Genomic DNA, 72,089 nt, shown 5'->3' on the forward strand with positions numbered 1-72,089 from the left:
AGATAACGGCAACCTACTACAAAAGTTTGTACAGACCGCTCAGCAGTTATTTTTCAATTTTTGTAAGTCCGTAGGGCATGATGAGTGCCATTATAGAAGTTACGATTTGATGATGGATAAAACCCCTACCTACAGAATGTAAGCAGAAAGTCGGCCTCAGGATCAAGGCACAGGAGCAGCCCATGGGGGATTCCAAGGATGAGGACCAGGAAGAGGTGCTAGACCAGGGCAAGGGCATGGGCAGGTAATTTGCTATAACTGTGGCAAAGCAGGGCACTTCGCGCACGATTGTCCAAATCCCATGCATCCCTCATGTTAGTATTGTCGATAATTTGATCATTTCATAGAGGAATATCCTGTCCTTATGGAAAATATGCAAGAGAAGAAGGCACAACCTACACAGAACATCCAGATGATGAGGATTGAGCCCTGTGAAGAGGATTTAAACATAAACATTGTGTTAAGAAGTGGTATAAAAACTGGCATAGATAAAGGTAAGCAGCCTGAGGAAGAGGGATGGGTACGCAAGGTTGCTGAGAAGGAAGTCGACTTTGATTTGAATCGCGCTAAAGAAACATTCTTGGAAGCAAAGAAGAACTTCATTGAGGCCTCCACCTCAGGAAGTCAGGAGAAAATGCTTGAGACTAACGTGACTCAAGAAGTAGATCCTTCAATCCTAGCTACCTTTCTGAAGACTTGTATGAAGCTTCTACGTGATTAGAAAGCAGTTGAAGGATTACAAGAATTAATAGACAAGTGCGCCAATAAGGAAAAGACTCCTATGGAGTAGCGCACAGTAAGGAGGATTGGCAAGCATAAGGCATGAACAAGGTGCGAGATGAGGCTAACCGCACAGATAGGTGAATATGAAATGGACCAGGTCATCTTGGATCTGGGGTCTGATGCGAATGTCTTGCCTAAGAAGACATGGGAAAGGATGGGGAGACCTGCGCTGTAGTGGTCTCCTATTCAGTTGTGCATGGAAAATCAACAAAAGATTATTCCAATGGGGTGCTTATATGGGTAATATTGGACATTGAGGGTGCAAGTGTGCTGGATTATTTTGAGGTCATTGAGATAGTGGATGACAATAAACCACACCCTGCGCTACTAGGAATTGAGTGGGATACTGATATGAACAGGGTAATCAACTTGAAGAGGTGAAAGATGTCCTTTGAAAAGAAGTTGCTTAGGGTAATAGCGCCATTAGACCCTGCAGAGGGAGCGTTTTATACTGAACCTGTGCGAGACTATGTAGAAAGTGATGATGATCTCGATCATATATACAAGATAACAAAATGCGATGAGGATTGGATCAATCTTACGAAAGATGGAAGAACCGCGTGGGATAGGGATAGCTCCTGCGCCTCAGATTCATATGAAGAGTTTGAGAATTGGTAGAATAGGTTGCATGAAGTTTCTACGCTCCGTTGCAATATGATAACCAAGTCGCTAAGGCGTGTTTCGAATGTGGTAAGAAACCTTCCGAATTATGATGGGTTGACTGATGTGGAATTACTTTTGGATGAATTTGAATGAGAAGTATTGGAAGAGCATCAATTCCAGGCACTGGAATTGGCACTGCGTGCTACGGTTGCCGTTGGTGGGGTACGCACAAGGAAAGCTTTGTTGGATGGAGAGAATACTGTAGAATAATGAAGTTAAGGTTTGGCTACGCTAACACTAGGATGACATAAAAATACAGTGGGAAGGATGATCCATGCAATAATTTAGCACAATGGACTAGGGTCTAGGGAACAAAACCATAGCCAAAATGGGTGCATATATTTTTTCATACCCTAGATACTATCCTAATGAACTGGTATTTGGAGATAAAGCTTCACCATGGAACAACTGAATGGGACATTTTAAGGGAGAGTTTTCTATTAACATTCAGCTTCGAGGACGGGTTTGAGAGCATTGATGAGGCGCTCCAAGAAATTAAAGTATCTATATTCAGAATGCCGAAGGAACCTATAGAATGGACTCAGCCAGATTGGAGTACACAACTACACCATGCACTGGAATGCTATAATGTGACTGCTAAAGAAGAGGATGACCCGTGGAATATTACCATCCCTGAGACCGAAGTTTAGCCCGACGTCAAAGGACCGAAGTAGCAAGCCCATATATATCAGAGCCTTTGAAAACTCGACAGGTAAACTTCGGGTCTGAAGAAGAACCCAAGTTCGTGAAGATAGGAGATTATTGGGATGAAGATACGGTTAATAAGGTAGTTGAGCTATTACACAAATACCAGGATTTGTTCCCAACAAATTTTTCGGATCTAAAAGGAATTATCAAAGATCTCAGCATTATGAAGATTACATTGAAACGAGATGTGAAGCCTATTAAGTAACAACCTTATCGATGGAATCCAAAGTACAAAGAAAAGGTGCGCCTAGAACTGGATAAGATGCTCGAAGCTAGAATTATTGAGCCTGTAGAAGAATCCAATTGGGTACGCCCAATGGTGGTCCAAGAAAAGAAACAAAAGGGCAAAATCTACATATGCGTAGATTTGCGGAAGATGAATGATGCCTATGTGCATGACCCATTTTCGACATCATTTACTGACGAAGTATTAGAGAATGTTGGCGGATAGGAAGCATATTTGTTGACTAATGGATTTTTGGGTTATCATCAAATAAAGATCCCGCCAGAGGATAGAAGAAAAATAACCTTCGCGACTGAATGGGGGTGCTTCCAATATACAGTTATGCGATTCATATTGAATAATGCACATGCAATCGTTTCCTGGGTAGTGATCGTGGCATTCAAGGAATTTATTCTTAAGTTCCTGGAAGTATATTTCGATGATTGGATTGTGTTTGGGTTGGTGAAGCACCATGTTGCAAGTTTGTGCCTCATGCAAGATACATGTCGAAGATTTCAGATCGTGCTGAACTTGAAGAAGTGTATATTCTGTGTGCCTTTTGGGATTTTGCTTGGCCACATTGTCTGTAAGCAGGGATTGATGGTGGACCCTACGAAGATTGTCATTATTGTGAATTTGGAACCTCCTAAGAATTTAAAACAATTGCGCACGACATTTGGACACACTGGATACTACAAAAAGTTTATCAAGGCGTATGCCCAGATAACTGCACCGATGGAAAAGTTGCTAAAAAAGGATGTGATGTTCTGCTGGGATGAAGATTGTCAGCGCAGCTTGGATGTCTTGAAGGATAAGATGGTGACAACACCTATTTTGGTGTTTCTCGACTGGAAAAAGGAGTTTCATGTGCATGTTGATGCCTCATGTATTGCGCTAGGAGCAGTATTAACCTAGGTAGGAGAGGTCGAGATTGATCATCCAATAGCTTTTGCGAGCAAAAAGATATCCAAAGCTAAGAAGAATTACTCCACTAGAGAGCGTGAAGGATTGGCAATGGTCTACGTGCTGCAAAAATTCAAACATTATTTATTGGGTGGACACTTTAATATGTACTCAGTTCATTCCACGTTGAAGTACTTGGTTAATAAGCTTGTGTTGGGGGGGAAGATATGTCGATGGTTGCTATTGTTCTGGGAATATGACTTTGAGGTGATTGTGAAGCCTAGAAGGCTGAATGTGGGCCCAAAAAATCTCTCAAGAATTGAAACAAGTGAAGAACCTAGTAGTTTTGAGGAAGGACTGCCAGACACGTAGCTCTTTGTGGTGTGCATCACTAATGATCGCTTTGTCGATATTATTCAGTTTTTAACAATAGGAACAACTCCGAAAGGCTATTCCACTCAGTAACAGGAGGAGTTAATAGTTCATGCTGCATATTTTTCAGTAATTGCAAGCCATTTATATAAAATGGGAATGAACAAGATATTACGTAGATATGTTCTAGAGTTTGAGCACGCTAGTATCTTAGCAGAAGCTCATGGAGGAGTGGCAAGAGGCCACTACGTAGGGAAAGCAACTAGACAGAAGATTTTGCACGCTGGGTTATGGTGGCCAATGTTACACAAGGATTCTAAGGCATATTGTAAGGCATGCTATGCTTGCCAAAGGATGGGGCAACCTTCTCGAAGGGATGAATTGCCTTTAAATCGCCAAGTTTCTTTGTAGGTATTTGAAAAATGGGCCATTGATTTTATAGGTCCCATACAACCACTAGGAAAGAAGATGGGCACATGATATATCATTACTATGACAAAGTATTTAACCAAGTGGGTGGAAGCACAACCAGTGAGGGATTGTACAGCTACCACTACTACGAAGTTTCTCTTCGAGTATGTCTTAACAAGGTTTGGATGCTCGAAGATTTTGATGAGTGATAGAGGTATGCATTTTTTGAATGAAACGATCAGCACGATGTTGGAATAATTTCAGGTATATCATTAGAAGAGCACGCCCTATCACCCATAGGTGAATGGAACGGTGGAAGATTTTAATAAAATCTTGGAGCATGCATTGACAAAGGTATGCAACACGCAGAGGAATGATTGGGACATGCCTGCACTACTGTGTTATGGGCTTGTAGAACAACCTGCAAGAAATTTATAGGATAAACGCCATTCAGGCTAGTCTATGGAATTAAAGTTATCATGTCGATGGAGTATATTGTGCCCAGCTTAAGGATAGCATCCTTGACTGAGATGGCGGACTGCGAGACCTTGGAGGAATGGCTCGTGCAGCTCATGGAGTTGGAAGAAGAACGCTTCCTTACAAGATTACATCAGAAAGTGCAAAAGGAATGTGAGAAAGCATGGCACGATTGACATATTAAGCTACACACATTCAAGGTAGATGATATGGTGTTTTTATATGATAAAAAGTTTACGAAGTTTACAGGAAAATTTCAAATGCACTAGTTGGGGCCATATATCATTAAGGAGATCACAGATGGTGGTGCAGTTTAGGTCATGAAGCTGAATGGGGAACAATTCCCTGGAAAAGTGAATGGCAGTGAATTGAAGATGTATACAAGGGATCCTGCCCCTGCGCAATGACTATATGGTAGCAAGACAGTTTCAGTAATCCAGGTAGCTGCAAGGGTTGCAAGAATATAAACTATGCTGCCCGATTAAGGGAGAATCTTGGTAGGACGGCTGTTTGATGGATGGCAGCAATGTGACAGGTTCAACTATGCTACATGAGCTATGCCATAGAGGATGGTGCCACTCAGGTGGGTCCAGAGGTAACCGTTGAGGTTACTATTAATGATTTGATGGCTAAAAAATAGTTAAGGGGAGTGGGTAGACGCTATCTATTGCGAAAAAATTTGGATATCTGTCGCTAAGGGGCATTTGTTATCAGAATTTAGGGGGAATGGTTGAATTTGAATTCAAAACCCCCTATAAATTATGTGTGTTGGTCCAATGAAGAACACTTTGCATTATGAGAGTTGCTTGCACGTTTTTTTGTCTGAAGTGTATGAATCGTGTGTTCTGGGAAGAGTTCGTGACACGCCCATCATTTGTAATCTACACAGCAGCTGCCTGAGAATGATTCATTGAGAAAATGACCTTTACAAACCCCGCCGAAGCCATAAGCTTCGAATCTTATGATTTTGATGCGTCAAGCCCAAAAGTAACCAGTATGGAAGCTATGCATGTAGTGCCTACGGCACCGAGGTCACCTAGGCCAAAGAACACTATGGCAAAAGAGAAATAACCGACCACAAGGGAGAAGCACCTGTCCATGAAGGAAAAGCAGAAGAAGCCAGTGCCTGTGAGAATGTCACCAAGGAAGAATCTGGAGGTGCGGAAAAAGGAAAAAAGAAGAGAAACAACCAGAGAAAGTGGTGGATTTAGAAGAAGAAGAATAGCAAGGTGTTGAGGAAGTCGATGCCGAAGAGATCAGGCCTATCTCAAGGCTTCCTAAGTATGTCCCTCCATGAAAGGGAAGAACCAAAGTACCCAAGGATCCCGATTCTAGGAAATTCACAATATTGACACCCCTGCTGCCTAAGTAGGTCGAATTTGAAGGTCCTAGGCTAGCGCGCATTCTAGTACTAAAAATGGAGGACTGGGACCTCGCAGATCATGAGAAGTTCCCACATTTAGCAACCCACAAATATATGACAAAGATATATTATGAAGAAATGGGGGTTACGACATTGGAGCCCATGAAGTGGGTCCATGGTGTTGAGCAGGCGGGGCTACTGAACATGCTCTTAGTGCCGCACTATCACCGCTCAATTATCAACACGATGTGTGTGTGCTAGCTCCTCGTGCTAGTGCATGATGGGTGTCTATGGCTGGGAGAGCCCATCCCAATTACGGACATGTTGATCCACAGGATCACAAAGTTGCCTCACAAAGGAGCGAACCCTGCCAAGGAGTTTGGAGGGAAAACCAGGGAGAAAGAATTAGCTGATAAAATGAAGAAGGAGTATGGTCTTGTTAAAAAATCACGTGGATACTCTATCCTTTCTATCCAAGACTAGGCAGTATAGTTCGTTGCCCAGATTCTCGTGGGCAAGATCATGAGAAAGTGTCGCGCGGATGAAGTTTCGACACCGGTAGTATTACTTGCAGCATAGTGCACGAAGGGTGTTCAGTATAATTGGCCCATGTATCTATGCCAGGAGTTTCTTGCGAACTGCCGAGGAGCGCAAGAAGAAAGAAAGCCATTTCATTACGCTTGGCTTTTATTATCCATTGTGTTAGTTACTCGGAGGTTGCTGGAGGACAGTTAGTTTCCTCCGCTCAAGGAATATTTACTTGAGGCAGCGCGATTTGCCTCGATGTGGTGTACAAAGGATCAGGCACAAGTCAAGGAGACAAAGATTTTATGGATCCTGATGGAAATGGACCTTCATATGGTGGTTAATCAGAGGCCAAGGTTGTCCTCAACCTTGTTCAGACAATTGACGGCCTATGTGGAGTTTAAGGCTGATTTCCACAATGTGTTTATCCGCGCGTGGAAGGACCCAGAGCTCACATGGCATCTGTTGCCTTATTTGGTATCAGAGATGGATGTGTAAGAAGTTGTAGGGTATTGGCCAGCAAAATGGCGCGAACCTATAACACTGGATGTGGGAACAAGCAAAGGCGTAGAAAGATCTACTACGGAGAAGCGAAAGGATGTTGCTCAAAAGGTCGTGCACACCTTAGCCAAACAGAAGAAGAAGGAAGTTGATGAGAAAGAACAGATGGAGAAAGAGCACGCTACTAAAGAGCAAGTAGAGAAGGAACGACATGATATAAAGGAGGGTGGAAACTCTGCTTCGCATCACACTAAAAGACAAGAGTTGTTAGCGCAGGGAGGAGGCCGTGATGAGGAGAAAAGCACTCCTTTCATCCTGAAGAGACGTGGGCAGGAGAAGACGGGTGGACAACATAAAAAGCGTAAGTCTGACAAGCAGACACATCTCGATCCCATGGTACTGATAGAAGGCGATCTTGATGAGATTAGAGACAAGGTGTGGGACACAACAACGAAGGTGTTGCAACAATTTGAGAAGTAATACATGCAGATGTTGTGGAGTGCCCAAAAGGATCTATGTGAGCTGCTGATCCAGGAAAACATGATTCAGGCAGGCGTCGGGCAAGCGAGCAGGGTGCAAGAGAGCTTGACACAGGGAAGTGGTACAGTGGCAAAGATTGAACAGACTCTGGACTTCAGAGTCATTCCATTTCCAGAGGGGTCAGTCCATGTAGAATTGGATGAGGATCATGTTGTGATCAACATAGTGAAGGATATGGGTCTGAATCTCATCACGCTGCCGCTCCAGACCCTCCATGAGCTACATTAGGGGGTTTCCGATGAGTTGAATATCAGAGAGCAGTTCACAGTCACCGTCGTCAGTGAGTTTAAGGTCAACAATGAACAACTTTTCATAGAGAAAACTTAGGTGCTGAAGGAAAAGGAAGAATTGAAGACATGATGACAAAGCCTAGAAACAACGATTGAGTAGGCCTGCAAGTCAGTACCTGAACTGAACATACCATAAGATGCAAAGGCCTCAGCCAAAGTGCAGAAATTGGCTACTGCAGTACGTGCATCAAAGGAGGAAGTTGGTAGGGTGACTTTTGATTTCCAGATGAAAATAGCAGAACTGCAGTTGAAATTGCAGCCAAAGACTCTGCCTGAGGTTCGGGTGTAGCGCAAAGTAGAAATCAAGGAGGGAATGAACACATTGGATGTCATAGTCAATGACTGCTCCTAGATGTTTGATGCATCGATGGAATTATGGACGAATCTTCAAGAGGACCCAAACATGCAAAAGCTCAACACATATATTCGCAAGACGCAACGGAAGTATGATGAGGTCCGAGCGATTGCGTGCACTTTGGTGCCAGCGCAATGCCTAACGAAGTTACAGGAGGGAAAACAGTTGCTCACACAGGTGGAGAACTTGTAGAGGAAAGAGGCCTTGCTAAAGGCCAGATTGTCAGCTTACTCTGTCACCTCAGGAGAAGCTCAAGGGGCTACAACAAATGGAGAGGACAATGCGCCTAGTAGTGGAAGCGCCAACAAGTGTAAAATTGGTCGAAGAGGCACAACATGCAGCGACACAGAGCATTGCAGAAGTTGTAGCGATGCAGGTCGAGATGGGTGGTCTTCATAGCAAGATCGCGACGCCAACTGAGTGACTCGAGGGTGAGTCACGATATTTGTGTTGGGGGCCTATTGGGATAGGGTCCCTAGGGTTAGTTTTGGGGTTAATTTAACCCAATTTTGTAAAAGTTTTTGTAAAAAGAATGTAAAGTCTCCGCAATATGTGGATGTGGAGCATGCAGATAGATAGGAGTCAAAAGGGTCTTAGCCCTTGTTTTTGGTCGGTTTTAAGATTCTCCCATGGTCGCGGACCATGGTATTGTATGAAGGAAAGCTATAAATAGTTGAGTCATAGCGAGTCTTAGAGATAACTTTTGATGGAGAATTGGGTACGCTGAAGGGTTTTTGTTGTCTTGGGCAAGTGCTAAGGCAAGAAGGCTTTGCTTCCTGTACTTAGGTGAAGAAGGGAAGGCTCCTGCAGCTGAGTGCATAGGAGGCCTGGGTAGAGTCTACAATTGAGTGCACAGACCCCTACAACTAAGTGCGCAGGGTAGAAGAGTCTGTAATTTGAGAATTGAAGATCAATAAAGACTGTTTTGAAGAATTACTATGCATTTTTGTTGAATCTGTTATGTTATATTCTATCGCTTAATGATATGTTTTTATGAAATAATGAATGAATGTTGCGCGAATTCACTGAATCTATCTTAATGATGCATGATACGAATGGTTATCTACTTTCACAAAGTTAAAATCTATTTCTATTATGTTTTCTGATGAATTAAGTAGATTTGCGTGAACTCAGATCTAGGGTGGTTTATTGGTGCGCAGAAGTAGGTAAATCTTCTGTTTAAGGTCCGCAAAGACTGATCGTGGACCTTCACAAAGGTCTAGAAGTTGTCTTCACTTAGTTGTAGTGAAGAGATCTAAGAAACTACCAATCTGTGCGAAGGCAGATCTAAGCTATCAGAATCTAATAACTGTTTATCACATGTCCCTGGATGCAAAAACCTGGTTCTAGCATCCCCCAATACTGCTTTGGGTGAAACTGCAACCTGCACTATGTAGGTTGTTGCCGAAGGGGTCAGCAATTAAGGTTTTATTGGTTGGCGTGAACAACACTGAACCTGGGTCAGGCCCCCTTAAGCCAACAAGTAGGTTCTCTTATTTACATCAATAACAACAACAACCTTAGTGGTTTTTTCCCGAAAGGGTTTCCACGTGAAAAACTGTGTGTGTCATGTGTATGATACTCATGGTGTGTATGCTTGTATGTTGATTTCATGTTGCTTCCATATTACATATTGTTTTTTATTATATGGATGGGTGCCAAGCTTGAATAAGAAAAGTAAATAGGCATAAAAGTTTAAAATTAGCCTTGATATTGATTCATCCCCCCTCTCAGTATTATCATGTTTCCAACAGGATGTCATATAATGGAAGATGAACATCTCTGCAAGGAAACAAGGGTTTCCTATGACTGGGAGTGCAAGAGGCACAAGGAAAATAAAACTTGATCTGGGCACAAAGGGACTATAATATCGGTATCCTCTCTCCTTCTTTGGTTTAGGCCTTCCCATGAGGTGTATAAATACCACCAGAAATCAATTGATTCAGTTAGGCCACAGGCTCTAGTAGGTGGAATTTCGGTGAAACCCTTAACCTCGTTTGAGAAATAGGAAATATTTTATTTTTTTCATATTTTAAATTATGTACGTGGGTTCGGTATCATGGTACCCGCGTGTACATGCACTTTTATAAGGGAAGAGTCGTGTATGGAATTAAAAAAAAAATATTTTTTAATAAGTGATCAAGTTTGAATGGAAAAGTGTTGCCCAAAGCCATATAAAAGCATCATAACTACACGAATGTTGAATAATGCTATAACAAAAAAGTAAATCTCGTGTTGTAATAACTTCTTATTGTCATGGCATCTAGTTATTGAAATTATTATTGTAATATATACATTGACCGGCACAACTCATTCATATGTTTTAATAGTGTATTTATAATCATAAATACAACTATATATTATTTTCTTGCATCACTAAATTTAGTTAAAATAAATCTAGTCAATTTTAATATATGAGTTCAATAATTCTATTAAAAAATCTAACTTATATGAACCCAAAACTCCTCATAAAAATAAAGATTTAAATTATGTAATATACATAACTCAAATTTTATTTATAATTAAAATTTTATCAATATAAAATATTTGAAAATCAAAATACTTCATAACTTTATAGTTATTAGTTATTTTGATATAATTGACTTTTTCATTTTTTCTTTATTACATTCTTTTTATTTAAACTTAACACACTCTTTAATTATTTTTCCTTTTCATTGCACACATTTTTAATTTTTTAACTTTACATTTAACCTCTTTTTCATCGTGATCTGAATAGGTTATTCCTGCATGTCTCAAAACATGGATGTTTTAAATACTCTTAAAAATATCCTCTCGAGATGCAATGGCATGCATAATTTCATTGGTTTCCATGGATGTTGCAAAGATTCATAAGAATATTCTAGATCAAGACGCAATACCGTGCACATTTCCCTTGGTTTCCTCTCCCTAGTAGACCATTCATGGGAGTCCTAACTCTAAGATATCATAATAATAAAGTTGTATAATTATTCGGTTATAAGAAGATTGTCAAATATATTATTCGATGTGATAAGATTTTCAAATGTTTAAAGAATATTGGAAGGGCTGAGACAGGTTGCCATACACAATATTTGAAACTCATATGATTTATGAATGTTGTAATTACTAGCAATTGTCCCAAAAGGTACAAAGAGAGGCCTATAGGATTAGTGAAAGGAAGAAAGTTCTATAGATAGTCAAGCATATATAAAGGTATGTAGTGACGAAGGTAATAACCACGTTGACCATCCTGTACCAGTACATTTGATATTAGAAGAACAAAACCAAAACCAAACCATTCATATTAATATACTAAGTGTAGAACGCGTTCATACTTAAAGCTCAATAGGTTCAATAGATTATTGGAAGCACGGTTTTTTTCTAAATAAAAAGTAAATTACAACGTTGTACATGGTAAATGAAAAGTGGAGAAATTTGTGATTTGCAAATGTTAAAACAAATCACTTACATTACTGGTTGACAGTAGAAGTAAAACATTGACAATATTAAAATTTTGAAACCGATTTTAAATTCATGTATTGTATTTTTCAAAGTATTTTGTTTTACATACTTAAGTCCTCAAATATAGTGGTTTTAGATTCCATTTTGGCAAACCCACCATTCAAAACACTATGTATTTCTCTGGCCCTCAAAGCAAGCTTTTAGCACTTATTAATCTATGCTCTGTCCAAGATACAATTCAAACTTTCATTTTCAAGCATTTTAAGAGGCAAAACAGTGCAAATATTTTAAATGTTCTATTTACTTGTCTGAATTTCTACAAATAAAATATATATCTTACATCCCCACCCCACCTTTAAGGGGTTTAAAAAGAAGAAAGAGCGCTCTCAAAAAAATTAGAAACCTTTAATATAAGGTGAATTTTTTAAAATTTACATCAAGAATTTGATTCTGGAAATTTCTGCAATCCCTACACATCCTTCCTTTAAAGGGCATTTTACAATTTGGCTTTCCAAAAATGGAAATAGTCTCAACCAAAATTTTCAGTTATACTTTAATCTGTGTCTCCAGATAACAACTCCCAATGATCGCTAGTTCACACAGAACATTGGTCACACACCAATTGCCCCCACATAACACTGCTTATGCATCACTCATTCGCAATAGGTTAACAGGTTTCTTTGATATCCATTTCTAACAATAGTTTTAGACCATCTTTGTGTTTTGCTTCCTCACATAATCTGTGTCTCCAGATATTTTTCCTTCTACACTCCCATACTCCCATACACTCGTTTTCCTTCTACTCACACCAATCATCTTCAACTTTGATTTCAAACCAAGAAAGGGGTTCAAGGTTTCTACAATTTCAAATTCAATTAAAATGATTTCAGTTTCTTGGAATTTTCTCTGGAGCAATCTTTGCTGCCCCAAAACTGTTTATACCCTTTTCCATAAGTAGGATACATACGCAGCGACATTTTTCACTCAAACCCTGAAAAAGAACAAGCCTTCATGGAATTTCGTCTGGATCTTTTATCATTAATGTAAACAAAGAAACACAATCTATAAATTCCCACTGTTTTCTTGAAAAAGGAATCAGAAGAATTTACATTTTAAATGGAAAATATGAATACTTTCGAAATTGTGATGAGTTTCTTCTTCCGTATCTATCACATAAGTAGTTTTAGTGCCACCCCATTGTTGGCCACTCTTCGCCGCTACATATGTAACCTGGACACTTTTCCTACTTCAATCGCCCTGCACAGTTCAGATCTCTCTTGCTACAGGATCTACGCATCAATTCTGCACTCAATGGCTCCACAATTATAGCCCCAAGCATAATTTGTCAGGGATTACCCTAGATTTGTCACGGTAACAATCTAGAAAGCAAATACTCAAAACTAATTGATTGAATATATCTCAGTCCCAGATGAAACATATAAAATTAACATTAATGGTAAAACTTAACAACATTTGAATCCTGCAAATACAGGCAGGGATTGCCTATAGTTACAGCCAAGAATAATGCCTTGTTCAGGATGATATACAATAGAAAAATTCATTATGGAATGAAACGGTTTCATTATGTCTCAAGGATCAAATATGTAGAAATTTTGCATTATGTAATGAAACGACAGCATTTCATCTCAATGATCAAAGATCTCTTAATCAAAATAATGGTTTCCATTAAATGAATGTCATTACAAATTGCAGGAAGAATAGTTAGGAGCTCTTTAATGAAGAGCAGATCCCCATAATAATCACATGGTCCAGAGAGATATCCCGCAGGTATGTACAAGTAGTTGAGAGTATAAATGAACAGAACATATGTACAGGTAGTCTAATAATCAGGACCCATGACCAAATCAAATGACTCACTAAAACAGAGACAACTCAGAAAGCTGTTGCTTCATCTGGATCAGTAAGTCCTTTGTGTTATGGAAACCAACGGAAGATAAATAAAATCAACTATACAGTTAGAAGAACATATTGTATTTCCAGGAGATGAATGAAGAAGCTTTATGGGTTTTCTAAAACAATTGTTTTTTTGCCAATAGCAGGAACTTTATAGATAGCCCATAACAGTCAACATGGGATCGGTAATGGAGAGGCCATAACTGTTTGCAAGGCCGGACAATAGACACCTACACAGTCTATGATAAAATTTCATCAGGCATAAATGTTAATATGAGAGGAATAATCAAGGGTTCCAGCTCCTTCCCATCCCATCCATTCTTCCCACTCGTCCTAATAAGCGTTATTGATTCCCATCATGCCCTCGACAGAGTAATCAGCAGAATAGCTTTGCTGCTTTGCCTTTGCTAAACTAGACATTAACGTCTGCTCATTATCACAAAAGTAACAACAATCAGAAAACCGTGGGCCTACATAAGAGTCCCATATTACAGAATGAAAATGCATATAGATAAAGATTATTGTTAGGCAGGCAATTTACCTCATAAGCCTGATTGATCTTGTGAAATTGAACCCCACGCACATCTCCTTTGCAAACATCCGGATGATACTGTAAGCAGATTATATCAACATATGAGTGCAATATTAATGTTTTCTGACATTATATATGACCAGGGATATTGCCAGACAAATTTTCTTAAAAATTCTCAAGAATGTGTGAAGTCTGACATTTTTAATTTCTATTTCAAACCTGTATCTCTTTTTCTATTTGCTTCAGAAATGGAAGATTTATTGAAAATATCTGATCTTGAAAGTAAGAGACATAGCTTCAAATGGATACTTGCATACCTGCAACGCAAGGCGACGGTAGGCTCTCTTCACATCTTTTTCAGAAGCCCCAGGGCTCAATCTCAGCGTCTCATACTGCTCTTTCATCCCAGGAAAAGCAACAGAGGCCATCACAGTTACATTCCTCCTGCCTCCCATTTGTAATAGAATACAGATTAATAGCAGTGTGCAACCCATTGTGAGTGTCTGGAGCATCTTCCATAGTAGAGAAAACAAGGGATCTATCTTATTTGTGAAAAGCACTCACCATAATCCCCAACTTTCTGACAGAATTAAGTCTTCTTGTTTCATGACACATGTACACACTTGGCTCACAAAAGTTTGAATGATCCATAGTAATCTATATCTACCAGAAACAATTGCAACATAGCAAAATCATCCTGAACCAAAAACTATCACATGCCACGTACCAACACTAATTCTGAAGGGTTAATCCATAATAGTAATACTTTAGGTGAGATCACGTAATTACAGAAAACCATCTCTAAGCATCTTGAACCCAAATGTCTATAGGTCTCGTGTGAATTCTATGATAGGTGCAACAAAATATATAAGAGTTCAGTTTTGCAACAGTTAACGGAGGTTTTGCAATTTTTATGCAGGTAATGGAGATTTTGCAATTTTTATGCAGGTGTAAGCAAGCCTAATATGATTTCACAAAATTAGACAAGAACAACAAATCGTTTTGCTTATGACTGCTTTCAGATTAACATTTACGAATGCGGTCTCCATTGAGCTATTAAAATAATAATAATAATAATAAATAAATAAATTATTATTTTTCCTTTTTTACTATGAAATTATATTCTGAAAAATTTCATGCAAATTTTGTTAGCTATTAAAGCAACTCCAACTTGGATCCACACAGAGTCCAACATCACCAACTCAAGTTGTCTTCCATAGGACATGATACACGAGAGCAAATTCGGATATTTTGCATAGGAAATTGGCAGTCTTAGAATTTGACATCACATTTTTCAAATAAACTATGATGATAACTTCTAGTTTCATTTGGGAAAAATACCAAATGGTATTCAACTGAAAATTAAGGCCATATCACAGGGCTATACACTAACCAACAATTTCTGTAGTGCACTACCTATTTGAGACTTGAGAGAGCAACAACAAAAGAAATGTCTCCCAAAACAAGAAATATGAAAACTTCAAATAAAAACAGCAAGAAAGCAAAACCATTCTGAGGTTCAGCAAAACATTGACTGATGTAACAAACAAAATATAAATGCACAAGGACGTTCATAAACAGTTCCTGTCGATGATCAAGGTAACAGTTAAATGGGACAGCCAAGAATTTTACCAAAATCTAACTGACTAAATATTTAATATGAAAGGCTACTAACATGTCATTCACCATGAAAAGCATGACATTGCAGGCACCATCTGCCCAGTGTTAGTCATCAGTTCAAACAGCCAAAATCATCACGTACGTACACATGATATATTATAGACCCCAGTACCATCTGCAGTGCCTGCTACTATCATACCGTTTCAAAGGTTGGCTGATTGATGTTCATTGTGTTCAGTTACATTCCTTATTAGCATCATTAACAATAATATTATATACTTACATCAAGACTAAAACTAAAGCAGGATTCAGATTTAACTCAGCTGTTATTTACACCTAAGTTGATCTTATATCTTGTTACATTAACAGCATTGATTATCTACACCTGCGGCACAACTACAGTCAAAGAAGGCTTTCAAATAGATTAAAAATCAAGCTGAGAATCATTCAAACTTCAACTCAGACATCAATTTACATCATAACCAAAAGTAAAAAGGCTTTTACTAATAGATTCATTACATCATAACCAAAAGTAAAAAGGCTTTTACTAATAGATTCATTTTGAAACGGGGCATTGTCGAACAAATTAACTTTTAATCCATTTTTTTTTCCAGGAAAAGGTGAAAGATAATAATAATCAGACTGAAGACCGCAGCGTAAATACAGTTAAGGAAGCAGCTGATGCAATTAAACCATGAGGAAATTTGATATGAAACCTTTCTCACTGATAAAGCTATAAGTCAAAAAAACTGTTCTCCAGGCACCAAAAACTTTCAGATGGCAACCAATGACACCATTTCATTTACCTTTCAAAAAGATGAACAGGACCTAAACTTATCCACATTATAAGCCAGCAGCTGTAATCTACAGTAAAGAATGTCAACTGAACAAACCTGTCCTCCAAAATGAAAATGATAGCACTTCTAATTTCCAAGGAGTAAAGGCCCAAGAGCCATATCTAGACAATATGAAACTAAAATAACTGAACTCACAATACTTGGCACTCTAACATGCATCACCAAGCATGTGAAGAGCCCAGAATAAAAGAAATAGTTCATTATAAAGAAAACACCTCTACTGTCAAGAACTATCCTCATCTACTATTTTAATTGCAAATATGAATATGAAATGCATGAGACATAAAATTCCCATAAATTCCAGGGATTTGTGGTGCTGGACGTGTGTTATTTCTGAAGGAAAACCATAGTTTCTGTTTCAAAGCTGCATTGGCAGAAGGTACCAACTACTGGGCAGAGTTAAGTGCATTTTCGATACTGGAAAATTTAACAATTAAGAAAGGTACTGCTCAAATCCAGATACTGGGAGATTCAGAGCTAGTCATCAACTGGGTAAATGATAAAAAACAATATGCAGATTTTGACCCTATCAACACTAATAGAAAGAATTAAAGAGCTGAATGAAAATTTCCCTAATTAAAGAGCTGAATGAAAATTTCCGAGTTTTATTTTCATCACATAAGGAATTGAATATCAAGGAAAATGAGCTTTCTAAACAAGCCCTTACTATTCAATCTGTCGTTTTCAGGCCAGAGGTGGAAGAATGTTCCCGCCGGCTTCTTGTAAGGTGATTCAACCGGACTTCGATTATTCCTTCTGTTAAAGCCCTGTTTATCCTTTAAAACACCCCCAGCCATATCCGAATCAATGTTGGGCATCACGACGAAAAGGGGTTTGCTTGCCACTTTTGAACCCTTATTGCGCTCAGCATTAACCTCGGCAGCTCCGTTATCGCTACCATCGGCCAAGGGATCCCCTTCAAACTGATCAACATTTGTCATATTTTCACTCTGCTTGTTCATACAGATACCTTGAACATCAACCGGTGGAATCTCAGCTTGAACGTCCCTAGGGACTTGATCATTGCTCTGATTAAACCGTGACTGGGTAATTTTTCTTGTTCTGACTGCAGAAGGAGGCCTGGCTTTCGAAGTCGGCCGCATTGGCAGTACAGGAGGGATACTGTTGTCACGGGATCTATCCTCACGACCCTTTTCGAGAGCACTAACCTGCAATTTAAACAGAACAGAGGAATTCTGAGAACCTGGGAACCTGGGAAACAGAGAGTTGTACCTGCATTAAAATTCACATCGAGTCCTGTGTTGGTTATTTGTGGTCTCATTGCCACTGTCAGTTGAAGGAGCCGCTACAAAGTTTGTAAATGCTGCGAGATTGTCGTAATGGAAGCCTCCAACAGTTGGAGGAGGCGGTGAATGTAAATGCTGCGAGATTGTCGTAATGGAAGCCTCCAACAGTTGGAGGAGGCGGTGAATGTAAATGCTGCGAGATTGTCGTAATGGAAGCCTCCAACAGTTGGAGGAGGCGGTGAAGTTCTCGGCGCGAATAAACAGAAATCACGACAGATGCTACCAAACAGACGGAAACTCGGAAGTTCTCGGCACTGAGAATAAACAGAAGCCCGGCGAATATGCATGCCAGGTGTCAACCTGAGATTGAAAAGGACGACGAAAGTCTGTTTCAATAGGAAGGCCTATCGGCCTAAATATAGATTGTTTTTTTTTCTAAAAATTATGGAAATTTTGGTAATATTTTGACAAAATTTGGTAGAGATTTTTGTAACTTTAAATATAGCGTTTAAATTTTAAGATTTTGGGTGCTCCAAAAAATTTTGATGGTGCCGAATCTATATCCACCATCAAAAACATGATTCAAACACTACTACTCCAAGATTTTTTAAAAAAAATTTCCCAGATTCCGACCACTTTTGACCATCCAAAAAATTCCTTAGCCTCCATAGACAACTCCATATATACTTACAAACTCTAATGGCATGTGTGCATATATATACTTACAAACTCTAATGGCATGTGTGTATAAAAGTAAAAAACTCTACATTATTGGACTAGTATTATTTTTTACATGTGACCATTTGGTTAGGATCTTTTTATTAATTGTATTAATACGTTATGAGTCGAGAGTAGATCTAGTGCACATAAGTTATGAGTTAAGAGAGATAGTTGATTAAAAATATTTTTTTAATTATTTTAGGTAATTAAAATGGTATAAGTAGCTATATGGATTCGTAATACTTTATGAATTGCAAATGTGCATTAATTTTTTAACCTCCTGAAAATACACATGTTGATGATCTTTTTTTGGATTATTTCTTTAGTGATTAATTTTTGAATAATTTACTTTATGGAAATTTTTATTGATTAATTTTTAAGTTTTTTTATATGTAGTGCATTATGTATATATTTATGATTTTATTGGTTGAATAAGGTGGCTTGAGAAGGAACAAACTATTGATCTATGAATATTGTATGAGGAGTTACGATGTTTTGACATTGAATGGACCATGTAATGTTTGTATATTTTTTTGATATTGAATAGGTCATGTGATGAGCTTTAGTATTGCAACAAGAATGCTGCAACCCTCAAGGCTACTGACTTTAATTATCAACCCAAGGTTCGTACAAACTTAAGAGGTATCGACACTATATGTGCAGCATACAATGTGTCATTATTTTGCTGTTATGATGTAATGGAGTGAATGTACTGAAGTCAAATCCTAAACTAATTGCATAAAATGAAATGCTCGAAATGGAACCCTAACCTATTGCAAGAACGAAAGTACAAGGAAAGAGAATGAAATTAGATGCTAAAACACACTATTTTCTAACTAACTCCTAAGAGGCTTTTCTTTAGAAGAATGCTAAGTTAACATGTATGCAATCCTACTGTCCTAAGCATATAGATTCAAACCATCAAACCTTCTACTACTGTGCATGTAAATGAATAAAATAAATTTGTTTTTCTTTTTGTCTTTTTGTCTTGATGAAAATGAGGTGGTAGTCTGTAATTCGACTACGGGTTAACTTTGTAACCAATCAGCTGTGCACAAATAGATTTTGTACGTGGATTTTCATCCTGAGGGTCCCGCTTATCTGACCAATCACTGTCGGTCCCTTGTTGACTTCTCCTTTTATCAAGTGCTTCAATCCGCACTGTTGATCTCACTTCTCTAGATCCAATGGATATCGCGTCATCCGCTCACCAACTAACCGACCCTGAAGGTCCCGCTTATCTGACCAATCACTGTCGGTCCCTCGTTGACTTCTCCTTTTATCAATCGCTTCAATCTGTGCCGTTGATCTCATTTCTCCAGATCCAATGGATATCGCGTCATCCGCTCACCAACTAACCCAGACGATTTCCACTGTTGATGTGACCTGTCCAATCGAATGGTTGTCACACAATCTTGTGCGAAATCTTGCACGACCGATATCAGGTTGAGAGCACACGAGAAAAGTGGTTTTCCCGTGCTACGTGTCGCCTGCTAAGGTTAATAGCGTGAATTTTAGAAATACCGTTTACAGCCTTTAGGGCCTGCTAGATACCGCTTCCCCACTTATCAATACCACCCACGTGCTTAATTCATACTTTTAATAAAGGCGGTTAAGGAAAGGTTTAGCGCTTAAACTCAGTATTAATGCTTAACACTAATTGACTGTGATTTATAAATAAAATGTATGAACAGAGAAAAATACCTGATTAAGGTCCAGAACGCAAGTACACAATCATAAGAGAATTTCTGCACTAGAACAGTGCGTCCACACCACCCTTCAATCAATTATTCAACAAAATGGAAATTACAGAGTCTTGGCCCGCTCGACTCGATTAAAACAGTTTGTCTAACCTCTGTTTCAACCTCAAACCCTATCTCTGTCAAACCTCTCTCTTACTCACTCTATTCTCGATAATCTCTCTGTCATTACATTCTTTCCTCTTTTATGAATCAAATCCTATCCTAACTGCATTGACAACTCAATCTCTATTTTTATCACTCAACCATTAAATCCCTATTCTTAAGCTTAGATACGCATCTATACTAACAACTCATCTCTTAGTCTAAAAGTAATGTAGTGATCTAATTAATAATTAAAGCAAAGATAAATTCGAGAGATCCAACAATCTAGATTTGGGAATAAGAGGACTAATCCAAGCAATTCAATGATTATTATGAACTTCCAAATCTTTTCCAAGGATGAAATAATGCTTTTGATCCTACAAAAGAACTTACATAAATAATTTACTCAATCCTACAACAAGAAATCATTAATTCTAAATGCAGAAATAGAAAGAAATAAAAACAAGAGATGGATGTGAATAAGCAATGAAAAGAAGGGAAGGGCTCTGAGGCTCTTGGGATGGCCAAGCCCAAGGAAACTTAGAGACCTATAGAGGAGAACAAGATTTAGAAGCTGAACATGACACCAATCTTTATTATTTTCATCAATAGAATTACATCCATGCAAGAAAATACAATGGAGCTGCAAAATACAAGCTCTCTCCACACTAACACTAATGAAAAAAATCACCTTAGAGGCAATTCGACTCGTTACTTATACAAAATGATTAGGAATCATTCCCCATGAATGGCGGAAGCTTTCCCCACCAAAATCCCTTGATTAGTGGATCTAGTCCCCTTGATTGGTGGAACACATTCCTAGATTTTCTCAATCATTGGAGTTCCACAATTTGTGCCATAATTCCATAATATCTTGTTGACTTATTATTTATTATTGATCCTCCAGTAGTAGGGAACAAGTCCCTAAATTATCTCCTCCTCCAACTCTTCATAATCTACCCAGTATTCTCATAATATTCCACAAATAAATAAATAATATTAGGCACAAATATTCAATTATCCATAAACCTTCCTAGTGAATATATTAAAGTTAAAAATAATTTATCTAATGCAAAAAGAGAGGTTTAATGTGTTGAAGGATGGTCATAGGCCTTAAGTTATTGTTTAATTTAAAGGCATGTGCCTTAATTTATGTCTAATTTAGAGGTCCATCACACCCCCTGCTGAAAGTGTTGCTCATCCTCTAAGCAACTTAGTGTCCTTGTTGTGCCTCATCCATGGCCCTGGTCGCCTCTCTCTTGTGCATTAAGAATATTGGCTACAAGTTCTGCAAGGACAAGCCCAAAAGCATATTTGTGCAAAGAAAAGTCATTTTTTCTTGAGACCATTAGCTTGCCTTCTTCCCCTTATTCAAGATTGGTTCTTGAATATTTTTCAATTTGGCAAGGTCTTCCACACCCTTATCAACCTTCTGCTACCTTGTTCCGCCATTTGAACACCTATAACACCTTCAAAATGCATTTAGATGAGAACTAGGACATCCTGTAGGAATTCTTGTCAAAACTACAGGAAGCCTATAGGAAACCCTGTTAAAACTACAGTAAACCAGTTTTGAGCATAAATGATAAACTGAGGTTAGGGTAGGCCCTCAACTTGACTCCCATGCATTTCTCCCATTTTTAGGCCTTGGACAAAAAGCCAGAAAGATATTGGAGACCTCTTAGAACACCTCTTTCCATCACTGCAGTCTGATTTATATTTTGATGGTGAATGCCTTATTTCTTTTTGCTACCTTCTTCTTCTCTTTTGTGGTCTAGATGACTACCTAATCGCCTTGGAGTTCTCGGTTTTGATTAGGTCTCTCTTAGGCACTGTCATTTTGGGTTTTAGCACACTTTTTTCCTTTCTTCCTTCTTGTAGTAGCATTTTTCCTTCCTGTAGTAGTCATTCCTTCTTCCTCAAGAGTCTTCTAACTGTATGGGAGTGACGAGAAATGATGAAGAGGGTTTGGATGATGATGCTAGGGCTCAAAGGGAGTAGTGTAGGTTTGTGAAAATGGATAGGATGCTCTTGTTTGTTTTTTTCAAGAATGAAATGGGATGAATGAATGATGAATAAATAGTGAATATGAAGTGGATGGAGAGCTTGGAGTGTTGTGGTGACATGGCCTTTGCAAAAATTTCTTCTTTTAATTACTGTCCTCATTTCTTGAAATCATCACCCTTCATAATTTGACTTTTCAACATTGCATGAGTGAAGGATTGAGATGCAATCAACTAGTTGAAGGCGGCTGAGACTGCTGACCCATCCTTAGCTTATAAAACCTCATCTCTCATGCATTGACAACAAATTTCTAACTATAATATGCTCAAGAGAACAGGTCAAGAATATTGCATACTTGTACCTACCTGATGGTTGTTGGAGAGACATGCATGCTGCTGAGTTGATGTTGACATGCAAGTGTTGGATGATGATGTTGATGATCGTGATGTTGCTGCTAAGCTCTGGGGAAACTTCTTTGACCTCCGAATATCCTTTAAAACTTCTCATTGCCAATCCTGTAGGTATTGTTCTGTATCTTGTAGGTTTATAGGACAATGAATTTTTGTCCATATCTCCCAAACGGTAGACTGGATTGAGCTGAAACTTTTTGAGCATGTTGCCATCATCATTATGTACCTCCCCATAGAAAAATTTTGGTCAATGGATGCACGGATATTGAGAAAATTTGAAAATTGCAAAAGGTGATGGAGGCCAATTTCTTGGAAATCGTGCACTAGAATTTGTTGAAACTGCTTGAGCATGTTACCATCATCCATATGCATCTCCCCTTGAAACAACTTGGCAAATGGATGCATGGTTTTCAAGTTATGGCAAAAACAAATTTCTTCTCTATGTATTTTTGTATCTTGTAGTAAAACAGAGCATCCTGTAGTTTTTTTGGACAGCTAGCAAACTGAATGGTAGAAGCTTGAGAATGATGGGTGGATGGTGAAAATAGATGAGGATGATGGATTGGCATGGCCTTGGCTTTGTTGGAGCATTTGAGTAAAGGAGGAGAAAGTCAAAATTTGTCTTCTTTTCATTAGGCTTGACCAATTTTCCTTTTGGTACCAACTTGTTCTTGTTGCTTGCAGATGTTGGAGAGTACATGCATTTATGAAAGAGATGCATGGAGCAAGGATTTCTTTTATTTTTTATTTATTTTTTCTAGGCTTACTAGCTGCCTAAATGAGGTTTTCAACTATTAGGTCTACCTAGGTGCCTCAAAGGAGGTTTTTACCTAGGATCCTTTTTTTTTGCCAGCCCATTGACCGCCTCATGGAGGTTTTCAATCAATGAGCCAATCTGAGGTGCCTCAAAGGCGGTTTTCACCTGAATTTTTTTTTTTCCTCTACCCTACCCTACTTAAAAAACAAAATCACTTTCAAGTATAAGAATACTTCCAATGGAGCCATGTGCACATCAAGATGACATATTAACTGGTGTGTTGGCTTGAGATGTATGCTTTGACATTTACCTGAATTTGAGAGATCAAATGATTTGACTTTGAAAGGATCAAGCATAGTTGAGGAAGAGAGTGATGCTGCAAATTAGTGACTATCTGAAACCATATTTCAATATAGTTGTGATGCCTCTGGTCCAGTTGCTGATTTAGATCATCTTGTATGTCTTCTTCTACCGTGACCTTCAAGTCTTCCTCTTTTTGCTAATTGATCTCTTGAATACATGGAGGATTTGATGGTAAGAATGAGGGATTTCTCTCAATCTCTGATTTTGATGTCTGCTCCTCATCAAGTGCAGCCCATGATTTTGTGGCTTTCTCATTTGAATCTTCTCCTTCTAGATGTGGTCCTTAAATGATATCAAGATAATATCTTTTTTGCAATACTCTTCCTGAGCTATGGTGAATACCATTGATCTCAAGAGGAGATGTTTGGAAGTGTTGTACCTCAGCATTGTAAGTGGGCTGAGCTACTTCAATGTGTGGGTTTGGAAATGGTGGTACAGGTAGTTGAGTGGGAGTGTATATTTGAGATGGATGTGGATGGGGTTGTGGTTGTGGTGGAGGTGAATGGTAAGGATAACATGGAGTTTGGTATGGAGGATATTGAGGAAAATACTGAGGATATTGTGGATGGCTCCCATAAGTTCCTTGCCAACCTTGTTGCCAAGATTGGTTTTGGGGTTGAGATGGCCAATGTTGCCAAGGAAAGGGTGTGTTCCAATTACTTTGAGGTGGATGTGCATAAGCTTGAAATTGTGAATTAGACTCTTGCATCATATCAGGCTGAATAGGCTGCCATGGTCCTCTTGGAGTTACATAACATTACTGCATTGGAAATTGACTTACTCCATTGTCCTCTTGGTGAACTTCCTTCAACCTTGGTAATTAGGAGCAACATTTAACATCATGTGATTCTGCATGGACAACACAAACATCTTCTTTTCGCTCATTTTGTATTCTTAACATTTCTACTTGTTTGGTTAGATTGTTAAGAATTTCTATTTTAAAGTTATCAAACAAATTTCCAAGTTTAGCTTGACATACCGATCTTGATGTTGATTTTCCTACTCTTTCTTTTCCTCTTGATATGTGTTTGCATGTTTCACAAATTTCCTCAAATGATAATTAATATACATCACCTCTACTTATAAGATTAAGGAGATCAATCCACTCATCCCTAATTGTTCTAAGTAAGAGGGTTTTTAGTGTGTCGAATCATAAATGATGTAATTTTTCCCTCTTAAGTTTATACATGAACCTCTCTATTAGATCCTCTAGACTCTCATCTTCTCTTTGATTCATTCTAGAGATTTCTTCTTTAAGATCATGATATTCATATTTTTCTAGAAATACCTTTTGCATATCATTCCATGATCTTATTGAATTAGTCCCTAAACTCATGAACCATCTAAGAGCTCTATCCTTCAATTTTGCTAGAAACAATCTCAATTTTTGAGGTTTTGATAAGTAACCATAATATCTACAAACAATCTCAAATTCAAAGAGAAAGGTTTCCGGATCCTCTGACCTTAGACCATGAAATTTTGGAAGAAAATATGGAGGGATGTTCTTCATGTGCACACTTCCATCAGTATCTTGAATGGGAAATCCAAGAGGATCTTCCTCATTGTCATCATCTCCATCCATTTCTTCTACATTCTTTGCCATCTTCTTCTTCTACCTGCAAAAGTGAACAGTGATGTGGCTCTTACTGCACCACGTGATCAAAGTGGGGGTGGGTTGGTGTTGGAGATCTTTTTGTTTTTATGATTGAATGAGAACTATAATGCAATGCAATTTTCTACTTTTGAAATTAAATATGCCTAATGCAAATATTTTTTTTTTTTTGCAAAAAATAAATGAATCAACTAGGGAAGAAAACAATGCATACTTTGACACCTCCCCAGCAATGGTGCCAAAAAGTGATGAGCCTCGGTGTTACAACAAGGATGCTGCAACTCCCAAGGCTGCCGACTTTAATTATCAACTCGAGGTTCGTACAAACTTAAGAGGTATCGGCACTATATGTGCAGCATAAAATGTGTCCTTCCTTTGTGATCCAGGTCCGGGTGTGACAAAGGACCCTTCTAAAAACTTTTACTTTCATGAAGTCTTAAATTGCATTTTTAAAATAACATAAATGAATAAATCTGCATGTTGTAAAGAATAGGAACATGACATTCATCAATACATGAAAACATAGGCCATTGATAATGGAGTTCATCCGGGAGAGACTACGTCTCCGAGCCCCGATGACAAGATGGTGTAGGTCGCTGCATTAAGTGTTTTCAATAGTGATGATGTACATAAGAGATGATGTCGCTATCATACAAGGAAAATTCCCTCACGTAGGAGTGGCCCCAAGAGATGTTCCGCTATAGGAACTCTCAGTCAAAAAGGACTCCTATCAGTATGACACAAACTCATGCATGATGAGAATGAGCATCCCGCCAACATGGCATAAAAGGGATCTAAATACAAACATACATGACGACAACATGAGTATCCCATCAACATACAAAAAAGGGATCTCAAAACACAACATGACGAATCATGACAACAAGTACATCACATAGGTGGTTCCGCATCACATCAAGCAGGAATCATGAAAAAGAGTAAGAAACAAGATCCCACATCAAGCATCAAACAGGGACCTATGTAGCATAATGCATAGCAAAAGAAGTACATGAACACACTACATATACCTCACATCCAGCGGCCATCTAAAGAATCGGATGTCAAACTGCTGAAGCTGTTCGGACCATCAATCTCATGGCACCAAATCACATGGAAATGACCGCTTGCTCATGAATGCTGATAACTGCACTCCACTTTAAAAATCGGTCAAAAAATAGAATGATCAGATGGAAAATTTGAACGAACCATCAGATTTGTGGCATCGAATAGTGAAAAATCAACTGTAAAATTTCTGAATTCTGAGAAATGAAAATCTGGGGCTCAAGGAATCTTTTAGATTCCCCCTAGATTCCTTAGAGATTTCCTCCTCCGGGTCCTCTGAAAACCGGCTGCACAAATTAGGAAACTGACTACACCATCAGGGTCATGTCACCAAGAGGTGTAAGATCGACATAAAGTTTGTCCAATTTGGACACTATGGAAATTTCACCCTCTTGGAAATTTTTCTTAGTCATGGTTCCACCTACATAAAAATGAACTTTGCCTCGTTTTCTATGCCTGCTCCTGGTTCTTCCATTTGGCCTAGGCGCACTATGAAAATGAGGGTTTATATAAATTCTCGGGTGGATTACCCAAAGAATTCATTTGGCACATTGGTTAATAAAGAAATTTTTTAAGGAGAGGTCAGGTGGTCAAACCCCGCCCCTCCCGTTTTAATTCATTATTGTTTTTTAAACAACTGTAAACATTATTGTTGGGGGTCAGGTCTACATTGGGTGGCCCGCCCCCATAATCCTCTGCAGCTTTGTAGTGTTGGCTCATTAACATTTCATTGGCACATTGTGTGTATTGGAGTACTGTGTTGGTACGTATCATGGGTTGTTGCATGTATTGGTGTGTGGTTGGTGAGGGTGCTTGGGAGGCAGGCCGACCACCCTGGCTGGACATATTCAAGGCTCGCCACCCTCGGCTTCTTGTTATGCATTGGTGGCGTTTTGGGGGTCTGGGCCGGTTCCACCGGAGGTGGCCCGTGCCCACCCCATTTAATGTTATGTATTTTAATATGGAGGGTGCAGTTGGAGGGTTGGCCGGAGGGGGTCATGGCCCATCAGCCTTTTATTAATTCAATGTGTAATACAGTTTGGGGTGGCGAGGGTGGTGGCCCACCACCTCACACACACACACACACACACACACACACACACACACATATATATTATTAGAAATAGGGGAGATTTTCCAACCTTTAGAAAATAAGGGATATTGGGAAAAATTAACGAGGCCACAATTTCGACTGATTTTAGGAGCTAGGTTTCATGCCCCGGGGTCGGTCAAATTGTAGGACACTTAAACTTGGCCCACATCCCAACTTTGATTAGCTCGTTCTCCCTCATATGAGCTCTGATTGACGAACCGTTCGCACTGTCGCAATCAAGATGATGAGATCTACGCTCTGGTCCTGGTTTGAAATCATTCTAATCACTATGATTTTTGAGCTTTGATAAGTCTTCTTTGTCCTGTGTGTGTCTCTTGAGCCACCTGGATCAATCCTCCCCACTAAGGAGATTTTGGTCCTCCAAAAGCATGAAAAATAATCTGCAACTTCTCTGTACCTTATTTGCACCACAAGCATCATGAAAGGTCTCGCTTCCATCTCCTTCACCTTTGTTCTTCGGAGCCTTAAGTGATGAGCCGGCACCTACAATCTCTGCAACATGTAGTACATTGTTTTGCAAATTACATGCTTGACTTTCATGACCAACTAATGACCCAAGCATCCCACATTTGCCATGAGTTTATAACACATACTCGGTGGTCAAGTTTACATCAATATGGACACAATACCCCAGCTACGAAAACAAGGCAAACATATCATTGTCGCTTCAACAAGTGATGAAAAACACATCATCACTACAACACATGATTTACAACAATAAGGCCAAACACTATTTGTTTTTACAAGTGATGGAAACACGACATCACTTTCACAGTTTATCATGCAACTCAAAATAAGACCACACATCATTGTTGCTGAACAAGTGATGGAAAACACATCATCACTTTTACATTTTAAAATGCAACAAATGATTTACAAAAGCACGACCATGAAGCACTAACATATCTAGAAACCATTTTTCACTTATCAATGTGAAAGGTCGCTTCCTTGTGGCAGTTTTGCTTGTCGAACAATTGATTCACCTGGTTCATACACCAACACTCTATCTGTAAGGCGCTGCTATGGATGGAGCCTCCAACATGTGGTTCTTTGATGGCCATTTTTGTCGCAATGACTGCAATACATCTTCTTTCTCCATATCTGTTTAACCTGCTGTTGAGAGGGCCTTTCACGCCTCATCCTTTTGTGCGCTGCCATTCTTTTCCAACACTTAGAAAATGTATTGTTATGTAATCCACAAAAGGTACATGTCTTTCAATGCCATGTTTTATGCTCATCTCTAACAACATGATCATAATCGAAATGAACATTCAAATGTTGAGACTGGTTATACCTTTCCTTTCCATCTTCGGTGTAAGTATGGCGATGAGAGTTGGCCTCAGCTCTTTCCCGGTAATGGAAACTGCCATGGGATGATGGGGATGTGTTCCCATCATTCTCTTTCCTTGACGATTTCGACGATGTCTCGAAAGCATATGACACCTTCAAGCATTCTCCTTTTGTGTATCCCATGCCTCCAAATGGAGGTCTCTGCTCAACCTCCAATGGTTGAGTTATGCCTTGGTTATTAACACCAAGTTTTTCTTCCTCCTTGTGTCTCGTCCTTGTAAGGATCCTCATGTTTGTCCCTGTAATTGGGATCTCCAAATCTCCAATAGAAATCATACTATGTGAGGATGAAACTAAAAGGAAATCAACATCTTTTACCTCCTTTGTCGATTTAGAAAGAACTGATGAGGGCCTCTCATCCTTTGTTGTTGGTGGTTTGCTTGCTGTCTCGACGCATTCCCCAAATTCTTTCCTGACATACCCTAGTCTTGCCTGACGGGGTAATTCTTCTACTTTGATGGGGTTGACAATGCCTTGGCCATTAACACCCAAGCCTTTTCCTTCATAGCCCATTTCTTCAACAGTTTAGAGCCAATTACTGTGGTATGATTTTCAAACAGCCAAATCATCATCAGGAAATATACATGAAGATGGAGAACTACTTTCTACCTCACATGGGTCACGCTGCAGCTTTTCCATGGCCTCGTCCTTAGCTTGTAGCTGTCATAGCAAACCATGTTTCTCCTCCTTCTCTTCATGTAGAAGCATATTCAATTCAGCATTATCTATTTGAAGACTTTGGTTGTTGTGCTTCAATTCTTCTAGGGCCTCTTCTGTGGCTCGCAGCTGAAGCTGCAATCGCTCCTTTTCTTCGGTCTCTTTCTGTAGAGTTTCATACATTATTTCCACCCTTTCGGAAATTTTGAGCATGGTCTCTTACATCTTTTTTTCATCCTTTGTTGCTGCACATTCCATTGTTCACGTTTGCAATTCACATCCACGCAAAGACTGCTTTGATACCACTTGATCCACGTCCGGGTGTGACAAAGGAACTTTCCAAGACCTTATACTTTCGTGATGTGTTAAATTGCATTTTTTAAAAGAACATCAATGAATACATCTGCATGTTGTAAAGAAGAGGAACATGACATTCATCAACACATGAAAACATAAGCCGTTGATAATGGAGTTCATCCAGGAGGGACTACGTCTCCGGGCCCCGGTGTCAAGATGGTGTAGGTCACTGCATTAAGTGTTGTCAATATTGATGATGTACATAAGAGATGATGTCACTATCATACAAGGAAAATTCCCTCACGCAAGAGTGGCCCCAAGAGATGTTCTGCTACAGGAACTCTCAGTAAAAAAGGACTCCTATTAGTATGACACAAACTCATGCATGATGATAATGAGCATCCCGCCAACATGGCATAAAAGGGATCTCAATGCAAACATACATGATGACAACATGAGTATCCCATCAACATACAACAAAGGGATCTCAAAACACAACATGATGAATCATGACAACAAGTACATCACATAGATGATTCCGCATCACATCAAGCAGGAATCATGAAAACGAGTAAGAAACAAGATCCCACATCAAGCATCAAACAGGGATCTGTGCAACACAATGCATAGAAAAAGAAGTACATGAACACACTGCATATACCTCACATCCAGGGGCCATTTGAAGAAGCGGATGTCAAACTGCTGAAGTTGTTCGTACCATTGATCTCATGGCATCGAATTGCATGGAAATGACCGCTTGCTCATGAACGCTGACACCTACACTCCGCTTTGAAAAGTGGCTGAAAAATAGAATGAGCAAATGGAAAATCTGAACGCACCATCATATCTGTGGTGTTGAATAGTGCAAAATTGACTGTCAAATTTCTGAATTCTCAGAAAATGAAAATCTGGGGCTCAAGGAATCTTTTAGATTCCCCCTAGATTCCTCAAAGATTCCCTCCTCTGGGTCCTCTGCAAATCGGCTGCTCAGATCAGGAAACTGACTGCACCATCGGGTTCGTGTCACTGAGAGGTGTAAGATCGACATAAAGTTTGTCCAATTTGGACACTGCAAAAATTTCACCCTCCTGGAAATTTTTTTCAGTCATGGTTCCACTGCATAAAAATTAACTCTACCTCATTTTACGTGCCCGCTCCTGGTTCTTCCATCTGCCCCAGATTGACGAACCATTCACACTGCTATGATCAGGAGGATGAGATCTATGCTCTAGTCCTGGTTTGAAATCATTCTGATCACTTTTATTTTTGAGCTTTCATAAGTCCTCTTTGTCTTGTGTGTGTCTCTGGAGCCACCTGGATCACTTTTTTGTCATGATGTAATGGAGTGCATGTACTGAAGTCAAATCCTAAACTAATTGCATAAATGAAATTCTCGAAATAGAACCCTAACCTATTGCAAGAAAAAAAGTACAAGGAAAGAGAATGAAATCAGATGCTAAAACACACTATTTTCTAACTAACCCTTAAGAGGCTTTACTTCAGAAGAATGCTACGTTAACATGTACGCAATCCTACTGTCCTAAGCAGTAGATTCAAACCATCAAACCTTCTACTACTATGCATGTAAATGAATAAAATAAATTTGTTTTTCCTTTTGTCTTTTTGTCTTGGCGAAAATGAGGTGGTAGTCTATAATTTCACTACGGGTTAACTTTGTAACCAATCAGTTACGCACAAACAGATTCTGTACGTGGATTTTCACCCTGAGGGTCTCGCCTTTCTGACCAATCACTGTTGGACCCTCGTTGACTTCTCCTTTTATCAAGCGCTTCAATCGACGCCGTTGATCTCACTTCTCTAGATCCAACGGATATCGCGTCGTCCACTCACCAGCAAACCGACCCTAAGGGTCCCACTTATCTGACCAATCACTATCAGTCCCTCATTGACCTCTTCTTTTATCAAGTGCTTCAATCCATGCCATTGATCTCACTTCTCCAGATCCAACGAATATCACATCGTCCGCTCACCAACTAACCCGAATGATTTCCACCGTCGATGTGACCCGTCCAATCGAACGGTTGTCGCCCAATCTTGTGCGAAATCTTGCACGACCGATGTCAGGTCGAGAGCGCATGAGAAAAGTGGTTTTCCTGTGCTACGTGTCGTCCGCTAAGGTTAATCGCATGAATTTTAGGCATACCGTTTACAGCCTATAGGGCGCGCGAGATACCACTTCCCTACTTATCAATACCACCCACGTGCTTAATTCATTCTTTTAATAAACGTGATTAAGGAAAGGTTTAACGCTTTAACTAAGATTTAATGCTTAACACTAATTGACTGTGATTTATAACTAAAATGTATGAAGAGATAAAAATACCCGATTAGGGTCCAAAACACCAACACACAGTCATAAGAGAATTTCTGCACCAAAACAGTGCGTCCACACCACACTTCAATCAATTATTCAACAAAATGGAAATTACAGAGTCTTGGCCCTCTCGGCTCGATTACAACAGTTTGTCTGACCTCTGTTTCAATCTCAAACCCTATCTCTATCACACCTCTCGCTTACTCACTCTATTCTCGATAATCTCTCTGTCATTACATTCTTTCCTCTTTTATGAATCAAATCCTATCCTAATTGCATTGACAACCCAATCTCTATTTTTATCACTCAACCATTAAATCCCTATTGTGAAGCTCGGATACACATCTATACTAACAACTCATCTCTTAGTCTAAAAGTAATGCAGTGATCTAATTAATAATTAAAGCAAAGATAAATTCGAGAGATCCAACAATCTAAATTTGGGAATAAGAAGACTAATCCAAGCACTCAATGATTATTGTGAACTTCCAAATCTTTTCCAAGGATGAAATAATTCTTGTGATCTTGCAAAAGAACTTACATAAACAATTTAATTCAATCCTACAACAAGAAATCATTAATTTTAAATGCATAAATAGAAAGAAATAAAAACAAGAGATGCATGTGAATAAGAAATGAAAAAAAAGGAAGAAGATGATACAAAAGGGCTCTGAGGCTCCTGGGATGGCTAAGACCAAGGAAACTTAGAGACCTATAGAGGAGAACAAGACTTAGAAGCTGAACATGACACCAATCTTCATTATTTTCATCAATAGAATTACATCCCTACAAGAAAATACAATGGAGCTGCATAAATACAAGCTCTCTCCACACTAACACCAATGAAAATAAAATCACCTTAGAGGAAAATTCGACTGGGTACTTATACAAAATGGTTAGGAATCATTCCCCATGAATGGAGGAAGCTTTCCCCACCAAAATCCCTTGATTAGTGGATCTAGTCCCTTTGATTGGTGGAACACATTCCTAGATTTTCTCAATCATTGGAGTTCCACAATTTGTGCCATAATTCCATAATATCTTGTTGACTTATTATTTATTATTGATCCTCCAGTAGTAAGGAACAAGTCCCTAAATTATCTCCTCCTCCAACTCTTCATATTCTGCCCAATATTCTCATAATATTCCACAAATAAATAAATAATATTAGGCACAAATATTCAATTATTCATAAACCTTCCTAATGAATATATTAAAGTTAAAAATAAATTATCTAATGCAAAAAGAGAGGTTTAATGTGTTGAAGGATGGTCATAGACCTTAAGTTATTGTTTAATTTAGAGGCATGGGCCTTAATTTATGTCTAATTTAGAGGCCCATCACCATGTAATGTTGGTATTTTGTTTTAGTGTTGGTGCGATAATTAATTAAGATGATTAATTATCCAATTTATGTCTACACATAATTTGATGTGAACTGCATGACAATGCATGCAATCACTTCAAGGATGTATCAACTCATGTTCGTAAACAAAATGTTGACTTCATTCAACTTTCAATGAATAATTTGGAAGGAGCAATGACAATGTATCACAAACTTCAACACTTGGGTTCCTTAATTGTGTGACCCATATTCAACCATAAAACCCAATTTTATTGATGTTGGGTAGCCTATAATTTTGAATATTGAAGATGTGATAAGTCTCAGGTTGCAAAGTCACGTTTTGATGCATCTTTCAAGTAGTTAAGAAGTTAACATCTTTTGAAATTACACTCACCAATGTGTGCAAATTTTATGTGCATGCTTTTCTATTTTTCTTATCAATAGTAAGGTTCTTCACACCTTAGAGATGAGAGAGATCATGTGGCAAGTTCACATAGTACATGTTTAATGTGTTGTAGAAAATCCACCATATTCCATAATGTTACCAATATTTCAATTTGTTGGAAAAACTCCACGATGCTCTATGATGCGAACCACTCAAATTATATGGAAAGAAATAAAAAATTCTTGATAAATAAACCTAATGACCTCATTGAAATCAAACCCACATAGTGAAATTGGATTACCTATGATAGTCATTTTACATACATACCTATGTTATGTTTTGTTGGCTTTGAGGCATGCTCTAATTTTGATTTGACCAGTACACAAATTGTAATTTAAGGATTGACTAGTGGTGGATCAATCTCTACTTCAACATTTGAGATGGAGTAATGTTGAGCGAGTCTTTTATTTTTCTTAATGGTCAGATAACTTGAGTTCCCTTCTCTATACCATCTATTCTTAACATGATTGTAGATTCAAGTCATCAAAGGGTCCAACTTAATTGTCAAATAACTTGAGTTCCCTTCTCTATACCATCTATTCTTAACATGATTGTAGATTCAAGTCATTAAAGGGTCCAACCGCAAATTTAATGGTTAACTTTGTGGTTGAGGTCTTTGATGGCCTGTAAATACAATCAAGTTAAGCGCGGGTCTTCAAACAAGATGGGCACTATTAGTGTCAGTCTTTCCAGCCTTCCTCCAGTGATCAAATATGCTCTTACAAAGTGATTTTGAAGTGTCAAGGTCAAATTTTGTCATTTCAAAGAGTTTTCAAGCAAAATTTGGTCACTAGGCATTAGGTCTAGGGTTTGCTTTAACTCCTTCTAAAGTTGTCCAAATGTCGGTCGATGTCACCATTCAGCTGAGTCTATCATCATTCATAGGGTTGTCATTATCATCTCAGTGTCTAATGAGTCATTTTACACCTTGTCCATGCTTCAGTTGTGCCTAGGCAGGGTCATTTCCCTCTCCTAGGGTTTTGAAGCCAATTTCTCTTGGATGGTCAAATCATTAGCAAAACTTGTATCCAGATGTTCATACACCTTCCCCTATCCTTCATGTACCTTATTAAACACTTCCCATCACTGAGATCCCCCAAATTCCTCATTTTTTCACAAACCCTAGTTTCTAGCTACAACTTGGCAATTTTCTAGGTTTGGCCTGTGTTTTTCCCTTTTGGACCCCTTCCCCTCACTCAATCTCTGAGATTCCACTTTCTCCTGCTTCCCAACATCCCTCCCCACTCCCAAAAATTTCCCCAAGAATTTAGAAGCCCCTTATCCCCTTCATTTCACTTCATTTCGACAAAATTCCTTGTTTCACACATCGGGACAAGTCGCACTCAAATGATGTTCCAGAGCAATAAAAGATGAATTTTGGAAAACTGAGAGAGGTTTTTGTCCATAACATGCCAAAGAAGAAAAACCTCCTTCACTTTTTGCACAGGTGTCATGGTTTTAGAGAAATGTCAAAATTGCAATCGCCAGATCCAAGGAGGTTGGCCAAGGCACTAAAACGACGAAAAAGGCCCGATCCCCTCCACATCTTGGCCGAGGCTTCCTTGAAGGAGAAAGGCACTAAATAGCTCAGTCACAGCACAAATCCCAAGAAATTTTGAACATTTTGGGTCAATTTTGGTTTTTTCAGGCAATTTACAGGTTTTGTCCTTTTAACGGGTCTCACCCCCCGCCCGACCCTTTCACTTGGCAAATCCATTTTGCAAAAACTCAGCATTTCCAGATTTTTCATGAAATGTTACACATGCTCATCCATTTCCAAGAGATTTTATGAAGTTTTGGGCCTCCAGAAGGTCAAAAAACAAGCAAAAAATGACTTTCTGCCACATTTTTGAGACACAGAAAGCAGTCTTGGGAGATTGCAATTTTGGAGGGGCAAATGACCACCAAATTCAGAAATTTCAGTTGGGTTGGAAAGTAGACTCACAGACCTTTCCAACAAGCCTACTCTTGCCTGATTTGGACACGTGAAAGTTCCCCAAAGGGGCCCTCAAAGGCGCGCGACCCGTTAGGGAATGGCGCGCGACCTATCAGGCAAGTTTCTCAAAATTTCACTGTACAGCTTAGAAAAACGCAGTTTTGACCATGTTTGACTTTTTGGAGTGGATTGTTATCCTCCTTGATGTAAATAATGTAATTTTTTGACACTTTTACACTCATGTATCTCTTCTAGAAGATTCATTCATGAAATAGGTGAAAATTAAATGAATGAATTAGTTTCCTAGTTTATAGAGGCAAGTTGTTTTGACTGCCTAGTTTTCAGTGCTTAGTTTAGAAGTGGTTGAAACAGCTCCTAGGATAGTGAGCTCGACCCCTAGAGGCAAGGAAAGATGTTATATGATCTATATTATGTAATTTATGGCTCATTTTCATGGTTGGACTCTTGAGGGAGAAGCTCTTATTGTATTACTCACTGTATCTCTGCAATTTTTGGCAAAGGAAGACCAGGGTTTTGCAGTACTTTTTGGGATTCTTGTGGTCACATGTATTGATGGTGTGTTTCTTTTTGTACTTGTAAGTGTGTTATGTGAATTATTTCCTTACTTTTCCTTCTGCACATTAGGCAAATGAAGTGTTAAAGTAGAACTCATGACTGTTGTGCTCTGCTTTTAAGTTTTCTTAATATCAATGTTTTCGACTGTTTAAAGGGAATTCAAGGTTATTGCTTGCTCTCTTTAACTCCTCACCGGTCATTCTCATCCATCCATCTCTATTAAAGGCATCAATACTGTTTCCTACCTCGCCCCAAAGAACCCCCTGCGAGAACTGTGTCCAATCCCCACACCTAAAATTGCCATTTCCCCAATTTTCCACCAAAAACCCTAAAAATCCCAAATTAAACCTCTTGATCAGTTTACTAGCCTAAAATCAGTGTTTCCCTATTGGTCATCTCGCCCATTGAAGATCTTTACTGAGATAGACCGGAGAGAGCCCTCTCTTGCCCCGTAGGGCTAGCTACGAGGCTAAGTGGTTTGATGTTGCCTTGGAGTTTACCTTTCTCAGCCTGAGGTGAAATTTCAAGCGCTAACAAGCACTTGCGAAGGTTTGGAAATATATATTTGCTTCATTTATATTTTTTATTTATTTTCTCTTGGAAATGCCTTTGATCTACTATACATGTTTTATATTTTAGATTGAAAAATTATATAGATGGTATTGATATCTATTGCACAAGACAAATTATAGGCAATGTTAGCCCTTGTTCAAGTTTTTCCTTTCAAGCTCTAAGAAAACTCATCATTCATTTATTTGATTGGAAATATTGGTTAATAAAAAATATTATGGATTTTTTTTTTTTTTTTTTTTTTTAATTTGAGAGATTAAAACTAATGGCATCTTCCCAAAGGGATACAAAACTAGGATTCACAAATAATCTTTATTATAGAGTATTAATCCAGTTCTTGGCCCCTTTAAAAAGTTCTCTTGATGCCTTTGTGGATAATTTATTTTGTTGATAGGATGGATTATTTCCTTAACACACTTATGATAATGTACTTTACACATTAGGTTATACTAGATTTAGATACTCTTGATATTTACTCCACCTTATTTGGGGATATTGTTCTGTTGATGCAGGCGTTAACACACCTAGTCAACAACGAGGAAGTGACCCAAACCATGGCTCTTTATACAATCCAAGCCAATTAGAGTAGTCATCCTTGATGGTTTAGAGATTTCGTTAGTCTTCAGTCTCTTCCTCTTGCAAAAGGAAAAGATAAAGAAATCCTACAATTATCCTAAAACTATTGTATACAAATGCAATATTATATAAACACTGAAAAGCAATTACTAATTAATCTAAGTAAACATTACATGTTGCAAAACCAAAGGTCGGCGGGCTCTTTTCTCTCTCCTCTACTAGGACACGTGGTGGCATATGATTGGCTCTAATAAGGATACATGGTAGCATGTGATTTTCACCAATAACGACACATGGTAGCGTATGATTGGCTCTAATAAGGTACAGTGGTAGCTGATGTCATCATGACGTGGTGGTACAATACGACACGTGCAGGAAATTTTGGCATTTTGTGGGGCCTAAATTGGAAAATCTCAATGAAATGTGTCACCACTCAAGAAGTGCCATGTGGCAGTGATGACATCATATCGGAAGTCGATGATCGTAGGATTGGGATATCAAAAATTTATAACAGTTGGTACTTGAAAAAGTTTCGATAAGGGGGCTTCCATGTGTTGGCACTTGGTCGAGGAAACTAATAGAGCCAAGGGCGTAGAGTGAGGCTTAGCACCTAAGTGATGTGGAGCATATCAAAGGTTGGAGATTTCAGAACTCGGCTTTAAATGAGTTATTAAAAAAATTTCGATAAGAAGAGCTTCTGATGTTGTTGGCACTTGGTTGTGGAGCCCATAAAACCAAGGGCACAGGGGAATAACATGAGGAGAAAGGCCCTTGACAAGATGCTAAAGGAATTAGAACCTAAGTGCTAAACCGATGGTCACAAGCAGTGGTCCTATGGTGGAGATTTTATAAAGGGCTACGCAGAAGGAGCCAAGACAAAATCGAAACTTCGTGTTAAGTTACAATACAAAAGAGTCTTCGATGTGGTATTAAGTTGATAGTCACCAACTCGGTCATATAATAAAATGAATTCCAAAGGAGAAAAGTGCAAGGGGTTGAGGAGTATCAGTGAAGCATGTGGTGTAAAAGCTCCGATATAGCAACATAGAGGAGTATTGAAGGATGGATGAGTCGGTGGTTGAAGAGTAAATGAGTGCAGAGGAGTTAGTCACTGGAATAAATGGTGACTATCAAAGATCAACAAAAAACTCCGATAGAAGGCAACAAGGACAATGGTCCAAAGAGAAGCCATGTTGAAGTACTATGAAACCATGAATAAGCATGGAGAGCCACAGTGATAGGAGATATGTTCACAGAGACAGTGTTCAGGTGGACTGAGAATTAATTCTTAGTATGGAGAAAACACTCAAGGTACCATTCTATTGTTTAATGTAGTGGTGGTGACCAAGTCAGATGCAACAACAGAATGAAGGGCCATTCCGAGGTGCACTCACAACAGTGTGAATACAAGAAAGAGTGGCCACATTGATTGAGGGATAGTAGAGGAACAAAACCCAGGAGCTCAGATGAGGAATGTGGGGGGAGTAGCATAGTTGTGAGAGAGCTAAGTGGAAAACCTCAGTGTGTGTGCACTGCTATGTGAGGCTAAGTGAGCATGTTCTGTAGAGAAAGGTCAGGAGTTCCTAGGTAGAGGTAAGAGACCTTGAGAGTAGTGCTATTGTGTGTAAGGCTGAAAGTTGCTTGTGCGTTGTGTGAAAGGCATAGTTTCCCGCACTGCAGTGAACAAGGTTGAAGTCGCCTATGCTGTGAGTAAAAACCGAAGTCATCTAGGCTATGAGTAAAGACAAAAGTTTCATATGCTATGAGAAAGGCTGAAAGTGCCTTTGCAGAGAAAGGAGGCTAAGAGATGTGTGTGTTCTGTTGAGAACAAGAGGTTGAGAGATGTGTGTGTTTTGTGGAGAGAAAGAGGCTGAGAGTTGAGGGAATGCAAATGAAGAGCAAAGAAAATAAAGTTGTGAGGATGGTGATGAGTGATTTATTTTGAGGAGATCAATGGACTTCTGCAAAGTGTGCAAATTGAGCCAAGTGAGCAAAGAGCAAATATGTTTTTAGTCAGAATGTCAGCAAAATTACAGAGAACATAGAGTTCCTATTTGAGTGTGGGTTGGAGCCTACATGTAGGAAGTTGGTCCTTCCATCTCTAGTGGGTGCTTGAGAAGGCTTGGGGGTTGGTGCATCCTGAAAGTTGGTGTTTGCATAAATCTAAGGAGCTGCAAGTTGGTGCTTTCAAAAAATCCATGAGGTAGGTGCCTCACATGGTGCTTCTGGTAAGATGGACAAGTGTCTACAAAAAGAGGGAGTTGGTGTTTTTTGCTAGTCAGTGCTAGGAAATCATCAAAGTTAGTTGGTGCTTCCTACGAGTGGGTGCTGACAAAATAGATTGATGTAATAGATTAGGTGCTCTTATTTATATCAATAAAAATAACAAGCTTGGTGGTTTTTTCCTGAAAGGGTTTCCACGTGAAAAACCTTCTGTGTCATGTGTATAATACTCATGGTGTGTATGCTTGTATATTTATTTCATGTTGCTGCCACATTACATATTGTTACTGATTATTTGGATGGGTGCCAAGCTTGAATAAGAAAAGTAAATAGGCATAAAATTTTAAAATCATCCTTAATACTAATTCACCCCCCTCTTAGTATTATCATCATTTCCAACAATTTGCATCAGAGACAAGTTCCTTCAAGAATAGCTTAATCGCTAGAAGGTAGATCAAAGGGAAACAATGGCTAATAAAGTTTAGCTAAAAACAAAAGGGGTCATGTTCTTAAATGAATTAGACCATGGTTTCGACTATGAAGTCTAGAAGGTTAGAATAGTGGCCTATTTTGCGCTCTTGGATGATGATATGTATATCTCTGTTGAGAGTAGAGAAAAGAATGAGCATAATGAAAAAGCCAAGGAGGTCATCATGAAAGGGTTGTCTAAGCCAGATGCTGATAAATTAAGGAATTGTAAGTCAATAATGGAAGTGTTGGATAGATTGTAATGTCTACATGATGAACATAGCCATGTGGCCTAAGAAGAGGTTGTGGATCCCTACTTCTCTAGCAATGAACCAAAACATGGAGAAGCTGTTTCTCATCACACTTGTGTTGATGATGAAGATGTCTCAGAGGAGAGACCATGTTTCTCAGAAGGTATGTTATTGCTTTGTGATAAATGTAAAGAAATAGGTCATTCATTATCTAGATGTTAATGTGATTCACTTGAAGATAGATAGATCCATGCATCTAGTAGCTTTAATGAAGATAAACCCATTTTAGTAGAAATAGAAAATAAGGGATCCTCTGAAGGAGAAGAGAGTACATCCTGTGGAGAGAATAAGGGTATCACTGAAAGTGATGAAGAAGGGACAACCCTTAGACCTATGGAAGACTCCATGGACACAGATATGGGCTTAGATCTCTGCAGTAACTTAGTTAGCACTTCTGATAGTGAGGAAAAAGATCTAAATGAAAGGATCATTTTTAGAAATAAGATTATATTTTCTATAATGGAGATCAAGGACCTATCAGAGGAAAATCTCAAGCAAGAGGAGCAACTGAAAATATATGAGCTTGAGAATGAGAAGTTGAGAAAAACAATAGTTGAACTAAATTCTCAACAAGAAGAGGCTAGCAGACTGACTAGGATGTTAACCAATCAGCTGAGTGAAAAGGAAGCTTGTTATGGGAGACTACAAAATGAGGTAGTCTCATTGAGACATGACTTAGAAAAGTCAAATAAAGCATTGGTTCATTTTCGGAATTTTGAGGGGAGCAAGAAAGTCTTGGAAGAGATGCTTGGCAAGAAAATATCCCCTCTCATCAAGACCGGTATGGGTTTCAAGGAAAAACTGAGCTCCAATAAGGTAAATGATGAAGGGTCAAATTCCCAGGTAAAGGGAATCCATGGTTCCAACAACAACAAAGAATGAAATATTGTTGGATAGCAGCAACAACAAGAGAAGGAAACGCAAAAACAGAAGGCTAAGAAGCAACAACCGGTAGTGCAACAGAAGAAGAGAAAGGGAGATTGCTGAGAAAATGAAAGGTTTGCATCTTTGGTGAAATACCCTTATTTCATTTAAGTTGTAAGTTTGATTATGCATAGCAATGTTGTGTTCATGAAACACTATGGAGGATGATCTTCTAAGGGGGAGTAGATCCTCTATTTCTCTTCAGTGCAGGAAGAGAATGGCCTCAAGGGAGGCCAAATAAGTCAGATGCAAGGAGACAAAAGGAATAAATAGAAAGGTGCATCTGATTGTGAAGTTATGGTTGTGTTTTTTTCTAATTACAAGAATACATTTATTTATTTTGAATGTATCAACATTGAAAAGGAGGAGTGTAACCAACATGAGTACACAACAATATCTTATGTTTTGGGAAGAAGATGGGCTGCAATGGAAGTGTGGACTGAAAGGAATCTCAAAGTCAAGTTAGGTCCACAGGATCACTCCCTACGTAGAGGCAAGAAATCATTTGCAGAAGATCAAATAGCATTGGCTCAGGGGGAGCTTCTTTGATATGCAGTAGCATGCAACAATGGACAACCTCAGAAAGGGAGATTTCTCAGCAAATGAAAGGTTTTCATCTTTGGTGAAATACCCTTATTTCATTTAAGTTGTAAGTTTGATTATGCATAGAAATATTGTTTTCGTGAAACACTATTGGTGCAAGCTTTCCATGTCCATTAACCCTCAATTGGTATTGCTATGTCAATTGGTTGTGTTGGGCTCATGTTGAGTAACCTTGTATGCAAATGGAAATTTCTTTTGGAGAAAGAAATATTAGAGTTTTCCTAGTACATTGTTCCATTTGTATAATTTATTTTGGTGTAGTTGGTATTAGCTATGAATCAGTCCCTATTGTAAAGATATGATTTCAAGGGGAGAAGTGGAGATGCTAAAATAAAGTAAGTACAGTCTCAGAAGCAGAAATATCAATAGTCTTGGTAGAGATGTCTGCGAAGTGATTGCATGGTCTTCACAGCTAAGTGATTGCATGGGGAGAGAGAGGTAGCTTATAGCCCCTTTCCATTGATGTCAAAGGGGGAGAGAAGTTGTGATGGCCTGTGGAGAAGAATGCAGGCCACTGGTGTCTCATGCAATGAGATGCGTGGAAGAAGCATGGGATTTGGCCATCACATGAAGAGAAGGATGGAGTGTTTCCATTGATGCCAAAGGGGGAGATTGTTGGACAGTTGGCATTGTCTGGATGGGCAGTGGTCTAGTGAAGGCATCTGTAAGTGTGTTAGCATTGATGTCAACAGTCATGCTGGGGAGATGTGTTGGGAAGTTGGCATTACCTAACCGTTGGTAGGAGTGTTGGAATTGATGTCAACTAGACTATCTTGGATGCTTATCACAACATATGATTTGCAATGGTGGCCCAGGAGGAATCCCATGGTTGTTCATGGCTCAGAAGGATTCCTATGATAACTGCAAGCTTTTAGTAGAGAATCATCATAGCATCAGGCTTAGTGGAAAATCCATAAATTGATGATTACAGTGATGGACCAGTAGGAAGTCCATGGTAGTTGCAGGCTTCATGCAAAGTATCACCTTGGTTGTTGTGACTCCAACAGTTCGAAGAGTCAAGAAGCAGAATAATGTTAGAGCGTTTGGAGCCATATTATAGGTAGCAGATGGGATCAAGGCGTACATCAGACCCTCTCCATTGGAAGGTTTTTGAATAAGATTTCCAATGATGTGCCGAAGTCCAGAAATGGATTCCTGGTTCAAAATTTATGGCCTGCTAAAGTTCAGGGATTTGAAGCCTTAGGCAGGAAAGATTATTGGCATATCAGAGATCGGAGGTCGAGCGACATCGAAGGTCTAGTGACATCAGGCATATCGGCGTTCGCACATTAGAACATCATAGGTCAAAGATATCGACGGTCGCATTATCAATGCATCACAATGACATAGGTTGCATTATCTGTGCATTTCATTATCAACGGTCGCAATGTAGGAGGTCCAATACATTGGAGCAGGTAGCGTTAGAGCTCAGAGGAGATCAACGAATCAACACATTGGAATGTCAGATATCGACGTATCATAATATCATAACTTTTCAAGTGAGGAACCTTTAAAAGTTGCGATAAGGGTAAAATGTTGATATCGTTAAATATCGCTTGGAATACCAATAAAGGATTAAAAAAGGATTTCACCACAAAACCAAAGGTCGGTGGACCGTTTTCTCTCTCCTATAGCAGGACACATGGTGACATATTATTGGCTCTGATAAGGACACGTGGTGGCATATTATTGGCTTCGATAAGGACACATGGCAGCATGTGATTGGCTTCGATAAGGACACATGGCAACATCTGATTGGCTCCGATAAGGTACAATGAAAACTGACGTCAACATGACGTGGCAGTATGACAGGACACATGGCAGGTAGTTTTGGTGTTTTGAGGGTGACACGTGTTACCAGTCAAGAAGCACCATGTGGCATCGATGATTTCATATCGGAAGTGGGTGATCGGAGGATTAGGATATTGGAGCTTTATAATAGTTGGTACTTGAAAATGTTTTGATAAGGGGGCTCCGATGTGTTCGCACTTGTTCGAGGAAACTAATAGAGCCAAGGGCGTAGAGCGAGGCTTAGCACCTAATTTCTGTGGAGCATATCGAAGGTTGGATATTTCGGAACTCCACTTTAAATGAGTTATTAAATAAGTTATGATAAGAAGAGCTTCCAATGTTGTTGGAAATTGGTTGTGGAGCCCAAAAAACCAAGGGCGCATTGAAATAACACCCCCAACAGATGCTAAAGGACTTAGCACCTAAGCACTATACCAATGGTCACAAGAAGCGGTCCTACGGTGGAGATTTGATAAAGGGCTAAGCAGAAGGAGCCAAGCCAAAATCAGAACTTCACGTTAAGTTACAATATAGAAGAGGCTCCGATGTGGTATTAAGTTGATAGTTACCAGCCTGGTCATATAATAAAATGAATTCCAAAGGAGAAAAGCACAAGGGACAAAGGACTATCGGTGAAGCATGTGGCGTAAAAGCTTTGACATAGCAGCATAGAGGAGTATTGAAGGTTGGATGAGTCAGCAGCTGAAGAGTAAATGAGTGCAGAGGAGTTGGCCACTAGAATAAATGGCGACTGTCGAAGATCAACAGAAAACTCTGATACAAGGCAACAAGGACAATGGTCCATAGAGAAGCCATGTTGAAGTACTATGAAACCATGAATACGCATGGAGAGCCTCAGTGATAGGAGATATGTTCACAGAGAGGATTTTTCCTAGTAGAGTGTGCAAGTGGACTAAGAATTAATTCTTAGTATGGAGAAAATAATCAAGTGACCACTCTCTTCTTTAATGTAGCGGCAGTGACCAGACGCAAAAACAGAATGAAGGGCCATGTCGAGGTACACTCACAACAGTGTGAATACATGACAGAGTGGCAAGATTGATTGAGGGGCAACAAAGGAACAAAACCTAGTAGCTCAAATGAGCCATGTGGGGGAAGAAACATAGTTGTGAGAGAGCTAAGTGGAAAAGCTTAGCGTGTGTGCATTGTTGTGTGAGGCTAAGTGAGATTTTTTTGCAGAGAAAGGAAGAGAGTTCCTATGTAGAGGTAAGATACCTTGGACACCCTTTACCTAGGAATTTGACCCTTCAGCCTTTACCTTATTGGAGCTCGGTTTTTCCTTGAAACCCATACCAGTCTTCTGCTGCATTACCGCACATGAAGAGCCAACATAGGTCCTTTCCTACTCAAGGACAAAGCCTTCGGAGAAAAGGTAACCTCTGTCATCAAAAGAATTTTTATGGGTATTGTTTTTCTTGCAATCATTTTGGACATAAAACCATAGATTGTAGATGTCATGCAGGGAAACAAGATGTGTTGGGTAGTAGCAACCCAAGAATGCATAAAGATGCTAGGAGAAGGCATGCTGGCCGCAATAAGAGTTTTGACAAAATATTTGTCAAAAAAAGTAACTCCTCTGCCACAGTCTTAAGCCATGTTGAATGCTACAATTGTGGAAATCTCAAACACAATAGAGATGGCTGCAGAAATGAGAAGAAATGGAATGATTCTCAACATATGCATGCAAATGCAACAAGTTGGGATTTGAAGACAAGGAGAAAGAATGGAGTTTAGATATACACATTTGTCTTCAATACTCTGTGTCAACAGAGAAAGGTGAATAGACGAGGAAGAAATCAAAATAATGATCCTCCTAATATTGTAGTAGACCCCTCTATAAGGCAGAAAGTCACCAAGTGGATTTGGGTGAAGAAAGAGGAGGTGAAAGATAAGTTTCCTCTACTCATGCACAGTCAAGAGAAGACTCAAACGGGGGTAAAGAAGAAGAAATATGGTAATTCTTCTGTCAGAACTCGAACTTTGAAGGTCTGGAGGAAGAAGGAGGATGATATGCTAAGGGGGAGTAGATCCTCTATTTCTCTTTAGTGAAGGAAGAGAATGGCCTCAAGGGAGGCTGAATAAGTTAGATGCAGGAAGCCAAAAGGAATAAACAGAAAGGTGCATCTGATTGTGAAGGTATGGTTGTGTTTTCTTGCTAATTACAAGAATAAATTTATTTATTTTGAATGTATCAACATTGAAAAGGAGGAGTGTAGCCAGCATGAGTACACAACAATATCTTATGTTATGGGAAGAACATGGGTTACAATGGAAGTGTGAAGTGGTAGGAAGCTCGCAGTCAAGTCAGTGCCACAGGATCACTCCTCGTGTAGAGGAAATAAATCATTTACAGGAGATCATAGAGCATTGGATTAGGGGGAGCTTCTTTGATATGCACTAGCAGGAAACAATAGGCAACCTCAGAAAGGGAGATTTCTAAGCAAATGAAAGGTTTGCATCTTTGATGAAATACCCTTATTTCATTTAAGTTTCAAGTTTGATTATGCATAGAAATCTTGTGTTCATGAAACACTATGGAGCATGACCTGCTAAGGGGGAGTAGATCCTCTATTTCTCTTCACTAAAGGAAGAGAATGGCCTCAAGGGAGGCCAAATAAGTCAGATGTAGGAAGACAAAAGGAATAAACAGAAAGGTGCATCTGATTGTGAAGGTATGGTTGTGTTTTATTTCTAATTACAAGAATAATTTTTTTTATTTTGAATGTATTAACATTGAAGTTGAGGAGTGCAGGCAGCATGAGTACACAACAATATCTTATGTTGTGCGAAGAAGATGAGCTGCAATGGAAGTGTGGACTGACAGGAAGCTCACAGTCATGTTAGGTCCATAGGATAAATCCCTATGTAGAGGCGAAAAATCATTTGTAGGAGATCAAAGAACATTGGCTTAGGGGGATATTCTTTGATATGCAGTAGCAGGTAACAATGGGCAACCTCAGAAAGGTAGATTGCTCAGCGAATGAAAGGTTTTCATCTTTAGTGAAATACCCTTATTTCATTTAAGTTGCAAGTTTGATTATGCATAGAAATCCTGTGTTCATGAAACATTTTTGGTGCAAGTTGTCCATGTCCCTTAACCCTCAATTGGTATAACTATGTCAATTGGTTGTGTTGGGATCATGTTGAGTAACCTTGTGTGCAAATGGACATTTCATTTGGAGAAATAAATATTAGAGTTTTCCTAGTACATTGTTCCATTTTTATAATTTCTTTTGGTGCACTTGGTATTAGCTGTGAATCAGTCCCTATTATAAAGATATGATTTGAAGGGGAGAAGTGGAGATGCTAAAATAAAGTAAGCACAGTCCTAGAAGTAGTAATATCGACAATCTTGGTAGAGATGTCTACGAAGTGATTACATGGTCTTCACAGCCAAGTGATTGCATGGGGGGAGAGAGGAAGCTTGTAGCCCCTTTCCATTGATGTCAAAGGGGGAGAGAAGTTGTGGAGAAGTTATGATGGTCTGTGTAGAAGAATGTAGGCCATTGGTGTCTCATGCAATGAGATGTGTGGAAGAAGCATGAGATTTGGCCATCACATGAAGAGAAGGATGGAGTGTTTCCATTGATGCCAAAGGGTGATTTTTGGATAGTTGGCATTGTTTGGATGGGTTGTGGTTTAGCGAAGGCATCTGCAAGTGTGTTGGCATTGATGTCAATAGTCATGCTAAGAAGATGTTTTGGTCAGTTGTCATTGCCTAACTGTTGGCAGGAGTGTTGGCATTGATGTCAATCAGACTATCTTGGATGCTTGTCACAACATATGATTTGCAGTGATGTCCCAGGAGGAATCCCATGGTTGTTCATGGCTGAGAATGATTCCTATGATAGCTGAAAGCTTTAAGTAGAGAATCATCATAGTAGCAGGCTTAGTGGAAAAGCCATAAACTGATGATTATAGTGATGGACTAGGAGGAAATCCATGGTAGCTATAGGCTTCATGCAAAAGATGACCTTGGTGGTTGTGATTCCAGCAGTTCAGAGAGTCAAGAAACATAATAATGTTAGAGAGTTTGGAGCCATATTAGAGGTAGCAGATGGGATCAAGGCCTAAATCAGACCCTCTCCATTGGAAACTTCTCTGAATAATATTTCCAACGATATGCAGAAGTCCAAAAATGGATTCCTGGTTCAAAAGTTATGGCCTGCTAAAGTTTAGGGATTTGAAGCCTTAGGCAGGAAAGATTATCGGCATATCGAAGATCGGAGGTCCAGTGACGTCGAAGGTCTAGCGACATCAAGCATATCAAAGATCAAACATTGGAACACCCGAGGTTAGAGATATCGACGATTGAATTATCGGCGCATTGCAATGACATAGGTTGCATTATTGGTGCATCACATAATCAACAATCTCAATGTAGGAGGTTTAGTACATCGGAGCAGGTAGCGTCGGAGCTCGGAGGAGATCAATGAATCAACACATTGGAATGTCAGAGATTGACATATCGTAATATCAGAACTTTTTAAGTGAGGAACCTTTAAAAGTTGCGATAAGAGTAAAATGCTATATCATTAAAAATCACTTGGAATACCAATAAAGGATTAACAAAGGATTTCATCGCAAAACCAAAGGTTGGTGGGCCCTTTTCTCTCTCCTCTAGTAGGACACGTGGTGGCATATGATTGGCTCTGATAAGCACACATGGCAACATGTGATTGGCTCTAATGAGGAAACATGGTAACATCTGAGTGGCAACTGATGTCAACATGATGTGGCAGTATGACAGGACACGTGTCAAGTAGTTTTGGTGTTTTGCGGGGCCTAAGGGGGGAATATGGGTGACACGTGTCACCACTCAATAAGCACTATGTGTCAGTGATGATTTCATATCAAAAGTAAGCGATTGAAGGATTAGGATCTTGGAGCTTTATAATAGTTGGTACTTGAAAAAGTTTCGATAAGGGGGCTCCAATGTGTTGGCACTTGTTTGAGGAAAGTAATAGAGCCGAGGGCGTAGAGCGAGGCTTAACACCTAATTGCTGTGGAGCATATCGAAGGTTGGAGATTTTGGAACTCTGCTTTCAATGAATTATTAAATAAGTTATGATAAGAAGAGCTTCTGATGTTGTTGGTGCTTGATTGTGGAGCCCAGAAAACCAAGGGTGCATAGAAATAACACAAGGAGAAAGGCCCTCAACTTGATGTTAAAGGACTTAGAACCTAAGTGTTATACTGAAGGTCACAGGTAGTGGTCCTATGGTGGAGATTCAATAAACGCTAAGCAGAAGGAGCCAAGACAAAATCAGAACTTCGCATTAAGTTACAATACGAAGAGGCTCCGATGTGGTATTAAGTTGATAGTCACCTGCCTGGTCATATAATAAAAAGAATTCCAAAGGAGCAAAGCACAAGGAACTAAGGAGTATCGATGATGCATGTGGTGTAAAATCTTTGACTTAGCATCATAGAGGAGCATTGAAGGTTGGATGAGTTAGCAGCTGAAGAGTAAATGTGTGCAAAGGAGTTGATCGCTGGAATAAATGGCAACTGTCAAAGATCAACAGAAAACTCTGATACAAGGCAACAAGGACAATTGTCCATAGAGAAGCCATGTTGAAGTACTGTGAAACCATGAATAAGCATGGAGAGCCTCAGTGATAGGAGATATGTTCACAGAGAGGATTGTGCTTGGTGGAGTGTGCAAGTGGACTGAGAATTAATTCTCAGTATGGAGAAAACAATCAAGTGACCATTCTCTTGTTTAATGTAGTGGCGGTGACCAAGTCAGACGCAACAGTAGAATGAAGGGCCATGCTAAGGTACAATCGAAGCAATGTGAATACATGACAGAGTGGCAGCATCGATTGGGGGGAAATAGAGGAACAAAGCCCATTAGCTTAGATGAGCCATGTGAGGGAAGCAACATAGTTGCGAGAGAGCTAAGTGGAAAAGCTCAGTGTGTGTGCATTGTTGTGTGAGGATAAGTGAGCTTGTTCTGCAGAGAAAGGTCGAGAGTGCTTAGGAAGAGGTAAGAGACCTCGAGAGTAGTGTTGCTATGTGTAAGGTTGAAAGTTGCATGTGCACTCTTTGAAAGGCGTAGTTTCATGTGCTACTCTGAGCAAGGTCAAAGTCGCTTATGTTGTGAGTAAAGGCTGAAGCCACCTATGCTGTGAGTAAAGGAAGAAGTTTCCTGTGATATGAGAAACGCTGAAAATGTCTATGCATAGAAAGGAGGCTGAGAGTTGTGCATGTGCTATGGAGAGAAAGATATTGAGAGCTCAGGGCATGTCGACGAAGAGAAACGAATAGAGAGCTGCGAGGATGGTGATGAGTGACTGCTTTTGAACAGATCAGCAGACTGTTGCAAAGTGTGTAGAGTGAGCAAAGTGAGAAAAGAACAAAGCTGTTATCAGGCAGAGTGACTTCCAAATTAGAGAGAACATATAATTCCTATTTGAGTGTGGGTTGGAGCCTGCATACAGGAGGTTGGTGCTTCCATATCTAATGGGTGATTGAGAAGGCTTGGAGGTTGGTGCCTCCTGCAAGTTGGTGCTTGCAAAACATCCATTAGGTTGGTCCCTCACATGGTGCTTCTGGTAAGCTGGATAGGTGTCTACAAAAATATGCAGTTGGTGTTTCCTTCTAGTCGGTGCTAACAAACAATCAAAGGGAGTTGGTGCTTCTGGTGAATGGGTGCTCACAAAACAGATTGATGTAATAGAGTAGGTTATCTTATTTACATTAATAACAACAAGAAGCTTGGTGGTTTTTTCCCGAAAGGGTTTCCACGTGAAAATTTATGTGTCTCATGTGTATGATACTCATGGTGTGTATGCTTGTATGTTGATTTCATGTTGCTTCCATATTACATATTGTTGTTGATTATATGGATGGGTGCCAAGATTGAATAAGAAAAGTAAATAGGCATAAAAATTTAAAATTAAATTAATATTGATTCAACCCCCCTCTTAGTATTATCATTGTTTCCAACAGGATGTCATATATATGGAAAATGAATGTCTCTGTAAGGAAACAAGGGTTTCCTATGACTGGGAGTGCAGGAGGCACAGGGAAAATCAGACTTGATCTGGGGACAAAGGGACCATAATATCAGTATCCTTTCTCCTTCTATGATTTAGGCCTTCCCATGAGGTGTATAAATACCACCAGAAATCAGTTGATTCAGATAGGCCATAGGCTCTTATAGGTGGACTTTTGGTGAAACCCGTAACCCCACCTAAGAAATAGGAAATATTTTTTTTCATATTTTAAATTATGTACATGGGCTCGGTATCATGGTAACCCGTGTACACACACTTTTATAAGGGAAGAGTCGTGTATGGAATTAAAAAAATTGTTTTTTAATAAGTGATCAAGTCTGAATGGGAAAGCGCTGCCCAAGGCCATATAAGAGCATCATAACTATAGGAGTGCTAAATGACGCTATAACAAGGAAGTAAATCTTATATTGTAATGACTTCTTATCATCATGACATCTAGTTATTGAAATTATTATTGTAATATGTACATGAACCTCAACTCATTCATATGTATCAATAGTATATTTATAATCATGAATACAACTATATATTATTTTATTACATCACTAAATTTTATTAAAATAAATCTAGTCAATTTTAATATATGAATTCAATAATTCTATTAAAAAATCTAACTTACTTATATGAACCCAAAGTTCCTCATTAAAATAATAGATTTAAATTATGTAATATACATAACTCAAATTTTGCCCAGGGAGTTTTGGATTGACGATGAATGGGTGCGCTATTAAAGCACTCCTTACCATAGGTCACTGGTTCAAATCCCCTGTAAATACTTAGGCTAGTCTTAAAAAAAAAACTCAAATTTTATTTATAAATCATTTTAATAATCATTAAATTAAAATTTTATTAATATAAAATATTTAAAAATCAAAACACTTCTTAACTTTATATTTTAATATAATTGACTTTTTTTTTTTTCCTTTTCTTTTTTACATTCTTTTTATTTAAACTTAACACACTCTTTAATTATTTTTTCTTTGCATTGCACACATTTTTAATTTTTTAACTTTACATTTAACCTCTTTTTCATTGTGATCGCAATAAGTTTTTCCTCCATGTCTCAAAACATGGATTTCTAAATACTTTTAAGAATATTCTAGATCAAGACGCAATACATTGCACATTTAACTTGGTTTCCTCTCCCTAGTTGACCATTAGTGGGAGTCCTAGCTCTAAGATATCATGATATAATGTTGAATAATTATTCGATGTTATAAGAGGATTTTCAAATATATTATTCGATGTGATGCTAAGATTTTCAAATTTTGAAAGAATATTGGAATTGCTGAGACAGGTTGCCATACACAACATTTGAAACTCATATAATTTAGGAATGCTATAATATATATAGCAATACATGGCTTTTTTGGAAATTTTAGCAATATTTTGATAAAATTTAGTAGGGATTTTTGTAATTTCAAGTTATAACAGTAAAATTTTAAGATTTCGGGTGCTGCAAAGGTTTTTAATGGTGTCGAATCTATTTTCACCATCAAAAATATGGTTCAAACACTACTATTCCAAAATTGCTTTAAAATTTTTTTACCCAAATTCCAATCACAACCACTTCTAACCATCTAAATAATTCCTTCACTTCCATATAAATGACTCCATATATATATATATAAACTCTAATCCCATGCATGTATAAAGGTAAGAAATTCTACATGATTGGACTAATATGAATTTTTTTATATGAGATCATTTGGTTAGGATTTTTTAATTAATTGTATTAATACGTTAGGAGTCGAGTGTAGATATAGTCCACATAAGTTATGAGTTAAGAGTAGAGAGTTGATTAAGAATGTTTTTTAAAATTATTTTAGGCAATTAAAATGGTATAAGTAGCTATATGGATTCGTAATATTTTATGAATTACATATGTGTATTAATTTTTTAACCCCTAAAAATACATGTTGATTATGTTTTTTGGATTATTTTTTTAGTGAATTTTTTTGTTTGCATTATGTATATATTTATGATTTTGTTGGTTGAAGGAGGTTGCTTGAGAAGGAAACAAGTATTGATCTATGAATATTGTTGGAGGAGTTATGCTCTTTTGACCTTGAATAGATCATGTAATGTTTGTATATTTTTTTGACATTGAATAGGCCATGTAATGTTGGTATTTTGTTTTAGTGTTGGTGTGAGAATGAATTAAGATGATTAGTTACCCAATTTATGTCTACACATAAGTTGATGTGAACTGCATGACAATGCATGTAATCACTTCAAGGATGCATCAACTCATCTTCCTAAACAAAATGTTAACTTCATTCAACCTTCAATGAATAATTTGGAAGGAGCAATGACAATGTATCACTAACTTCAACACTTGGGTTCCTTAATTATGTGACCCATATTCAACCATAAAAAACCGATTTTATTGATGTTGGGTAGCCTATAATTTTGAAGATTGAAGGTGATAAGTCTTGGGTTGCAAAGTCATGTTTTGATGCATCTTTCAAGTAGTTAAGAAGTTAATAGCTTTTGAAATCACTCACCAATGTGTGCAAATTTTATGTGCATGCTTTTCTATTTTTCTTATCAATAGTAAGGTTCTTCACACCTTAGAGATGAGGGAGATCATGCGGCAGGTTCACATAGTACATATTAAATGTGTTGTAGAAAATCCACCATATTCCATAATGTTAACAATATTTCAATTTGTTGGAAAAAATCCCACCATGCTCTATGATGCGAACCGCCCAAATTATATGGAAAGAAATAAAAAATTCTTAAGAAATAAACCCAATGACCTCATGGAAAGCAAACCCACATAGTGAAATTGGATTACCTATGATAGTCATTTTACATGCATACCTATGTTATGTTTTATTGGGAGTGCTCTGTTTTTTTGGCTTTGAGGTATGCTCTAATTTTGAGTTGACCACTACACAAATTGTAATTTAAGGATTGATTAGTGGTGGATCAATATCTACTTCAACGTTTGAGATGGAGTAATGTTGAGCGAGTCTTTTATTTTCCTTAATGGTCAGATAACTTGAGTTCCCTTCTCTATACCATCTATTATTAACATGATTGTAGATTCAAGTCATCAAAGGGTCCAACTTAATGGTTAGATAGCTTGAGTTCCCTTCTCTATACCATCTATTCTTAACATGATTGTAGATTCAAGTCATCAAAGGGTCCAACCACAAAGTTAATGGTTGACCTTGTGGTTGAGGTCTTCGATGGCTTGTAACTACAATCAAGTTAAGCACGAGTCTTCAAACAAGACGGGCAATTGCGAATGTTTGGAAATATATATTTGCTTAATTTATATTTTTTATTCATTTTTTTCTTGGAAATGCCTTTGATCTACTATATATGTTTTATATTTTAGATTGAAAAATTATATAGATGGCATTGATATCTATTGCACAAGACAAATTGTAGGCAATGTTAACCCTCGTTCAAGTTTCTCCTTTCAAGTTCTAAGAAAACTCATCATTCATTTATTTGATTTGAAATATTGGTTGATACAAAATATTATTGATTTTTTTATTTTTATTTTTAAATTTGAGAGATTAAAACTAATGGCATCTTCCCAAAGGGCTACTAAACTAGGATTCACAGATAATCTTTATTATAGACTATTAATCCAGTTCTTGGCCCCTTTAAAATGTTCTCTTGATGCCTTTGTGGATAATTTATTTTGTTGATAGGATGGTGATCCGGATTTAAACAGGAACGGAATAAAATACAGAGATAGCCATAAAGACAAATATGCAGCAGAAATAATACTTCATTTCATTACTGTAAAATACTGAAATATGCTTACAAATAGAAATGGAAATAACCCAGCTAGGGCGATGGTAGCTTATCTCTGAGAAGAGATGTGTTGGCTACATGCCTCTGAAATGTTCTCCAAAAACTGTGTTACAATGAGGCTCGAGGGCCTATTTAATGTTGAGAAACAATGGAAAACCCTTCACATTCCAAAACCTAACCCTAGAAGATGAAACGCCAAATTGTGGGCCCCGTTTTTGGGTAAGTTGGTACATCAACTTCCCGGGGTCGCGAATTGGTCGTACTATCTCCGTTTGACACGCATGATAGCCCGTTGGAAAGATCTCTCCGAGGAGTACGACGGAAAAGATGATTTTTAGGCAGAAAAATCACTGGCAGTGGATTTCCCAAAAAACGTCGTTTGGGGCCACAAAACGGCTCCAGAAGTTTAGGACCCGAAAAATTGCTAAAAATAGTAAACTGTGCTATAATTAAGGAAACAGAAAAACTGAAAGAGACAGTTGTGGGGGTCGAAATGGGATAGGTGGGTGGCCACCAACATCCACCTGGATCATTCCTCCCCCCTTAGGAAGCAATGGTCCCCATTGCGTTGAGTTCCTTCCTGAGATGAGGAAGTTTCTGCTGAGCTGGCTCTCTGGGAGCTGTTCTGCAATCTTTGATGTGTCCAGAAATGGTGGGGAGCATGGTCAGCGACGGTCCACATTGAACACTCGGTGCAAGTAAAGGAATGGAGGAATGATGTGCTTCAAAGCATTGTTTCCCGTAGCCTTGTTACTGGTGTAAGGACCATGTCGAAGTGGTCTAAGTTTCTGATGGGTTCTGGTAAGGTGCTCCCTCTGCAAATGTAACCAAACTTTGTCGCCCACCTGAAACTTGTGTGGCACCCCTCCGGGTAAGGAGAAGTTACTCCTGTGTTTTGTCACGACTGTATCCCTCTGTTGCTGCTGCTGTGTGGAGAAACCCTTCGCGGGGGTCATGGATGTAGCAACGATCTTCCCCTTACTTTGGGAGCGAACCAGGCAGAAAATAAATTTCCTAGTCTGTGAGATGAGCTTGCTGCGTTTCTTAGCAGTGATCAAAGAGGTGGCGGCAGGTGGGGCTACCTCTGGTATCCTGTATAATGAATTATCCAAAGAAATGATGACAGCGCGAGGCCTTGACTCATACACAGCATGTCGCCTCCACAAGTATGGCTAGCCTAATAGTACATCACAAACATCCAGAGGTGTAACATCACACAATACCTCGTCTGTGAAGGGCTTGATGCTGTAGGGAAGGCGGCACTGCTGGCGAACTTTGAGATCTCGTCCTTCGTGAAGCCAACCGATACTATACGGTTGTGGGTGTGGTGTAGTTGGTAGGCCCAGCCACTTCACGACCTCTGCTGAAATGAGGTTCTTTTGGCTGCCACTGTCGACAATGAATTGTAGCGGTGAACCCTTCACCCACATCTGTGAGTGGAAAATACGTTCCCCCTCCTCTGGATCTTCGGGCTCATTTTTCTAGATCTTGGCAGTAGCAATAGTGGCACTGGGATCCGCATCAATGATCTGCTTCCCTTTGTCATTCCCCTTCTCGGGTTCTGACTCAGAGTCGGAACATGCATCTGATTCGGAAGCCTTCAACTCGGCCACCAGCGACTGCTTGGTCTGACACTCACTTGTGTTATGAGTGGGACTCTTGTGGAACTCACACCACTTTCCTGTGTCCTTCTTCGGCTTCGTGGTGTTGTTCTTTTCTTGCGGCTTCGACGGGTTGTCTTGGGTCACCCCGGCTTGGCTTTGTCCTTTGGGCTTTGGATTTGCAGATCCAAAGTCTCGCTTCTTCTGTTTGAACTTTTGCTCGATTTTGACAGCGTATCGGTATGCTGTGCCGAGTGAGGAGATGTTCAAGAACTCCATCTCTTCCTGGATGTATCTGTGTAGGCAGCCGCAGTATTTGAGTACCAGATGCAGCTTAGAATCTTTGATACCCAATTGTGTGCGAAGGGTATGAAAAATGTTTGTGAACTCCGGCACATCTTGGTCTCGTTCCTGTCGCAGTGTGGTCCATTTGATGTATTTGTCCTCATAGCTTTTGACAGGGTAGTACTGCTCCTTGATGGCATCCCAGAAGTCATTCCAAGTGGGTGCGGCTGAAAGCAGTGAGCCTGTACTTTCATTCTTCTATTCGCAGTGGGTTTCCCACCAATCCTTGACATGGGGGGCTGCTTTGAGAAGAGCGAAAACAATCTTTTCCCGACTTGAAAATTCATGAACAGAAAAATACCCATCGAGCAGATTTAACCATTTATCTACGGCATCTGCGTCTATTTGACCCTCGAAGATGGGGATTTCAAAATTAACTTGTACCTTAAACGGTGTGGCATTTCCAGAGTAGCTGTTGGAAGCCGATGCGTCGCCTCTAGGTAGCCGCTGAAGGATTTGGGCAAAGCTGTCCATCATCGCATTCCTTTGTCGCTCGAGGGCTTCTTCGAGCAAGATTTTGATAGGATCTCCTGCCCCCTCATTTTTCTTCTCATCCGCCATGGGAGGTCGTCGAGATTTGCGAGGCTGGTCTTGCAAAGGTTCGACCAGTTCCAGACCTAACTCCTTATATCCCGACCTCGTTGGGGACATGCAAAGAAAAACAGAGAAAAAGCAGACCGCTCTGATACCACTGATCCGGATTTAAACAGGAACGCAATAAAATACAGAGATAACCATAAATACAAATATGCAGCGGAAATAATACTTCATTTCATTACTATAAAATACTAAAATATGCTTACAAATAGAAATGGAAATAACCCAGCTAGGGCAATGGTAGCTTATCTCTGAGAAGAGATGTGTCGGCTACATGCCTCTGAATTGTTCTCCAAAAACTGTGTTACAATGAGGCTCGAGGGCCTGTTTATTGTTGAGAAACAATGGAAAACCCTTCACATTCCAAAACCTAACCCTAGAAGATGAAACGCCAAATTGTGGGCCCCGTTTTTGGGTAAGTTCGTACATCAACTTCCCGGGGTCGCGAATTGGTCGTACGATCTCCGTTTGACGCGCATGATAACCCGTTGGAAAGATCTCTCCGAGGACCAGGGAAAATTTTAAGAACCCCCCCTAAATTTACATGTATAATAAATGGGCGAATCTCCATGGTATATAGGAAAAATGGAAGGCGATTTTATCAATAATATGATATGTATATATAATTTTTTGGCGAATCTCTCACCAGGCATGGCGAATATTTTACTCAATTATAAAATCTTGTGTTTATTGAATACACAAATGAACTTTTTAGCCCTGGATTTGTTTCAGTTTAAAACAAAGGTATACAAATATACTTGTCCAATGTCTATGCTTTAACCATTCACGTTAAGATGTTTTTACAATATAATTTCCTAAGTCTATTTAATATCTTCATTATCACAAAAACCAACCTATATCCATCTTAAGTCCACATCTACCACTCTTAGGGGCATGAAATCTATTTATCCCTCTGAGCACTTGGTAGACCCAGAATTAAGATGGATCTAAGATAGAATTTCCCCTTTAAATAGTCTATGCTCACATGAATACCATGGGTCAATACCATGGGTTATCATAAACCTGGAGCTTAAAAATTACTATTAGTAATTTATAAAAATTAATAAAATTAATAGTTGATTTTTATTTTAACCAAGCTAAAATGTTTAACATACATTAAATTACACCATCCATTTTTACTCTTGATCGGATCAAATATTTTTTCACTCTATGCTAGTTTGCATATCACGATATTTACATCCATTTTTACTCTTGATCGGATCAAATATTTTTTCACTTTATGCTAGTTTGCATATCACGATATTTGATACCTCTCGGGGGTTAGTAGATCCAGAGTAAAGATGGATCTATGCTGGTTTAATTCCCCCATTTAAATAGGCTACATTCCAAGTGAATTCCATGGGTCAATACCATATGCCATTTTGGTGAATACCATGGGTCAATATTTGTCCCATAGTATAAATATAAGGTGACTTATGGAGTAAATATAAAAAAATGTTTTATTTGTTTACCATACCTCTCGTTTATTTATATTTTTATTAATTTACCATACCATTCATAAATACAAGGTGACTTATGGAGTAAATATAAAAAAATGTTTTATTTGTTTACCATACCTCTCGCTTATTTATATTTTTATTAATTTACCATAGCTCTTTTACAAATATGGTATTTGGCCCATAGGATTCACTTAAATAAAACCTTTCATAAATAGAATGAGGGTTATGGACTAAATATAAAAAGAGGTTTTATTTATTTACCATGCGTCTAGTTTATTTATATTTTTATTTATTTACCATACCTTTTGAGTAAGTATAAAATGATGTTTTATTTATTTACCATACCTCCACTTTACTTATATTTTTATTTGTTTACACCCTTCATGTATATAAGGTGACTTATGGAGTAAATATAAAAAATGCTTTATTTATTTACCATACCTCTCATTTATTTATATTTTTATTAATTTACCATACCTCTTTTATAAATATGGTATTTGGGCCTTTGGCCCATAGGATTCACTTAAATAAAACCTATTCTTGAAAATGGGAGAATGGTTTCACTTAAATAAAACCTATTCTTGAGAATGGGCGAATGGAAGATTGTAACTCCTAATTTCAAAGGCTAAATTTACCTTTTTTACCCTCTCCCTTAAAATAAGGTGGGCTATTTGAGGTGATTTGTAAAAATGTACTATGATATAGAATATTCGCCCACTAAAAATATAAAACCCCTTAATTTCGCCAAAGGGCAAACATTCGCCCCTAAAATCACCCCTACCGAGCACTACGACAAAAAAGATGATTTTTAGACAGAAAAATCGCTGGCGGTGGATTTCCCAAAAAAACGTCGTTTGGGGCCTCAAAACGGCTCCGGAAGTTTAGGACCCAAAAAATTGCTAAAAATAGTAAACTGTGCTATAATTAAGGAAACAGAAAGACTGAAAGAGACAGTTGTGGGGGTCCAAATGGGATAGGTGGGTGGCCACCAACATCCACCTGGATCAGATGGATTATTTCCTTAACACACTTATGATAATGTACTTTACACGTTAGGTTATACTAGATTTAGATACTCTTGATATTTACTCCACCTTATTTGGGGATATTTTTATGTTGATGCGGGCGTTAACACACCTAGTCAACAACGAGGAAGTGACCCAAACCGTGGCTCTTCATACAACCAAAGCCATTTAGAGTAGTCACCCCTAATGGGTTTAGAGACTCCGTTAACCTTTAGCCTCTTCCTCTTGCAAAAGGAAAAAATAAAGAAATCCTGCAATTATCCTAAAACTATCATATACGAATGCAATATTATATAAAAAATGAAAAGCAATTACTAAGTAATCTAAGTAAACATTACATGTTGCTACTGTAACAAATACATATGTACATTATATACAAAACGACATGTCTAGAAACTCATGTAACTAGCGGGGTCTATGAATGCATGTTCTGTTTTATATAAAGAATGAGGAATAATAAGAATTCTAACTAAATATGCAATAACTAGTTTAAAATGATAAAAATTCTCGATGCTAAAGTGAACTTGATGAAAAACCACAACAATGCAAGTCTTTAGCTTCTACAAATGAAATGAAATCAAACTAGATTCGTTTATACATTAATACATCAATAAATGTTATGACATGCAACTACTATTAGTGTTAGCTTAAGAGAAAGAGAACTGCAATGACTTCCGAAGTTTGAAAGACATTTCATTGATCTATTCATGAATCAAATCAATCAATAAATCACGACGCAAGATAACACATAAGAATTAATCATAGTTAAATTGCAAACTCAATTTAAAAAAGGAATGACATCCTTTATAATGAAAATCCCAAAATAAAATCACGAAAAATTTAATTGCACTAATGCCCAAAATCAATATCATTCTTAGAATTCAAATTACTAAAGAATGATAAAACTGATATAAACCATGAGTTAACAAATTTCAAGGAAATGCAAGATAATCTACCATTTGCATCGAAAAAATAGACAACCTTCACAAAATTTTCAAAGATAAAACTACATAGAATATTTGAAAAGCGAACATTAAAATGATAATGAAAGCAAAATTATGAGCTTATATTAATAAAAAAAATAGAAAAAATACTCTTATAAATAGTCTCCATAATCGTTCAAATACAACATTTCCTTCCTCTTTGTAGGTGTACCTCCTACATTAAAGAGCAACTGTAACAACCCTGGTGAAAATTCCATGTAAAAATATATATAAATACCACAGATGATGGGACACGTATTCCAAGCTGAATGTTGGGTAGAACATCCTAGTGGGTGTTCATTTGGTTGTTTATGGTTAAGGAAATTGGCAAAGGCATTAAAGAGGTAAAGAGTTATTTTGGCACATTTATTTATGAAAATAATGGAAAATAGGAGAAAATGGAGGTGAAAGGTCACAGGTTTCATGTGAGGAGGAAAATGAAGGAAAATAATGGAAAATGAAAAAAATAGAGGTCTCATTAATAAAAAGGCTTCTGAGGATTAGTTGGCAAGCTTCTTCTTTTCAGTGTGAATCTTTTGTTAGTTTAGTTTTGGGAGCTCTCTCATTATTCTCTATCTCTCTCATACTCTTGGATACTTAGAGTTTTCTTGGAGCACTCTTGGAGGGTGTGACATACTTGGATTCTTGGAGCAAGAAGGCAAAGGAAGAGCAGGAAATCACAAGAGGGCATGGACATCAACAACTACATCATATTGCTTGCAAGTACCGACTTGCATGTATGATTTTCTTCACTAGTTTTGGCATGCATGGCACATGCAGGTGGTTTCTTGGTTATGATATGTCATTGGCGTGGAGAATGACCAGGATTGACAGTGGATTGCCTAGCCTTTCCATTTCCTAGATAGCCATGGTGATTGTGGGTTTACTTTCATTTCTTTGTTTTGGTTAGTTCTCCTGTTTCCTTAGCTTGGATTGAGTTATTAGTCCTAGAAGCCCTAGTTAAAAAAATGCTCTAGAAGCCTTGTAATAGCTTGGGTTGAGTTACTAGTCCTGGAAGCCCTTGCTGGACAAATGATTTGGAAGCCCTGTCACAACTTGGGTTGAGTTACTAGTCTTGGAAGCCCTAGTTGGACAAATGCTCTGGAAGCCCTTGGTGGGTTGAGTTACTAGTCCTGGAAGCCCTGGTTGGAAAAATGCTCTGGAAGCCCTTTGTGGGTTGAGTTACTAGTCCTGGAAGCCCTAGTTGGACAAATTCTCTAGAAGCCCTTGGTGAGTTGAGTTACTAGTCCTGGAAGCCTTGGTTGGACAAACACTCTGGAAGCCCTGTGTAAGTGGTGGGTTGAGTTACTAGTTGTGGAGTAGGAGTATCCTCTCTGTGGATAGAGACGATCCCTCTAGCCGAAGAGAGTGGGTCTAGCCGCAAACAAGACAATTTAATGTAAATTTCCTTAGATTAGAATTGAATAAGGGGGCCTATCTCTTATAATGCTAATCCACTTGATGGTGATCTTGCTTCCTTTCTCTATCTTCCTTTTGTTCCTTTCATTCCAATACTTGAAACAAACATGCAAGAAACAACAACAAACATGATAGCATAAAATCAAATTCAATCAACTTAAAAGGTCAAGGAGTTTTAAGCTATCAAATGAAATATTACACATAATATAGGAAATAAACCATTAGTTATATTGATATAAACTTCAAAGAGAAATACAACCAGAGCCTTGACGTCGCAGGTTCCCTTTGGCATGTCTGGGTTCCAGAAGTACTATAAGCATCTCATGATTCACCCTAAAAAAAATGGAAGTTCAAGGACTCTTTCCTTTTGCTCCAAACCAAACACTATAAGCTTATTCTCCCTTCACACACAAACTAGAAGGCTAAGGTTCTCAATATGGCTCTCACGATTTGCAAATTATTTCAGCACTTGCATTAGCTAGCTGAGTTTGTGAAATGAGGAGTTTATATAGCTTTGATAGAGGGGAAATGGATCCTCTTATGGTGGGAGAGGCCTTATCCCTTTTGGTTTGTTCCATTTTAATAGGGGAAAGGAGCCCAAATTGTATCCCACGGCTCTATCTTGCTCAACCATTTACCAGACTTTTGTTCACGAAGCTTCTAGACCAAGAAGCTTCGACTCCATTTTTAAAAACTTTCCAAAAGAGGGTTGGCGCAGGTCATGAATGGTTGAATAGTGCCGTTCGGCGCCAGGCCCAGTGTTAGACTTTACAAATCGGCACAGGGAATAAATTGAGTGCTAGCGCTGGTCTTGAAAACTAAGCTTGAAGGAATATTCTTGGGAAATGATGTAAGAGGGAAATGTTCTGCAAATGAAGAGTTGTGTAGGGATATGTTCTTCATGGTGGGGAAACATATGAGGGTCACTGTCGAGGTCCTCCAGGATCAAGGAATGGGGAGTACAGGGACAGTGACAAAATGTTGTGTAACAGATGCCCCCTAAAGCATGAAGGCCAAACAAGAGTGAGGGGTGAAATGCTTTATGAGTAGATGCATGGAACTAGAGGCCGCCGTCGGAAAACCTACAAGCAAGCATAGATACATATACATCACTGAAATCTCTGATACATGAATCATGGTATGGATGCAGCCATCCAAAAGAAGATCATGTAAATGGATCCAAGGTATGGGCGCAACCATCTAGTAAGAAGTATCAAATCAAACCTAAGGTATGGTCGTAGCCATCCAATAATCAGAAGGATCACATATAATAGACTCATGGTATGGTCATAGCCATCCATCTGAAAAAGACATGTATGTAAGCATGATCATGTCACATTGCTATTCAACCTGGACTTGTGTAATCTGAGCCCAGGGTCTTGCGCTCCAACATGACCCGATCAAAGTACAAATTCTAGCATGTGAATAAATGTGTTGATGTCGAACATGCTAGAAAATCGCTTGATTACTAGTCAATGATGTGAACTGTTAACAAGCATGAGAGAAACCACTAATAATCACAATGGCTCCCAAGGTACCAGTAACACAATTCACAGAGTGTGAATAAGGAATTGAAGTCGAACACTTGTGAAGTCACTCAATCGAAAGCCAATGATGAGAACTTGTCATCGAGTGTGAAGAACTTGCCATTAGGGCATGCAAGCTCTAAGGTACTGGAAGGGAGTCTCTTGGCCAACTTCCCAAATAATGAGCTGAAGTCGATAGGAAGTGACCTTGTTGAAGGAGGGCCATGATGTATCCCACATCATTGACACAAGACAAGGGATGCAATGATTATGAATGATATAGAGAATTAGGAATGAGTGTAAACTGTAGAAGGATTAACTCTTGAACATATCGGTGACATGACTCTGGAGTTTGGCAGCTTTTGGATCCATAGGATCGAAGGTCATGATGACGTGGCAGAGATCAAATGGAAAGAAAAAAAATTGGCGGCCCAAACCCAGGAAGGTCAATGATGAAGTGGGGATATCCCAACCTGACATGAAGTAAAAAAGTGTCATGTTCAAGAGTGACAAGCTGCCAACACAACTAGTAAAAATTTCCCATTTTCCCCCACCATTTTTGGCAGGTACCCCAATTACTTTTTATCACAAGCTTGAAGGGGATGGCATATGCTTGTAATGTATGTCCATCCTCTGGTTAGATTTGACCTAGTAAGATTAACAAGCCCTAGGAAGGAGAAGCTTGTTTCCGTCATGGTGACGAATCTGATGTCATTTAAAGTTTAACGAGTTTGACAAAGGGAAAACTCAGTATCTTTTTCATGTTTAGAGAGTTTGAAAAAGACACGGAAAAGAAAACTCCAAAAGGTCCCTTTTCGTAAAGTTGTCTCTCGAGCCCGAAAAGGTAGAAAACAATACTCAAAAGAACCTCTTGACCATGTCAGCCAAGGAGTACCTTTTTCATAAATAGTTTATCCCAGCCCGAAAAAGGGGTAAACGTATACTGGGTAAACGATGTTTCGAAACCATTTACGAGGTCAAAATGACAAGAACTCAGCAATATTTTCGTGTTTTGAGAGTCAGAAAAGGGCTTAAAGCAGACTCCCCATTTTTATTTTCTTTAACGAGTCAAAAAGGGAAAAATACTTGGCAATCTTTTCATTTTAGTTTTTTACGAGTCAGGAAAAGAGCTTAAATATGACTCTAGTTTCATATCACCAACAACAAACCATCACCTGTCACTACACAAGAAGCAAACATATTATCTGTTTCTAAGGTAAAATGGTGAAAAAATGCTTTTAAAACCCTAAAACATGGTGAAAAATTTATAAAAAGGGAGAAAGTTAAACATTTTTTACCATTTACCTTATTTACCTCATTTGGAGCAATTTTTACCCACTTGTGCCCTAAATCTTCAGGAGCAGATTGTGGCAGATCCAGGAGGCTGATCAAAAAACCGTCTATTTCAGGTAAGATCTGAGGCCCTACTCTTTGTATTGATGTCTGGTTTTCATGCATTTGACCATCTTTTTGGGATTTTAAGGGAGTTTTGGAAAAAAAAAAATCGCCCTCGGTCGGCGCGGGATCTAGGCACGGGACTGCACCGATCAGGGGCTTTTAACATGGACATTCACGCTGGTTAGTGCACCTATTTTAAAAACAGTCGCGCCAGCACATCGAACTAAAAAATTTCATTTTCGCCCAATTTTACTGCCTTAAAATCAGATTTTTGCCCTTCAATGACTGATATTAAGTTGAATGCATGGTGTTTGCAGACAAATTACAGAACGAAAGATGGTGATCGAGTGGAAAGAACATGAGCATGAAAGAATAGATGCATTGGCATTGGAAGATCCAAACTACCTGGATGCACTGAGGAACTGTGGGCTCCTCAAGTTCTTTCTTACACTGGGCCTACGGGCTCAACCTGAGCTACTACAATACCTAATCAATCTATGGGACATTGGACGAGAGGTATTTGTGATCCATGATCAAGAGCTAGAGCTAGAGACTTTAGACATTTACTTCATTATTGGATTGTCCCGTAGAGGGGAACCAATCCAATTGTATGGAGGCAGACCCATTGGGGCGAGTATCAACATGCTCCTTGTAGAACATTGCCTGGGAGCTCTCAAATATACAAGTGGTAAGATCGACATCATGACCATAAAAGATCTGATCTTGAAGGTGCTTCTCTTGATCATTAACAGAGTAGCTAGGGCTTAAGCATTACTTGAGTCCAAGAAATCGAAGTTCTAGTATGTTGTAGACTGCACAACGCCCACTGTCTTCAACTGGGCGAAATCCATGAAAGTGATATGAAACGCCAATTATCCAAATGCAAGGTAGGGAACCTAAGGCAATTTGCATATGGTTCTGTTCTGGTGACTTTCTTCCTGGAACGAATCCCACTATTCAATTACCAGCTAGCGGAGGTGAACCCCCTGATTCCACGAGATCCACGGATGGTCCATTGGGGCGAGCTGATGCCCAGGACTGGAGGGGGACAACACATGTCATACAAGCTCACTTTCTTTGTGTGGTTGTGGCGTCAACTGATTATTGTGGAGGATTGGCCATATAGCGGGACTGACTTTTGTGGTGATCCTAACATGCTACTCCCAGAGGGAGAGGATTTTGATGATGGAGTTGAGCAAAACATTTTTGGTTTTTGGATTTTTAATTTTTTTGCATATATGTATTCGTGACATCTTGACTATGTAATTGCAGATGTTGGACTGGAAATACCAGCAGGGATGTCCCCTATAGCTAGACGTGTGGCTCGACAGTTTGAGGTCGCTCCTTATCAAGAAGGAGTAGACAACGAAGAAGAGATTTCCTGAAATCTGGAGGACTTGACCAGAGGAATCCTAGAGTATGCACAGATCGAGGACATTCCTCACCGCTATTAGAGGCACACAGTGGGGGTGTCAGATCGGATTTGATGATTACTAACTCGTGTAGTATGAGCAGTAACATCTTATCATGATCACCACGCAGAATGGTCCATAGTTTATCATTTACAATTTTGAGGCCTGTGAGCCACATATGTATTCAGAACACATATATTATTTTTTGGATGTTGATGTATCACACTCAAACATTATCGACATATATATATATATATATATATATATATATATATATGCTATATTTCCTGTTTATTATGATACAATTTTTTTTCACATATTGCGTAAATGTATGTCTAAAACATAATTAGCCAAGGCATCTATGAATTTATTCATATGTCTAGGAATGTGATGATATGTGTTATAATCAAAATTTCTTTCCAATAGACGAATACAGAAATACATTCTCAATATATGAGGGTTTCTGACAGAATATTTCCCATTGAGCTGAAGAACAACAAGTTGCGAATCAAGGTTAACAACCATTTCTCGAATGTCAAGAGCAATGGCTTCTGACAAGAGTTCGATAACTGTGCTATATTCAACAATGTTATTAGTTGTTTGACCCAAACAAATACCTTGAAGATTAATAAACTCACCATGACGGGCATAAATAGTCCATGCCGTGGATGATAGATTCTGAGTACTACGACAAGCACCATCAACGAAACCAACGTAAGAAGTCACAAACATTTGCAAATCAGGTGAAGACATAATAACAAGAAAAGCTGCTTGAAAAAACACACCAAACCAAATTACAAAAAAATTAATAACACATTTATGTACACAAGTAACCATGCGAGATGACTCACGCATAATAATTTTGAGGTACAGCCCATTGCGGGGCTTGGTCAAAGGGTTACCCTCATAATCAATTAGCTCATAGGCCCCTTTTTGTAATACACGCTTGACAATATAGGGTCCATTCCACATGGCTTCGAATTTACCTGCCCCTAACTTATCGTTAGCTTGGTCAAACAGAAAGACCAAATCACCTTTTGAGAAAGTAGGAGGAGAGACTAATTGATCAAAATGGGATTTAAATCACTTTTTATGATCTTCAATGACTAAAGCAGTGAGACGGTGGGTTTCATCTAGTCGTTCCAAATATAGGAGACGCTCTTCTTGAGGCGAGGTTTCGGGGAGTAATTTGACAACCAATTTGAGTGAGGGAATTTCACATTCAATTAGTAAGGTAGCTTCCAGACCATAGACGAGATGGAAAGGTGTGAATCTAGTTGCGTCTTTAGTCGAGGTTCGGTAGGCCCATAGAGATGAAAAAATCATGAGATGCCAATTGGATTTGTGCATCCTAATGGTGCGTTGAAGCATAGTAACTAAAATTTGTTTATTGCTTCAACTTGGCCATTAGCCTAAGGGTAATACAGAGTTGAGTTGTCATGATGCAAGCCCAATTTTGAAGTCAGCTCAGCCATCATGTAATCGCGAAAATGGGAGCCATGGTCAGTGACAATGGCTTGAGGCACTCCAAACCTGGAAATAACATGATTGAATAGAAATTGAGTCGTCGTTTTACTGTCAGCTGAATATGTATTCACCGCTTCGGCCCATTTGGTGAAGTAATCCATGGAAACGATAATATAACCATGCCCCACTGCCAAATGAGGGTTACATGTCATAAAATAAATTCCCATTTGGAAAAGGGACCAATGGTAATAATGAGGTGAAAGAGAGTGGGTGGGGCACGCATTTTCCGATAATAAATATGGCACTGGTGGCATTTTTGGACAGCAAGAATGCAATCCTTAAAGATGGAGGGCCAAAAGTAACCAGCATGGAGGATATTTTGAGTAGTGGAATAGCCAGACAGATGACCACCACATGTGCCAAAGTGGCAGTCATTCAAGACTCTTTCAGCCTCATCGAGAGTTAAACATCGGCGAAGAATTGAATCAACACCAATGCAGTATAAAGTATCCCAAATGATGCGGTAAGGTTGGGATTGATGCTGAATGCGTTGGCGATCATCCTTGGAAAACGCAGACCAGAAGGTAGAAGTTTGGAGATACATGATGATATCACTGTACCAAGGATCGAGAGTGCTAATTAGAAAGAGAGTCTCATCGGGTAACTGCTCATCAGCACCAGCAGGGAGAGAAGCAGAGGGAAAAGAGCAAATCAACTCAGAAAATACAAGTGATTTCTTCAATTTGGAAGTAGTGAACACCAAATCAAATTCCTGGAGGATGACAATCCACTTGGAATATTTACCCCCAAGCAACTGATGAGTCAGAATATATGTCATGGGGTTGTAGTCATAAATCACGGTTTTAGTGTGGAGGAGAATATAATGCCGAAAGCATTGAATAGCCTGAACAATAGCCAAAGCTAACTTCTCGACATGAGCATAATAGGTCTTAGAATCGAGGAGATTGTGACTAAGGTAATAAATGACATGTTCATGACCTTCGTCATCATCTTCTACCAAAACCATGGCAATAGTGCTAGAAGCTGCAGCTAGATAGAGGAAATAATTAAGGTGATAGTTCGGAGGGTGCAATAAAGGAGCATTAATGAGGAAAGCTTTCAAGTCATCAAAAGGTTTTTGGGTAGTCTCATCCCAATGAAACAGAGTTCCTTTCTTAATCAATTGAGTGAACCCTGAAGCTAGCTCAGCATAGTTAGGCACAAAACGACGAAGGAAAATTTCATTCCCTTGTAGACTATGTAGTTGATGCAACGAAGAGGGATGGGGTAGATTAACAATAGCCTCGACTTTGAGAGGATCAAGATGAATACCATCCTTCAAAACAATAAAAGTGAGAAGTCATCCAGATTTGGCGCAAAAGACACACTTCTGTGGATTAAGCCAAATGTTATAGTGTCGACAATGAAGAAAGATTTGTTGACATTGATCGGGATGGTCGTGACTCTTATGTGAATGAACAGGAAGCTCATCCAAATAAGGTTTAACAATGTTTTCAATGTCATGAAAAGCATAAGACATCACCCAATGCAATGTAGCCCCAACATTCTTGAGGCCAAAAAGGATCTTCTTATATGCAAAAGTCCCCCACGAACAGATAAAGGCGGTCTTGTGTTGATCAGCGGGTGCAATGTTTATCTGGTTATAACTAGAGAAACTATCCATAAAGGAGAAAATCTCACTCCTAGCACATTCATCTATGATCTGGTCTATAAAAGGAGTGGGATAATTGTCCTTCGGACAGGCATGATTAATGTCATGGTAATCAACACAGACCCGAATGGTGCCTTGCTTCTTAGTCACCAGTACAATATTGGACACCCAATCTATCAGAGGAATAGGATAAATAAATCCAGCTTTAAGAAGTTTTTCAACTTCTCCCTTAATGGCGGCCGATTTTCTAGGGTGCATAGGACAAAGCCATTGGTGAACTTGCTTCACGTCAGGATAAGTTAGAATTTCGTGCACGCATATACTTGGGTCAATGCTAGACACTTCTTCATACAACCATGCAGAAACATCTCAAAACTCTTGAAAAAGGCGAGTACAAAGCTTGATCTCATTAGGATAACAAGTTACCCCAATATGAACATTTTCAATGACACCAGGCTTAACATAAATGTCAATAGTGTTATAGACATATTTGGGCACTGCAAACCCAATCACATATGTCCATAATCCAAGGGCTTCTAAGTCCCTAAAAGTGTTGTTTCATACCCTAAAGGAGCAAGGTCAACTGATTACATCGTCTCCCAGAAGTTCTCCATGAAAAAATACTCAAAACTGGTCAAAGCAGGACCATACAGACTGCCCAGTGCTAAAGGTGCGATGCATCTCACCTGCCACATGAAAAAAGTGCGATGCATACTGGAAAGCCCTTCTATAGGGTGCGATGAGCGAGAGTAGACAAATGGCACAAGAAGTTTGCTAGGTGGAAACCCAAAGAATCTTCTAGAAGCTGCTCATTTGACACTTGCCTCTCTGAGTTCGCCCAGGGATGAGTAAGAGATCTAAAATCTCCATGTGGAACCAAGAACTATCAGAGAGATGACACTAATCAAAATCCCAGAAGCTGACTCACCCCCCTGCAAATATCTATAAATGGATCCCTCATCCAAGAGATCCAAAGGTTGGAATTGGGTAATTTGCAAAGAGGTGCTGCTGGTTTCTCTTTCAAGACATTGTTGAGTGATCTTGCTTTGTGTGAGGTGAAGAGGGCTTTCAAGCTGGGAGGATGGCATTAGGTCAGACCAAGTGGTTATAATCCTCTCCTCTATGACTTTTTACTAATGAATCTATTTGAGTTTTCCTCCATATTCCTATGGATCTCTGAATATTGTGTTGTTATATGCATTTATATGGTCAATATATATCTGATCCTATATTGTTTACAGTGAAAGATCTCTATGCTTTGATGGTATTATGCTGCTGTGAATCTATAGGTGCTCTTTGAAGTTGGACAAGTAAGGAAGCAGTGACGAGATTCTGTCCAAGGGGAAAGGAAACAAGCAAGGAGCCAAGCAGAAGACTGAGGTTGGTACTCTTTTCTTCTTTCTCATCTCTCTCTTGTAAAGGAAAAACAAGTGACTTTAATCTGTTTGTTTCTAAGATAGCTACCCATCTTAGTGGGACTAGAAGCTCTGAATAGACACTAGATTTCCTGATAACAAAATGGCGACTTTGCTGGGGAGCGATTAGTTTGATTGCTTGTCTCTATTTGTTTGATTCATAAACCACAGATGGAGCCTTAAGTCAAGCCATCTAGCCTTCGAATTGCGTTTTCTATGCAAGTACAAAGTAGATCAACGTTGCTTCAGTCAATCTCTGGGTTTGTTTATGAACTAAACAATTGACTTGCAAACATCCTAAGTGCCCTAGAGGTAGCTTGAGTAACCTCATTAGATCAGCCCTATACTTTGTAGTTACTGACTATCATTTTCTCGGCCTAAATCCCTGAACTAAACTGCAAACTGTGACCAAAAACCAAGTTAAAGTCTTGTTCCTTGACCATCGCACCCTCTCCTTTAGGAAATCTGGATGCATCGCACCTCCCATGTGCAGTAGGTGGGATGCATCCCTATTTCCTTGTGTTGCAGGTGCGATGATCAGACAAGACTAGATCTGCCTCCAGATTTTGGTTTTTTCTTCACTGTCTTCAGTTTTATTCAGGAGTTTTGTTGTCTATGATCAGTAGACCACTGTTGAAACCCCCTTCTTTGCATCATCCAACCTCTATTATACAAAGAATTGTGAATGTTTTTATGTATTGTGCGCCATTTACAGTTCTCTTTTACAAAATAGTAGCTTAATCGAACTGTCATCTTTTGATTTGGAAATGTCGCAAGTGTCATTTTCAGTCAAAGAAAAGAATCCTACTATTCTTGATAGTCGATTATACTGTTACTCTTGTATTTGATCTGAATTAGTAGTATTTCAAGTGTCGAAATTAGTTTTCAATTCAAAATCGCAAAGTGTCGTCTTACCTTCTTGTCGTTTT

Source organism: Pinus tabuliformis, chromosome 5_2, assembly GCF_031772625.1.
Source record: "Pinus tabuliformis cultivar Carrire ecotype Pingquan chromosome 5_2, CPIR1, whole genome shotgun sequence".
Lineage (NCBI taxonomy): Eukaryota > Viridiplantae > Streptophyta > Pinopsida > Pinales > Pinaceae > Pinus > Pinus tabuliformis.